We start from the raw sequence: 71359 nt of genomic DNA on the forward strand, positions 1-71359 counted from the left end.
AAGATACGTAATAGCTATAATTATAGGTATTACGTATCTTTTTTATTTACTGAAAATTTCGGTAAAATTGATAGGTACCCGAACTCCTGTGATAAAATATGACAAAATCAAATATAATATTTTTCTTTCTCAGCTATAATTTGGGCACATAAATCTATGATTCAACAACGACCATTTTACATATCTCCATTTTCCGCATGTACGTAAAAGGAACTCCTCTCCACTGAAAATTGCCATATTTCCCTGTAAACCTTAATGTATTCCTTCATTATTATATATATTGTTTCAGTAAAGTGTACACATTGTATTATAAATTTGGCTTAAATTCAACTGTGACAGTCTTTGCTATGACAAAAAATCTTAATAATTAAATAATTTATTTTTTTTTCTTTGTTGCAATAAAATAACCTGATATTAAAGAAATAAATTTCTATGTTCTTTCATTTTTTTGCAATAACTTTAAGATCCTAAATGAAAGGGCACATTCACCCACGATGATCGATCCCCATTCAAAAAAAATTTGCATCAACAAATTTCAGCCCTGCACAAACTGAAATCTAAAAGAAACTTGCAGTTCTGTCACGTGTTCAGTTTAGCGATGTGATTCATGTAAAAACAAAAAAAAATATATTAAAAAAAAAAATGAAAAAATAAGTGAAATTAATTCTTTAAAAAATTGAAATACCTTGCATGGCAATAACTTATTACCCCCCCCCGCCTTTTTTTGAAGCACACAATTAAAAAGCTGTTATGAGGTACTGTAGAAGTACTTTTTTCCGCGTGGTATTAATTTACGCTATGTTCGCGGTTACAAATTCCACGGAAATTTGTCCAAGCGTACTTAATATAAACGTAAGGCATAAAATGACAGTCTATGAAATCCGCGTTATTTTCTACACGTGGATTAAACAGAAAATTGAGATACCGCGGAATTATGACCCCGTGGAAAAAAGTACGTCTACAGTAGTTAGCTTTTGTCATATACAGAATTGCTTTAGTTTAATTCGGTTAACATATATAATTTTTATTGACAGATGGTTTATATTATTTTCATCAACATCTGATTTTAATAAGATTGATAATATGCCTATACTATAAATTATTGATATAATTAGAATAATGCCAATATTTATGCTTTGGGTACTTTTAAGTTATTTTTACATTAAATAGTCATGCCCTATTATTTATAAACTCACACAAAATATGTGCAACTTTCAATGTACGTGGTAAATATTTCATTGGTACTTGTTTAGTGATCTTCTTATTGCCATGTATATGTCATCACAACCTTTATTAATTATTAACCAACCCTTAGCTCTGAAGTCCATTTTACTGACGTTACTTTTGTTTTTAAACACTTTTTTCAATGATACAGCACTTGTTGTCACATAGGCAGGAATTTTCATAGGATGCAATCCATTTTTAAGTTTATCACTTCTATACACAAATATGTATATCTCTCAGACACAGTAAAGTCTGAACAATCATTTGACAGTTTAACTATGGATAATGTTAAATACTTCACAAATTGGATTAAAATCCCTGAAAATATCCAAAACAGACAGTATTTACACCTCAAAGTCGTTTTCTGCTGTGTACTTTCACTTTCATTTTCATAGATTTCAGCAAAAGATTACCGAAAGGGGAAATAACTCTTGACAAAAATGTGTGTAAATTTAGAGATTTTTACAAACTTTACAATCAATTTATTTTCTTAAAGTAAACATTACCTCTCCAGTTTTTTCATATGTTCTTCATAAATGTATAAGATGAAATTCAGAGCATCAGAATATTCCACCAGTGCCTGCGTTTTTTGTGTACATCGTTATGTTCCACCCCCTTTTTTAAAGCAATTTTTATGTTATTTTGCAATTACCGGCAGGTCCAAAAAATATTTTTCAACTTTTTTGTATAGAAAATACAAATAACAAATTATTTCAAAGGAAAGAATAATAATAATCACCATTATTTAATTAAATGTACATTAATGGGAAGAAATATCATTTTAGGTGTTTACCACCTATGTGCAAAAGCAGGTAACCTGGTTGCCATGGAAACAAGACCAATTGATCACTTTTAATAATATTTTTGTAAATAGGGCTTATAATGTAATTATTTCACCAAGTTTCAGCAAAATCCATGTGAATCAATTTCCATGCAGCCCATTTTGATGCTTACAGAGAATGACTCTTAAAGATTTCTACTAGAAGAGCTCATGCGATAGTAATGCGTCCGGCGTCCGTCCGTCTGTCTTTCTGTAAACAATTTTTCAAAATGCTACTCCTCCTACAGTTTTAGTCTGATTTCAATATAACTTGGCACACAAGTAGACTACACTAAGATACATAATTCTGTTTATCGGTTTTTGATTTCCATGAACGATGTTGCCCTGGTTACTAAAAATAGAAAATGTTTTTTGCACGTAAGTTAAAACATGGAGGGAGGAATGAACAATATTTTTGTGGTAAGGCATACTATAATTATAATTTTTCTCTGTATATATATAAATATTTTAGGTAATGATACGTATAATTTTATGAAACCCTATACTTTAAAGAATTAAACAAAATTTGAATGAGCCTTGCAAAAATTATATATATATTTTTTTATTTTTCCGTTTTTGCGGCACAGCTTCTCTTTAAGATGATCTCCTTTAATTCTTCATAAAACCACAAAGTTAATACAGTTAAACTAACCACAAGTGTATATTTCTTGATTAGCGACTGTTTCATCAATGAAATATGTAATGAGGTACGTTTCAAAAATACAATATTTAACTGCTTCACCTTAAGCTATCTTGAAAGAAAATGTTTGCCCTCTCCCGATCGATTGGCTAAAAATGGACTGACTTAAAAAATAATCATTTTTTCTGCATTCCGGAAATAAATTTTGAAATTTCAGCATGATGTTGAAATTTTTTGGGGAAAAACCTCCTTCCGCTACAATTTTTTTTTATCCTGAGTCGTGAGAGGACAAACAACATTATTGTAAAGGTGGTCTTATAGGTACATGTACAAATTTCACAGTAATACGTATTAGTATGGGAATTGTTGTTGCAGTTATTGCAGAAAAAAATAATTTTCTCCAACAGCTGCACATTAATTTTCATACAGCATTTTATTGTCTAAATGGGGAGAAAATCAATTATAAGGTTAAACCTAAAGCGTGTTGTTTTAGTACGTGGATCCCTGGTTACTTCAGAAACAGGATACACAAAGTAAATTTTACAAGCATATCTATATTCATTTAAAAATTGCAAAGAAATACTTTTAAAATATCAATCAATGCATATGTTAAAAGAAGCTAATAAAATCGTACTTGAAGAACATCGATTGATTCACTTTGACATGGAACAACATTCCAATGTTATGTAAGTGTTAATACATGTACATGTATGTTGTAAGGATGCGTACATGTATCATTACCGCTACATACTCAAAATTGTCATTACCACTACATTCTTATTATACCCCAGTTCCGAAAGAGAGAGTGTACTGTTTTACCCTTGTGTGTCTGTCTGCCCTTAACAAATTTTTGTCGCAGTTTTCTCAGCAACTACTCATCGGAGATGCTTGAAATGTAAGCACATTTTTTGCTGAAGCATGCGATATGGTGAGATCAATTTTTGTTCAAAACCGATGTCAACTTCCTGTTTAGCCGTGTGTCCGTCTGTACCATGCATAAAAATTTCTTCGTTTCAGTTTTCTCAGCAACTACTCCTTGCAGATAATTGAAATTTAAGCACAATCTTTGCTGAAGCATGCCATATGGTATGATTCATTTTTGTTCAAATCCGATGTCAACCTTCTGTAACATGAATAACAAAATTTCGAAACAGTTTTCTCAGCAAGGACTCATCGCAGATGCTTGTAATTTTAGCACATTCTTTTATGAGGCATGTCATGTATTCATAAAAATACACTAATTTCAAATTTTTAAATGTTCAAGTTTAGTTGCAGAGAATACACATGAGGTGTATGAAAGCCTTATCAAGAATCATCTGAAAATGCGGCAAACGACAGGTTCATATTAAATATATACTGCAAAGTCTTGTCATATTGAAATGCATTCAGAATATGTAAGCCCTCTGTGGCAACGCACCTTGAAAAATTTTTTTTTTCAAAGTGCGTTAAAATTGGGACAAAATCAACACACTTTGGAAAAAAATTTTCAAAGTGCGTTAAATTTGGGATACACTTAACGCACTTTGAAAAAATTTTTCAAAGTGCGTTAAGAGTGTACATAAATATTTTTATCATAGGGACATATAACGCACTTTGAAAAAAAGATGTATAAAATTAAAAAAAAATCTAGACTTAGATGTTAGTAATTAAAAGATTCAATTTTAATAATTATAGCTTTCGAAAAACTTTTTAATTTACATGTAATTACTTAACCTCACTAAGAACAAGGAGAAGACGACTGACGAGTAGAAGATCTCTCGGCCAACTATCTCTCTCTCTTTTATACATTGTACATAGCCGTAGCAAATTGAAAATGGACCCCCAAGATAAGCCCTAATTTTCAATGCCTTTATTATGTATATCTTCGCAAATCATTTGTGTGCTTAACCCCCCCCCCCAGCTTGCTACCGATGCCTATGCTATACCCAAATATATGTATTTGTTTAACTGGTATGACGCTCAATAAATGTTAGTTGACATAAAACGCATACAAACTGGAAAAAATTAATTACAGTAAAACATTTAAGAGAGAAAGCATAAAAATTTCAAATTATGGAAAAATCAAAATCGCTCACTTTCACATCCTGAAGTGACCTTATCACCGAAAAGTTATTAAAGAGGTTCAATTATTTATTATACGTAAGATATGCATACACATTTTTTCAAAGTGCGTTAATATTGTCGATATTAAAGCACTTTGAAAAGAAATTTTATTTTTTCAAAGTGCGTAATTTTTCAAAGTGCATTGTAACAGCCCTCTCCTTCTTTGTTCGAAAGATTTTTACCGAAATTAAAATGGAAAATTATGTCAGACTGTTTTTAAAAATGTAACTATCATCATAATTTCTTTGTCCCTAATAACGAAAAATATTATTCCAGGGATATCAAGTCAGTTGCTGAAGCTGGACGACATCACAGTTCATAGTCAGGCAGTTACCTGGAACGAAGCCAAAGACTTGTGTAAAATGAAAGGACAGAAAATGCTGACTTTAGACACACCTGAAAAATTCAACGCTATTACAAACCTACTTACTGATTTGTAAGTAAAAATGCTATTTTTATTTTATTATTTGACATTCATTTCTTTGATTTCATTTCAAGCTGTTATTACCATTACATATTAAATATAATTTTTAGCCGGGCTTATTGCTCAAAGAGCTCATGTCATCCTGTTCAAAACAGGAAGTCAACCCCATAGTCGCCATTTTAAAGTTACGTGCAAAAATATAGTTCTTACTCTCAACCGCTTTTGAGATAATACATACGCTAAATAAAGCAACAAAATAAAACGAAGTTTTATCTAAATAAATAAACATTAGTAGTAATGACTCTGAAAACTTCAGTCTTAAGTCAAAGAACGTGATAGTTCATTAGCGTAAGGATTTTTGATAATCAGTGTTATCGTAGCTCCCTACACATACGAGGAAAAGCAGGAGAGGGAACCAGACTGGTCTGTTTGTTTCCATTCAGATGCGGTACCAGATTAATTCTGATTGTGACAAAATCGGACCGTGGTAATAGGATCGAAAACTCACTGTCAGTGTCTTATCATTTATATTGATAGTTTTAAAATAATTTTTTTCATCGGATTTTTTAATCTGATATTCTTGTTATTCATCTCTTAATACAATATAAACGTATGATTTATGTAAGAAATTCATTCTACTCTGAAAATGAGCCCGGCTCTCTGTACTTCTGAGTACTTTAATTTTACTCGCTAAGATTATCTGACAGTAATCTTTTATGTCTTCAGTTCCACAGTCTCATTAAAAGTCAACTTTTGCAAATACTTTTGTCGATACATTGACATTGTCAGCTATTGCAATCATTTAGTTGAATTTTCAGACAAATTTTTGGGCCATTACTTTGAAACCTAAACTGACTTCGGATTTATTTTTGCCTGTTCACTCTTTCATATGAAGGAGAACACTGCAGGTGTGACCGGTCGGCAAGGGATGCTTTACTTTTCCAAAACACCTGATCCCACTTCTGATGTTGTTATAGTTGCCATGATCTTAATTTTCATTTTTTATTGGATTCTAGTGTTTATATTTTATTTATAGAAAATTAAAATCATTTGCAACACATTCATATTTTATCTCTGACAATTAGTTTTTTTAAATGTAGTTTACTTTAAGCAGGTAAAATTTGTCTCCTTAAGTCTTACAGGGGATTACTGGCTCGGATTGCATGATATAAACAGTGGATCCACCACAGAATTTTATTGGGATGATTGTAAGCCGTTGGCTCCGTCGGATTGGACAATCTGGGATTCAGTGGGCAACGAACCGGACAAGCCCTCCACTCAAAGATGTATTAGGATCTTCTTTGGCCATTGGAGAACTGTAGATTGTAACATACCGAGATCGTACATCTGCGAACAACAAAAAGGTATCGAGCACATGACTTTTTGTCAAATCCCTTTCAACTGATTCATTTTGGCACTGATTGATTTTTATAGATCACTCAATCACAAATTAGTATTAAAAATTGTCATTTTCGAATTAAATGGCGTAATATTAGAACAAAACAATCAAAAATCATCTTTAAAAAACAAAATCCGGATATATATTAAAACATATATTATCATATTAGGGTCTAAAACATATCTGCCTTGTAAAAATGCCAATATGAAGTAAGAGTATTACATAGAATATCCAACGTTATGCTCTTGAAAATCAAAGATGGGGGACTCTAGTATGTTTGTTAAAAGAAAAACCCCGAATATTTAAACTGACAAACATGCTTAATACGATGTCCTTTACCAAAGTCATTTGGGAATTAAAGGTAAAAAAAGACTTTGCCATTGGTTTATAACCAATATATCATCAAATGCCAAGTTATACTTGCTATCAAGATCAAAATAACGAACATTAATTTTTTTAACGAGGCTGTAGAAATCCCTATAATATCATCTTCTTAGTAGCATTTCTAAATTTCAGATATCTTCGTACTTGAATCAGAATGATATGCTTCATTAGAACATGCTCTTGGGCATCGATTAATTATAAGTTGGCGCTTGCAGCCCTCAACCGGCAGTTCGTAGTCTCTACATTAATGAAAAACTCGAGAAGAGTACATTGAATAGTACTGTCTGGTGATTGATTATTAGTGTTTCACGCCGAGTCGCAATATTTCAGCCATATTTCGGCGAGCTAACAAAGTATGTATGACCATTTTTGAAGTTTTTGGTTTCTCTGGCAGCCATTGGTGAGCCTAGTATTTTTCGGAATCCAGAGAAACGATCTTTTACGTGCCTGGAAAGGGGTTGTTATCCTTGACACGTCCTAAACAAACAAACCAATTTATGATAATTTAGACCTTAACTCAGTACTTGGGGATTTTTTTTTCCCGTACCAACGCCTTCGTGTTGCGACTGATCTACGATTATACCGTCTTATCCAAAGGACTCCATATGAGTGAAAAATTCTCGAGAGGGACGTTAAACAATATCCAAAGAACCGGTCTCCATGACTCTCGGAGGGAATTTTAAACAGCGACGTAAGGGTTGAACTCCTTTGAAAAGTAAACGATCTAAAGACTGCGTCACGAGGGCGACTATCATCTTTTGTCAGTATAACATCTAAATAAGGAACAGATTAGCAGACTAGGTGATTAATTTGCGTTCATTTCGATAGATAAATAGTGTTTTAGTGACTTCGTTGTCCCCTTGCAGCAAAGTTTAAGGGGATAAAGTTGTGTGGGTTCCTACAAGAGTCATTATTATCAAAATCAGTCAAAATTTTGGTCACCCACCAATAAAAAATAAAGAAAGTAAGAATAATATAAACTTGTGCATTGTTGCTGCATAATATATTAAAAATTGCATTTACAAATGCCTATACAAGCATATTTTTCCATCTCCTACACTTTCGTGCTAAATTCACAAGTGTGTTGTAACCATATTCAGTTCATTTTGTTCTCATTTTTTGTTGTTGTATGCATTAAATCATTCTTAACATATGCCATACAAACACTTAAATAATTTTTAGATATGCCTGTTTTTTAAAAAAATGAAAGCTTAAATGTGTGTTCCATGAGTTTGTCTCTCCTGTTATGCTGTTAGAAAAATAGAAATATTTAGTATGAACCTTTCTTGGTTCCAAACTTACTATCAGCCTCGATTTCATTTACAAGAAGCCAAGTTGTTGTCTCTAGATTTTCAAATTTGGTGGGTTTGAAGAAAATGTCCAAAATGTAAATATGATTTACTCAGTAGAAAAAAAGGTCTTTCCTGTTACACTGAAAATAAACTTCAACATGAACTAAGAAATTGTAACTTTCCCTACAAAATAACATAAAAAATTTGTTTCATAGCTATTTCATTATCAACTTTGTATGGTACCCAATAAGCGAAATAAATATTCATAGAGTAATTGTCTATCCTGTTACTGTTCATCCTGTTACATGTAAAATCGAAACAGTAAAGACCATTTTTGCATCAGGAAAGACTAATATTATAATAAAATGGCGAGTTAAGTCTTATCTTATCATTAATCTGGCAATTAATTTTTCAAATTCTCGAGAGGGATGTTAAACAATATAAAATCAATCAATCATAATTTTTTTTAATAAAGTAGTCTCTGAAATGAATACACTCTCAAAAAGAAGTTGTTGTTTCAAATTTATATTATTAAACATGAAAAAGTGATTTTGTTACAGGAAAGACATCACACTGTAACAGTACAGACAAATTTTCTTAAAAACAGAAAAAAAAATGTGACTTTCATTGAATTTTAAAATTATTTTTCAATTTATAATGTGTGATATTTATTCTATTTTGGTTCTTTTTTTTTTATCTTAAACAGATATTTTTTTTTAATAATGAAAGAAAAAGTGAGCAAGCTCACATACCCCACAGTCCCCGAAAACTCGAAGTGCTGAATTTGCCGGGAAAAATAAAGGAATCCCTATTTTCTGGTAATACGCTAAGTTTGACGAAATTCTGTGCAGCAGTTTATGAGAAGTTGCGCTGACAATCTGTTCATTTTTTTATTCAAGGTATGGCCAAAAATCTCATTAAAGTTGAAAAGTCCCTAAATTCCCAGAAAATAAAGGAATCGGAATTTCCTGGTAATATGCATATATACACACACTGTGTACTAAATATCTTCAAAGTTTGAGCAAATTCTGTGCAGCGGTTTAGGAGGAGTCGGCTGACAATCTGTTCATCTCTATATTCAAGGTATGACCAAAAATCTAAGTTGAAAAGTGCGGAAATTTCCCGGAAGAAATAAAGGAATCCGAGTTTCCTTGTAATATGCAAACCTACACATTGTGTCCTAAATAACTGCAAAGTTTGACGAAATTCTGTGCTGTGTAATGCAATGGATCTTTACCCTGCTGATGTACCAAATACACGTACTCAATATCCTTGCAAAACAATGGCAGATTGAAATTTCTTGCCTCTAGTGGCAGCATATTTGCTTTCGAGGATCCAAAACAGACCATTGAGATAAGAGTGAGAATTCTTCATGAGCTTGTTTTGCACAAGGATATATATCTAGACAATGCCTTTCTCTCAAGTGGTTGTATGCAAGATAGTCAAAAGCAATTGCCAAAAGCATATACACGAAATTCAGACATACATGTTCCAGGGAAGCTTCTTGATGACTGAACAATTGAATTTACGTGAAAATCCGCCTTCATAACAGAAAACTTGCATGGAAATTTTGGTAAAGGCAGAACCCCTGACCCTCAGGCTATCAAATTCAAAATTTTGGAAGAGGCATTCTTGCTTATCACAACTATGTACTTAGAAGAGCTTATGCGATAGTAATGCGTCCGTCGTCCGTCCATCTGTCTGTCTGTAAACATTTTTTTTCAAAATGCTACTTCTCCTACAGTTTTGGTCTGATTTCAATATAACTTGGCATACAAGTAGACTACACTAAGATACATAATTCTGTGTATTGGTTTTAGATTTCCATGATTGGTGTTGCCGTGGTTACTAAAAATAGAAATTTCTGTGGAATATCTTTAAAATGCTATTCCTCATACAGTTTTGGTCTGATTTCAATATAACTTGACACAAAGTAGACTACACTAAGATAGATAATTCTGTGTATCAGTTTTTGATTTCGATGAACGTTGTTGCCGTGGTTACTAAAAATAGAAATGTCGGTGCAATACATTCAAAATGCTACCTCTCCTACAGTTTTGGTCTGATTTCAATATAACTTGGCACACAAGTAGACTACACTAAGATACATTATTCTGTGTATTGGTTTTTAGGTCACCTGAGTAAACTCAGGTGACCTTTTGCTATCCGTTTTCGTCCGTCGTCGTTCTTCGTCCGTCGTTCGTCGTGCGTTAACATTTGAACATTTTCAGCTTCTTCTCTGCAACCACTGAACCAATTTCAACCAAATTTGGCACAAAGCATCTATGGGTGAAGACAAACAAAAATTGTGAATTTCTAATCCCTGCCCCCCTGGGGCCTGAGGGGTGGGGCCAAAACCACTAAAATTAATGCAATCTTTAAAAATCTTCTTCTTTACTCCTGGACATCAAGCAGTCAAACTGTTTGCATGATTGTAATCAGCAATGGGTCCTCTACCAAAATTGTGAAATTCATGGCCCTGGGGTCAGGAGTTCTAGTGCTACGGCGGGGCTAAAAAAGTAGGTAGTGAAAATGCATTATTTCTTTGAAAATCTTCTTCTCTGCTCCTGGGTATTAAATAAACCAACTAAGTACATAGTTATGATGAGCAAGAGTGCCTCTACCAAAATTGTGAATTTTATGGCCCCAGGGTCAGGGGTTCTGGTGTTAGGGCGGGGCTCTATTGATTATATAATGAAAATACATGAATTCTTTGAAAATCTTCTTCTCTGCTCCTGGGTATTAAATAAACTAACTAAGTACATAGTTATGATAAGCAAGAGTGCCTCTACCAAAATTGTGAATTTTATGGCCCCAGGGTCAGGGTTTCTTGTTTTAGGGTGGGGCTCTAATGATTATATAGTGAAATGCATGAATTCTTTGAACATCTTATCCTTTGCTCCTGGTTAATATGCTAATGATCTAATTACATATTTAAGGCCAGGATTTATTTTATTTTCAGTTTTACAAACCCTCCGCTCAAGGTTTTGAATTTTCAGAAAAAAATAAAACAATTTGTTTTCTATCCGATGTCAAATTTGAGTCGGGATCGAGATTTCAAATTTACGAACTCGCACTTCCGGTTTTAAGATGAAACGGCGGGTAAATAAAGCTAGATTTACCCTGAGAAGATAGCTTGGTTTAGTGTAAAATTCATCGATAAGAGTGCAATTCAAAACGTTTCACCCGTTCAAAGGACAAATAAAATGCTGACGACTTTGATGCACAATGACATGCTGGTGAGATAATTATGTATTCGCTTCAAAAGTAAGTGTAAATTATTTTCCACCCCTAGATTTTAAACTGCCCGTGGTAGCTATTGCATATTGCCAGGGACATTGTTTAGGTCTCTGTTATAGCTTACAGTCTAAGCATCATTCTTCAGAAAAGGGTTGCTTATGCATCAGATGTAATGAATAAAACTATGGGAGAAGTGAAGTCCATTTGAGGAAGAAATAAACAATAACCTGAAGAAATAAAAAAAAATTCAACTATTAAAAGGCAAGAATATACAAATATATACAGGCATGTAGTATCATTTGTATCAGCCAGAAAAATTATTTTACACTTAATTGAAAAAATGTTGACCCTACTCACCAATACTCCCTGTATGTTTTATGATAGGAATTATAATTTTAGGCATCAAGTAAATTTTAGAACAATGTCTACTTATTCACCTAACACATATTAAAAAAATGAAGATATATTGAAAGACTTTTAAAGAATTGATTTTTTAAAGTATATTTTGATCAACATCACAAAATTTATACAACTGGCCCAAACTGGCAGATGATGAAATAAGCAATTACATGTTCTACTTTCCTATTTGTAAGCATTATGTGTCCAGTGGTAAGGAGCCTATTAGGATAGCATAAAAAAAGAATGTACAAATGTTAATAATTGATTTATCAAAAAAAAATTGTATTTCCTACTCCTTCGGGACTTTTTTATTCTCATGTTCATAACTAAACCTAAACATAAAAAAAATGCTGGCTTTATAATGAAGAAAGGGGCCTCTTTCAAAATAGATAATTTCAGGGCTGCTGGGTCAGGGGTACCAGGGGGGTACTTTGACTAAAAATAAATTAATGCTTTGAAATCTATCCTTTGATAAGCAATGGTGCCTCTTTCAAAATTTGTGAATTTCATGGCTTTTGGCTTAAAACACATGATACTCAGGTGACCTATAAGGCCCGTGGGCCTCTTGTATATGAACGGTATTGCCATGGTAACTAGCAATTTCTGTGAAATACTTTCAAAATGCTACTCCAAATACAGTTTTGATTATAATATAATTTGGAATGCAAGTAGACTACACTGAGATACATAATTATTAGTTTTGTGTTTTTGAATTTGCTGAACGGTGTTGCTTGGTAAGCAAAATTGAAAATTCTGTAAAAAATTTTTATTAAAAGCTACTCCTACTAGTGTACAGGTGTAGTCTTATTGCAATCTTGCCACAAAAAGAGACTTGATCAAGGATCATTATTCTATTTATTGCTTTTGTAAAGTTTTAAGTCCCAACCTCTACTTTTCTCTTGCTTTATTATACGTACAATCCAATAGAGCTACGGTATCGACAGAGACTTCTGGTTTAATACCCAGGAGCAAAGAAGATTTTCAAAGAATTTATGTATCTTCAATATATAATTAATAGAGCCCCGCCCTAGCACCAGAACCCCTGACCCTTGGGGGTCCAGGAGTAAAGAGGAAGATATTTAAAGATTGAGGTGGTTCTGCCCCAGAAGGACAGGGACTGTGAAATTCACAATTTTTGTTCCCTTTTACCCTTAGATGTTATATGTCAAAATTGGTGGAAATTGGCTCAGCGGATCCAGAGAAGTTGAGAATGTTCAAAAGTTTACGACCGATTGACGACGTACGGCGACGGACGAAAACAGATAGCAATAGGTCACCTGAATGATTCAGGAGACCTTAACATGGGGAAAATGTTGAGACAATGAATGCAGATTGGCTAAAGAGCCTGTGCTAGAACAGAAGAAAGAAGATAATCAAAACGGCTGCACGAAAGGTGAATACGAGTCTGTAATAAAAGATCAAGAAGTAAAGAAGCAAATTAAAAATAGCCAAAAAGCAGATGATCATATAAACATAGACAAGGATGCAAAGATTCTTGAAGAAAAAGAATACAAAAGTGTAGAGTTGAACAGATTAAAAGAAGAAAACATATTGAGAGACAAGAACCAAAGTAAGAAAGATAAGACAGCAAACAAGACAATAGCATATACAGATAATAAAGTGAATCAAGAGAACGACATAGAAATTCATAGACCATCTTTGATACATGTGGAATTGAATGCTATAGTTTCCTTTTTTGTGATGACATTCTAATCCAAAGGAACTTTTACAAAAATAGTCCGGCTTTTAAAGGACACAATAACTGCCAATCAAATTCGAATAGATTTTCGAGTTTAGCTTTTATTAGATCTTTTATAATAAGGAGCTAAATTTTTAATTTTTCGCGAGGAAAGTCTTAACAAGTTTTGATGTTCCCTACTTTTGAAGAAAATAATTGATTTATCTAATTTAAAAAACGTATTTTTATTGAAATCAATATTTAATTTGAAGGATTTTTTAGCACCAAAAGTCTGAAGTTCGTTCTGCAATTAGGCTATTGGTAATTTTTTGATGAGTAAAGATAGGGGCTCAGTATAGCGTTTTATGGAATTGTCGATGCATCTCTGTTTCTTAAAGCTAAGGAATCCTTTTACAAGTGAGGTGGATGAAACTCGCGTAGGAATACTTGAATAGAAGTATTTGATCTCAGGAGTTTCGTAATTAGATAATGACATAGTCTTAGACAAAAGTCATGATAAAAATGAAGTTCTGTTGCCATTTAAAAGTTAGGGACGCCCTGTGTTTAGTGCTTTTTAAACTGATTGCCTTTAGGTCGTCATTTTTAACAAGATAAATATCAACGGTAATGATGGATGTTTTTACCTGGTCTGTAATTGAAGTAAGAAGAACAATAGATACAAGATGATGAATTAATGAAAACATCAAACCGACCGCGAAAGGTTCACAAGATTATCAAAATACCAAGGATCTATATTTCTGAAGGCGCGATGGACACAATAATATGTATGAAGCATCCAATATATATATATATATATATATATATATATATATATATATATATATATATATATATATATATATATATATATATATATATATATATTTGGGCGCCTGTTTCAAATTCAAAACCAAACTCAACATCGGGTTTTCTTTAATTTTACTAGTACACTTGAACTATAATTTTTCGGAATTCTCTAAAACGCAAAACATCATGAAAACATCGAAACCTGTGGCTTACTAAGATATGCATACATGAAATATATATATGTATAACGAACAGAATTCAAGTTCAAAAGGTCATTACACATACAGATTTGGAGCAGAGCACGCCCGCCGTGTGCTCCCCGTCATGATCGGGAAATAATGGAAAACTGCGTCTACAATTCAGTGTGTAAATGACAGCCTTACAATTAGTATAAAAAACGTCAGTCAGCATTTGACTCAATGATAAATGCATTTGCTGACAAGTTTATTGCATTGTGACAGATCAGCAAGGGATGCTCACTCCTCCATGGCACTTGATCCCACCTCTGATGTTTTAGAGGTCCGTGTTTGCTCTTCTCTTATTTTGTATTGTTTTATGGACTTTGATATTGAATATTGTTTGTAATCTCCATATCCTTCGTCGACCAAAGAACTTAAATTTGAGACTTTAAACACGCCTTCGGATATTCTTGTATCAGCAATTTGTCTGTCAATAACTCGCCTCCTTCTAGAAATTGTTCATACGTAGAGCATTCTATTACATATCAAATCAACTGAGAGATATAAACCCCGTTTACAGGTGATAAAGGTATATATTGCTGTTTAAGTAAGGGAAGCTGATTGATTGATAGTATATTGTTGTCCGTCTCTCTCGAGAACTTTTCACTCATACAGAGACGCCACCACTTGCCGATGGAGAGCTGCAAATTTTTTTAAGATCAACTTCTTCGCGATTCTATAGCAGACGCTGTAACCACTGCGCCAAGCGGGCGACGTAAGGGAAGTTGACGACTGAAAACAAAGTCATCACGGTTATCGTAAATCTTGGTTGTTAGATTACCATTAAGATCTCTTTAGCCTTTAGGTCGCTCAGGTGACCTATAATTGCTATCCGTTTTTGTATGCCGTCTTTTATATTTTAAACTTCTCTGAACCCGCTGAACCCGTTTCGATCAATTTTGGCCTATAGCATCTAAGGATGAAGGAAACAAAAATTGAGAATTTTATGGTCCCTGCATGCCCACCTGTTCTTCTTTACTCCTGAACATCAAGCACTCAAGCTGTTGGCATGATTGAAATGGAGCACTGAACCCTTTACCAAAATTTTGAAATTCATGGTCAGGCTATATAGATCATACAGTGAAGTTAGTCATTTCTTTAAAAATCTTCTTATTTGCCCTGGGTATTATTTAATCAAATCAAGTACATTGTTATGATATGCAAAGGAAGCCTCTTCCAAACTTGCGAAATTCATGTCCCCAGTCTCATGGGTTCTACTGAAAAGGCTGGGATTGCTCTATTAATTATATGGTGAAAAACATTTTATTTCTTTGACAGCTTCTGGATAAAACTCAAGGAAGCGAAATGTATTGTTACATGTATAGAACGAGTGCCTCTACCACGGAGGTGAATTTCATTACCCTTAGGTCAGATCTGCTTGGGTAACGGTGGAACTCTTGATAATATAGTGAAAATGCATTAATTCTATTAAATAATTCCGTCTTCTCCTGAAGTGAGATTGTTGGAAGGCGTGGTCTCCAAAGACCACATAGATATTGTCAATCAGAAACTCAAGCATCCTTTTAATATCAATTTCAGAGTATTTGTGTTTACATTCAGAATTTAGGATAATTTTCGTTTGATGACGTAAATGATTAATTAAAGTTTGATGACGTAAATGATTAATTAAAGACAAAGAAAAATTTAGAATAAAAAGCTCGATGAAGAAAATTCTAAAGTCAGTAGGTGCTTGTTGTTGAAATGTCTAACGTGCTAAATTTTATGTCCCACTGTTGTGTACTGTCTGAAAAGGCGTTGGGGGGAAATTGATCGAAAGTGAAATTAATGTATGTACCGCTGTTTCCGAGTTCAATAAAAAACGAAAGGATACCTAGATAATACTAGTGACACTTAATAATACTTGAATGATTTTTTAATCCCTAAACATCAAAGTAAAGGCCTGTATCTGTATTGATCTACTTCTGTGCTTGTATCGAAAATTCGTAAGCTGGCAAAGCAGCTTATATATTCCGTTTACATGCTTCATGTTATACAGAGCATCAAATTATACAATAAAACTGTCAACGAGAAATAGAAAAATGCTTTGATGTTACGCAATACATGTACTCCGATTATGTTATATTGTACAGTCAAAACAAATGTTGATCACCACAGAGCAAATACCTTTAAGCAATTTGATGTTTCATATCAATATTTGAATACTCACTATTTACAGCACATCATTACATACTGAAATGAAAATAAATCTTCCAATCATCAATGATTCGAGAATGTATACTACTTTACAATTATACAGTCTGAAAGCTTTACTAAACCAGAAGTTTCTGTCGAGACCGAAGCTCTACTGGTTTGTACTTATAATTATTAACAAAGGAAGAGAAAAGTAGCAGTTGGGATTTGAAACTTTAAAACAGCAATAAATAGAATAATGATTTTTGATTAAGTCCCCTTTTCTAGCAACACTGCAAGAAGATTACAACTCTAGGATTAACTTTTAATACAATTTTACAGAATTTTCAATTTTAGTTACCATGGCAACATCATTCATCAAAATCAAACAAAAATGACAATAATGTATATCAGTGTAGTCTACATGTATACCACATTATCTTATAATCAGACTAACACTGTATTTGGAGTAGCATTTTTTTAGTATTTTGTGAAGAAAAAAAATCTATTTTTAGAAGCCATGGCAACACCGTTCATCAAATCAATGTACCATAGCAGCGGTAATTTTCTTTTGATCTTAACTGTGGGATCTGTACATAACCATTGATACCCAATAGGCGTGGCAAAACTGCTACAATGAAATCATGACGTAAATCATTTGCATAAATTTCCAACTTTAATAATCATTGAAAAGGTACATTTTCCTGAACATTAATTAACAAAATTCACATACATTTTAGTCCGCTTTAAGAAATAAAATGAAAAAATAATACGTCGTCTCAACTTTTAAAACAACATGCTTTTCAACAATTTAAAAATACTTGACAGTTGTTAAATGTGTTTCTACACTCGCAATCTCCATCCTTTGGATTTTCAATTTCGTCCAAGGATTTTGCCTTTTTGCTGATCGGTTCATCTGGTTCCAACGCGTTGGAAATATCGCGTAGCATCTCCTAACTCGGACGCTTGTATTTGCGGACACTCTCAATAGATCTGTGGCCTGTACGTTCCATGATTTCCTGTTCTGGTACCCCGGCTTGATAGAGAGCGGTTGCGCAAGTGCGCTTACCCGAATGATTAGAAAAGAATCCGGGAATTCCGGTTTGTCACACATATTTTTCATAATTGTAGATAATTTGTTGATTCCAATGGGTTGTACACTGAAACGGACTTCGTTGTTTTCTCCATTTGCCAATGGTCGCCGGTAAAATCAGAATATCCGGAATCTGGTCGCCTGTTGTCAACATCCGAGCGGAACGCCAGTCGTTAAACGTAGTTACAGACCAATTTGTGTTCTTGCGGGTGCTCTTGCTTTCTGTCGAATTATGCAACTCTTTTAAATCACTGTCATTTACAAAATGTTCATAATGACCAACGACATCTTAGATCCTCCCTCCTTTTTTGTGAGCACATCAAAATCAACCGTGTAGTCCAATTCCATGTCATCGGGGCTGGGGTTGTACAAGTTGATCGCCTGAGATAAGGTGATGTTCTCTAGCAAATTTTTGCACTCAATCTCCTTTTCTATCTGCTCTGTTGCTTGCAAGAGAATAATGTCAATGGTAGTGTCTCACAGCTGCTCAGTTGCTTCCGAAAGAGTAATGTCGTCAATTTTCGTGTCCCAAAGGCTCCTCAAATCAAATAAACCCTCGCACGTATCGTTCATTTCCATTTCGCTGCTTTATCGCCGTCCGCATCAAATGACTTGTATGCGGGAAATGAAGCGCCGAAATTTTTTTTTGCACGTGCAAGTACCTCGCATGGCTCTGATACATGTGACTTAAACAATAGGTTTGAATTGGTTATGTAACCAACTAAAACCTATTGTATAACTACTACATAACCGATATAAAGGATTGTGTATCTTAGTGTTATCTACTTGCGTGCCAAGTTATATTGAAATCGGACCAAAACTGTAGGCGAAGTAGCATTTTGAAAAGATTTCACAGAAATTTCAATTTTTAGTAACCACGACAGCACCGTGACGACAGAACTATTCATCGAAATCAAAAATCAATAAACAGAATTATGTATCATAGTTAAGTCTACTTGTGAATCAGATTTTGATTTCGATAAACGATGTTGCCGTGGTTGTTAAAAATAGAAATTTCTTTGAAATCCTTTAAAAAATGCTACTACTCATACAGTTTTGGTCTGATTTCAATATAACTTGGCACACAAGTAGACTACACTAAGATACATAATTCTGTGCATGGGTTTTTGATTTTGATGAACGGTGTTGCCATGGTTACTAAAAATAGAAATTTCTATGAAATTCTTTCAAAATGCTACTCCTCCTACAGATTTGGTCCGATTTTAATATAACTTGGCACACATGTAGACTACACTAAAATACATAATTCTCTGCATCGGTCTTTGCTTTCGATGAATGGTGTTGCCATGGTTACTAAAAATAGAAATTTCTGTGAAATTCTTTCAAAATGCTCCTCCTCCTACAGTTTTGGTCCGATTTCAATATAACTTGGCACACAAGTAGACTATACTAAGATGCATAATTTTGTGCATCGGTTTTTATTTTGATGAGTAGCAAGAATCATTTTTCTCTTTATTGCTGTTTTAAAGTTTCAAGCCCCAACTGCTACTTTTCTCTTCCTTTGTTTGAAGTATAAACCAGTAGAGCTACAGTCTCGACAGAGACTTCTGGTTTTTCAAGTTTTCATTCATTTCTTCGAGATCTGGGATGAGGAGACAGACTCTACACTCGTCAAATCTAAATGATCCATAATTTCTATCTCAAACAGTTGAAATAGCTCTTAAACTACCTCTGGGCCACACATATCAAATTCTCCAAACTCAGCCATAATTTACATGTATAGGTCAAAGCAGACAAGTAGTTTGAACGTTAGGAATAATGTAAACTTTTTTTGTTAATATGTCAGTAAACATAAGTCTACATATGATAGATAGTCCTATTGCATGTAGATACATGTATCATATTGTACCATGTGATTTGGTCACAACATGACCTTGACTCTCCCCCCCCCCCCAAGTTTATACAGAATTGAACATGTCAGCTTTTATTATGTTCATATAAAAGAAAAATATCACAAATGTAATGTTATTTGCAGCACCTTGTCCCTATCGCAGTCTTCTCAACATGGATGTGACAAAAAATTCATCGATCTCTTTCCTTGAAATAGCGGCAGATATCGAATCTTGTAAAGCAGTCTGTGACAACATATTTACATCTGATAAAAGTTGCTGGGGCATACTGATTTCAAACAACAACACCTTATCATGCAATCTCATAATTTCAAAAGAAGCACCGAAAAGAAGGCCAGCAAATGGTTTCAATTTATACGTGAAGGACTGCATGAAAGGTAAACAAACGGTATGGGGGTATATTTTTATGTCTTGACTGCCCCTCTCAAAAAATCAGATATGAGAGTTTGGAATTTGCAGTCCCGTATTTACAATGCTAGAATTGTCTAGAATAAAGTTTGCGATTCAGTTTTTTAGGTAACTCAGGTGACCTATTGTTATCTGTTTTCGTCCGTCGTCGGTGCATTAACATTTGAACATTTTCAGCTTCTCTGCAACCGCTCAAATAAATTTAACCAATTTTTGCATTTAGCATGTATGAGTGAAGGGGAAAAATTTGTCAATTTTATGGTGTATACCCCCCTGGGGTGTGAGGGGTGGAGCCAAAACAACTGAATTTAATGCTGTCTTTAAAAATCTTCTTTTTTTCTGGACCTCGAGCAGTCAAATTGTTGGCATGATTGTAATCAAAATTGAGTCCTCTACTAAAATTGTGAAATTCATGGCCCCAGGGCCAGGGGTTTTAGTGCTAGGGCGGGACTAAATAGATTATATAGAAAAAATGCATTATTCCTTTGAAAATCTTTTTCTTTGCTCCTGGGCATTAAATAAACTAACCAAGTACATAGTTATGTTGATTAAGGCTGCCTCTACAAAAATTGTGAATTTCATGGCCCCAGGGTCTGGGGTTCTAATGCTAGGTCGTGGCTCTATTGATTTTATAGTGAAAATGCATTAATTCTTCTCTGTTCGAGGGTATTAAACAAACTATAGTTACAATGAGCAAGATTGTCTCTTTCCAAATTGTGAATTATATGGCCCCAGGTTCAGGGGTTCTGGTGTTAGGCGGGGGGCACTATTGATTATATACCGGTAGTGAAAATACAAGAAATCTTAGAAAATGTTCTTCTTTGCTCATGGGTATTAAGCAGATGAACTACCTGTGTATGTATTCCTCCAGAATTGTGAATTTCAAGAGCCCTGGGTCATGGGTACCATAGAGGGGGGGGGCTCTACTTGTATACTAAAAATGAATTAATCGTTTTAAACCTTCTCCTTGGTTATTAATCAAACATTTTTGATAAGCAAGGATGCCGTTTCAAAAATTGTGCAATGTATGGACCTAGGATCAGGGGTTCATGTGTGGTAGGGGCGCTAATGATTATTGCTGAATATTACTGATTAGTTGAAATACATTTTTGTTCCCATACCCTGTCTATGGGTATTAAGTAAGCAAACTAAGCAATTGCTAAGTGTATGGTTATGATGAGCAATTGTGCCTCTTTCAAATTGAAAAAATAACTTCGTCCTGACGTTTCAGACCGAAGTCGGATGATTGATTAACTTTGTTTTGTATTGAATACAATTTTTGACTATCACAAAAATCCCAAAATATTTGCCAAAGAGAATTTACATAAATATTCACAAGGTACTTAAGGTCTGTGTAAGGAATTTTAAAAGGTACATATTCATATTGAAGAGCAGATTTTGCAGCAATGTCAGCCTTGTTATTACCGGGAATACCAATATGACTTGGAATCCAAAAAAATTCGACATTTTTACCTTGTTTAGCAAGATGATGGAACTTATTTAATATATCCAAAATGTACGGATGATCAGTGTTCATATTGTGTATGGACTGTCAACATGAAAGCGAATCTGAAAATATTGTAAAAGAGTTTTTATCCGAAGTTTTAATATATTCAAAAGCAAGTTGTATAGCTTTAGCTTCAGTCGTAAAAATTGTTGCTTCGTTTGGAAGTCTTACAGAAAAAACATTTTTATTGACAATCCGACTTCGGTCTGAAACGTCAGGACGAAGTTATTTTTTCAAGATTAAGAATTGGACATTCAAGGTTTACCCCTTCCTATTTACTGAGCGGGGAACATCAACCTGAATGCATATCTTGTGACTGTGCCATAACTTTAAATCATATACTTTTAGAATGTTCTGATTTTACACCTGTTCGAAATAAATTTTTCAATGGTGTTAAAACAATGCATGATCTTTTTTTCAAATGTGACTCCAAGTGCAATTTTACAATACTTGCAAGAAACAGATTTTTACAATAAGATTTAAATGTTAATATTTTTATAAGCATGATTATCTTTGTATATTTGAATTTAACTGTTTTTTAATTTTTAAATTCAAAGTCCGTCGGATGGGACGTTAAATGGTGCCCCGTGTCAAGGATAACAACCCCCGTGGCACGTAAAAGATCGTTTCTCTGGAGTTCGAAAAAGAGTAGGCTCATTGGGGGCCGCCAGAGAAACCAAAAACTTTCAAAACCGTTCATACAATATTTAAATTACTCCGCCGAAATATGGCTGAAATATTGCCGACTCGGCGTTAAAAAACAATAATCAATCTTTCAAATTGGGAATGTTATGGCATCTAGCTTAAAACATGAACCAAATTCAATCATTGAAAAGTTGTGGCATGATGCTCAGGTGACCTATAAGACCCATGGACCTCTTGTTTCTTTCAAAACTGAAAAAAACTTCAGGGTTAGGTGCAAAAAAATAGGGTAAGTTGGGTATCCGGAAACAAGACTATTATATTTTTTGGCACAATGGAACTTATTCAAAACCCCATCCCTGGTAGTTGTCTGATTATTCGTTAATATAGAAAAATGTTAATGAGTAGGATCTAGGAAATAATTAAGTATCTTTAGCTCAGAAGTCCATTGGAACAACACAAATCGCTAGCAGAGCACGTAAATAAATGAGTAACTAAACGTTTTTCTTTCATTTCTTATCCGGCATTTTGAAAAAAGCCTACCGAGTAGCACTTAACATTGACTGACAATTATTCTCTTTGCAGTAAGTGTCGATAACACTACAGTCGCTGTACAAAGCAGAACAGAGGCATATCCTGTTTCTACCTGTCCTGTGATTGATAATGTCGAGGGTAGGTAACATTACATACAAGAGAATAACGTTATGTTTGGATAAAGAATGAGTTAGGATACGGTTATTTTATCTGAAAGAACAGAAAAACATGCAAAATAGGGAGGAAAAAACATTGTAGAAAATTAGCATTTCGTTGTGATTTATATACATGTAGATAAGAAATATGTTACATGTCTTCAATAGTCTGATTATTTTAATAAAGAACGATATAATTGATATTAACTGTGATTTTCTTCTTAAAGTGAATGTACTATCTTAACTACATTTCACGTGTATACTTTATTATTTTAATTTTTTTTTGGGGGGGGGGGTTACCACATTGGGCCAGGATAAACTGAATCTAGAAACAACTGAACTTACAAACTTTTTTCTCCTAGTGATTCTAGTTTTCCTTATATGAACAGAATTTCAATTTATTCAATTGAAGGGCTTTGGCTATTGGCGTTTTCCGAAGGGAGATAATCATGAATGAGAGAAAAGCCCCTCTCGATACTTTTTTTTTATCTTTGGAGACGCCACTGCTTGCCGATGGAGAGCTGCAAATTTAAATCTATACTCATCACGGTCATTAACGATGAGGAATATTTCTCGTGCAAACTTTACTGCGACATGGGACCTCGCTTTATACGAGCGCCTGCTTTTAAGACCGCGGATAAAGGAACTGAACCGTAATTAAGTCCAGCTTCGAATCTACTGCGGGACGTGCAGACCAGTCCTTCGGATTAGACCGTATTGACCGAGGTTCCGTATCACAGAAGTTCCTGGCACGAAAGAGTCCATCGCTGCTTATTGTGCCGAGTATAGGTCAAAATATGCAGCTCTCCAGCGGCAAATGGTGGCGTCTCCATATGAGTGAAAAATTCTCACGTAGGACGTTAAACAATCAAACAAAATTAGTCGGCGGCGCAGTGAATTGATAGAGCTCCTCCGGAGTCGCGGAGTAAGACGTCGATCCTTACGTCTCGGATTGGAATCCCAATGTGGGACGTGAAGACCAATTCTTAGGTGTTATGGTATTAACCGAGGTCCCGCGTCGCAGTAGATGCTGGTACAAACAGATCCCTGACTGCTCAATGGGGCCAAAATAAAAAATACCTTTGTTTCCCCTAACGCGACCGACCCAATTAAATTGTGCCAATTGAAAAGATTTTTTAAATAAGATGATTCAAATATTTTTTTTATTGTTAACTAAGTTTTATAAAATACAATTTCATAAAATCAGTTTTTATCAGAACGGCCGACATTTTTCAACTGAGATTTTCAAGCATTTGTTGGAAACAAAATGGCGCCCAGATGTGATTACAGAGAATTAGTTCTTCATTAAACAACGGCGACGTCTCAATCTTATGCCTTTAGCAAATCAGAATTCTTCACTCTTGAAACAATTCGATAATAAAATTTACCATGACTAATTAAGAGTGTTTCGGACGTGTCTTGGCGTCTCCATGCGAGTGATTAAATTTTCGAAAAGGACGTTAAACAACAAACAAACAAACCTGTCTATTGAATTTAAGGGGGGACCTATGTCCGAAAAGTCTTTGTGTGAAATTTTCAAGACTTTAACATTTCTTTCCTGACCACTTGCTCTTAATTTTTAAGTATTAAAACCAATACCTTTATATGCTTATTTTTACGGAAGAGCACGTGCAAAAACAGTGTGAAATGCTAAAAATAGACTATTTTCAGACATTATTGTTCTACTCCAAATATGCGCTAAAAAGTACCAAAAATGTCAATCACATTCCAAATCAACAGGTATTTATTTCATATGACTTCTATCTTTAAAATGAAAGCAAATTCACTGTAATTCATCTCGCATGAAAAATTATCAAGGAGCACAATGCAAGTATCACCCCGTTTTTCTTGTCGTATTTTTTACAATTCCGACATGCACTACAGGTAATATCTTAAAAAGTCTTTGTGTGAAAATGTTGTAATTCATATTTTTTGAAAGAAATGACCCCTCTCTTTATTTTAACAAGGAAAAAAGTATACCTTTATGATAAAAGAAACGAGAAATATGACGTTTTCATTTATTTTTGTACTCTTCTGTCATAAATATTGACCTATCTGCACTTAAAAAGGGTAAGTAAGCACTGACAAACATCTGAATATAACACTATTTGGCAAAAATCGAGTATTTTGTTTTGATTAGAAATAATCTAAACAGATTAACTCTTTTCTTCTTCATTCTAATCATTCTGTGCCCCCCCCTTCCCCATTTCCCCGCAACAACCAACACCTAATAGAACCCAGGAATGACTTTATACACAAAATATCTACATATACTACAAATCAATAAGTAAATATACGTACAAGTACATTTCGTAATTATTTTTTAGTTTTATCCTGAAAATATTGTTAGTGTTAATAAACATAAAATTTAAACATATTTCTCTGATTTCAGCCGCTTTCTTTAGTTGTTGAATTTTATTTTATATTTTTCGCACTTTTATATCAGTATATCATGGAGGTATTTCTTTACAACTGAAATTGCTATGAATCATCCACCAAAGGAAGAGAATTTAAATATTAACAAACTTCATAAATCAAATAAAATGTTATAAATGATAATTTTTTTTGTAAACTGTTACTGTACGTGATTGATTTATAACAATGTTATGCCTATAATCACAGTTGCAAAAGTCAGCGGGAAAAAAACAAACGTCGCTATTGTGACGTCACATAATGCTGCTTTGACGTAGAACGACATAGATCGCCCCTTAAGGTACGCAATACATGGTGAGGCCCACCTTATGAGCAGGTGAGGGGCATAGGCTACCTAGTAATCACATCATTCAATTTCAGTGCATTTTATTTACTTTGAATTTTAATAACCGCCATTATGGAACCATAGGATTTGTTGTAAATATGTCTGCATATTCATCCTGATAAATCTAATTCAGATGTGCTTTCTTCATACCTTTATTTATGGGTTAAACTTCGTGGCTATGACACTGTATATAGCATTTTTATCATTTGTAGATTCGGTTCGGCTCAATTAAATATTGTTTACATACTTTTCCAAATAGTTTTGAAATTAAGATTCAGCTACCTGAAACATCAAGTGTATTTTTCTTTAATTAGGCCCTTGAAGATTGGTTGCTTTTTTTGCTTTTAATCCCTTCGAGATTTGTTGGAACGACATTTGAACATTTCCCCATTGCTCCAAATTTAGACGTACTCAGCTTTTTTTGCCATAAAGCAGTGGGGGATCATTTTTGAGCTAGCATATTCAGACCGTTTTCAACGTTCCTCATTAGGGTTTGTACCTGCGTCTTAAAATTAGCCACTTCTGAACTCCAAAGCAAAATGCTCTAGAACCACTGCAAATCTCATGGCCCTCAAAAAAGTACATTGATTGTCTATAAGCACTGGAGACATATACTCGGATGTCGGTCTTTGCGTATTTGGGGATCTTGTCTTTTTTTATTCGATTTATATAAATGTACTCTGGCGTGAGATATTTCACAAGTTCAACTGAATAACAGTCGTGAATTAATAAATCTTGAATTTGGGTTTTATAAGGCATATGTATAATACCTAGTATTTTGTTCACAAATCGCTTTCTTTTGTACTTTTCTCGTTTATAAAGGTAATTTTCCATTAAATTTTAGAATGTATTTTCAAAGCTGCTGTCAGAAAAAAAATTGTTTACCTACCTACCGACCCAACTTGAGAATTTAGGGTCGGGTTAGGGGAAACAAAGATTTTTTTAATTCCGGCCTGTCCCATAGTGTCGAGTATATGTCAGAAAGCAGACCTCCACCGGCAAGTGGTGGCGTCTCCATTTTAGTGATTTTTTTTAAAGCGGTGTTAAACACAAACAAACATTAAAACTCAGTGCTCTAATGGTTTCGTTTCATTTCTTTTTGTAGAAAACACCACGGTCATTTCATGTCAAAATCTCTTAAAAAGTACCTTACCATCAACTCCGACGAGCTCAGATGTGAATTTGGATAATGATCACATCACCACAGCTTTTAATTTGGATACTCAGCAAGAACTAATATTAAGCATTCGCAATATAAAGAACAGCCTGACGGTAAACAAGTCGGAAACCAGTACGGAGATTCGTAAGAAGATTAGTGTGTACGAGAGTAGAACTAGCGCCGTGTCTATGGGTCTCATTGGGACGATTGTCATTGTCTCAGTGATACTGTTTCCGATCGTATCAGACCTTGCATCCTTCATTCAAAGACGTAACAAAATAACAATTTAAAAAATAGTATTTCAATGCGAGAGAATACTTATTCTGGCAGAATGTTTATGCAACAAACACCATTCGTAGGCCATACGAAAATGGCTAGTTGGCTGTCAACTTGTCATGAACTGAAACAGTTAACAACTAGAAGTTGAATGCTTTTGTGAAAAGCTTTCAACTATTTTGCATAAAATGGTCAGTTGACTATTCATCGAGTTGACCATTAAAGTTGAGGGCTAATGCTTTAATAAGAATTCCTGCTGGAAAAAAAATTATACTGATGAACACTGCCTCTACCATAGTCCGAAATATCTGACGTTTTCCAGGCTTTTTCACGATTTTGATTTTTCCTGGCACATAAAATATAGAAATCGTTCAATGGCATTGAAAAAGTCCGATATTTTGGACTACCTCCACCAGTGTTAGGTTAACTAGGAATTAGAAATTTTTGTGTATTTTTAGAAAGTTTGGAAAACTGAATTGAAACTTTTATTTTTGATGATAATTTAAAGATTTGCCTTTCTTTATATTTTTCTGAAAAAATATTGGAAAGACATAATACTATAGCTGGTATAGACCCTTTCAAGGTTATTAGCCGCCATCTTGGATTGGGGGCATCACGCGACATCGTAGCTAACGTAAACAATGGCAGCTGATGCAGAAGCATCGCATCAATGTTCGTCTAGCGATCGCTTCACAGTCATTGTCATTTGAAACTGAATGTATACGTATTGTAAGCAACATATTTTATTCTAAAAAAGAACATTTTCTTTAATAATAAGTGTTTATTTACCTTAAATGAACTGCAATATTACAACATGCATCATGTAAAACGTGCGGAGATAGAGTGTTTATGTTACGCTACTATCTATCATCTCGTACAATTTAAGCATAAAATATTTGTGAAAATCAAAACAAAAGAAGGTTTAAGCATAAAAACACTCATTTACATTTTAGTTTTTACTTTGATGATTTTTTAAAAATTAATTTCTTTTATATCGATACCACTAACGCGGGCGGATCCAACTGAGAATATTGAGAAGTATTGAATGAATAAAAGCTCATAAAACATCTGTAGATAGACCAATATACTTAAAAAATATTTATTTTAATATAATGTTTTAGATATTTTGTTGAGACAACTTTAAATATATGTTTTAATTAATTAAATATTAACTATGTGTAATATTATAGAATGATTTAAAAATATGTTGCATACATGTGTATATCAATATCAAAATTGCAACTTCAAAGTAAATAATTATACAAATTTATTTAAACAGTAATTTTTAAAAAATAATTTTAATCATACAAAAAAAAAATTGTCTGTGTCATGTGCACTGTGTGTGTAAAATTCTGCTTAACTTTTAAAATTATTAAAATAAGGTGAACCATGCTATTTACAATTTTGGGGACATTTAAAGCTATACAAGATTTAGACTGTGTATTGACATTGAAAGTACTTCAACAGTTATAGCTTCTGATAAGTGATGCAAAGTCTCTGATTCGATACCTGGTTATCTAATAATAAATTTCATCATTAACATTTATTAAAACATAAAAAAAAAATTTAGTTTACCAGATATGATACAAGAATCCAAATACCTGTACACATGTTCATGTACTGAAGACCTTTCCTTTGTTTAGCACTTCATTTTGTTGATATGATATTTCATCCATCACTTGTGTATATTTTTGTAACAATACAATCCGACTTCCCTGTTTCTATTTCATGCACATCTAACAAGAAGTCTGTGAGTCAATGCTCACCAATCAAACCCCTGCTCTGATGTGAATATACAATACATGTATTATATTATCAATAAACTGAAGTTACAGTTACAGGCAGATGCACAGACCAATAGGAAGTTGACATCCGATTCATAGAAAAATGAAATCCCACCAAAAGGCATGCCTCAGCAAAGAATGTGCTAAACTTTGAAGCATCTGTGATGAGTAGTTGCTGAGAAAACTGCAACCAAAAATTTGTTTTGGACAGACAGACGGACTGGCACACACGAGTAAAACTGTATTCCCTCTCTCCTTTGGATGGGGTATAAAAATAGAATTTATACATCCTATGTTTATTTTCATTACTTATACATACACTGTATATGAAATCTCAGTGATTGTATAGCTGCGGAAATATATAATTCAATTGAGAGAAAGGTCTCAGAAGTACTGTAGACAAAATATCTGGCTTATATTCCTCATGAAAAAATTTAAGCAGGTATCCTACTCTTTCTTAAGCATATTCATTTTGAATATAGTCAAACTATTTTTATGATTGAAGAAAAAAAAAACAAGGAAAAATAACATAGTATCTTTATCAATCAGTCCGACAATAAGTGAAAAATTTGCATTCAGCAGAAAACAAGGAATTCCTCAATATTCTTTTTGTATGATCATTGTACAACAATCCCCTACTCTCCCCCTCCCCTAAAAAACTGTGTGTATGAAAAAAATTACAAATTTAGTGAAATTAGATTCTTTGATTCACTCATCAATGGATCACTGTATAATGTTTAGCAATTTATGAAGCAGACATGAATGAAACTATATGTGGATTGTGGTGTTACCATGTACCCCTCAATAATTAAATCCAATGGATACAATATGTACACATCACACAATACAATAAGCTTATCTATACAGTTGTCGTGTCCCCCCACTAATTAATATGAACATTGTTTTTGTTTGTCAAAACATTAGTTTTCAGTTGATCCCGGCCCTCTTCCTTCATCACCCTGAAATTTCTTCAACAGACCTGGCAGCCAGATCTAGGGCTCAATTTTAAAATGTGGGTAAATCACATTCATATTTAAAGCACATGACATTCCAAGGATCACGTGCTAAAGAGAGTCAAGTATTCTCAATTGAAAACAATTTTACATAATGTACAAATTTATTATTTATTACGATTATTACATGAATTTTTACAAGCTGAAATAAAAATACAAGTTTTAATATCATGTCATTTTTTTTTCTTTCCCTTTAAATAGCTCTTATTGTAACAACTTTGAAAAAAAAACATTCATTTGATTCTTCTGAGTATACATGTAAATATATGCAAAGACATTGCATATAATAAAGTAAGTACGATAGGTATTTACATTGTATTTCAAATAGTTGTAATATAACATGTATAACGTGTTCAAGAAATATGTCAGTCTACAAACATCTTGGTCAAATTGGTAAAATTAAAATATCCATGGCAAATTTAAACTTTAATATTTAGTTGAAGCTAAGGCCATTCCAACTTTTTTCTCTGTTTAGTGTCCACCCATATTTCAAAAACCTAGCTACCTATTCGCTAAAAACACACAGGTACAAAAAAAATAATAAAACACATATTTTATAGTAATATAAATGACATAATTCAAAAGATATGATTTCATTTCTCTAATTTTCATAAAGAAAGTTATTTTCTTTAGCAAAATCAAGGCATTAAATACTAAAACTATTCCAATAATGAAAAACATGTATTATACAAATATTCAGAGATATTGCTGGAAATCAAAAAAAATTTTTTCTGACATGGAGTGTCAAAAACCAAGGCACACGCAGACACTAAACATAAAAAAAAAATTGGAATGGCCTAATCAGTATTAATAAGTGTACTTTATCTTTCAACAAAAATATATGTACATGAGCGTTATTCTAAAGTTCATAAAAAATTGTCCTAGCAAATTCAAAAGGACAATGTAAAGCCCTCTCTCTTTCAGTTTCTATCACAAAATAGACTGTATATGATTTCTCTACATTTAATCAAGATGAGATAAAATCCATGCATGGATATCGTGACTTTTGATTATTGTTATCCCATACGAGTCCAACAGCTACATGGTAGGGCTGCCGCAGTCTGGATTTGAATTGAGGATTCTTCAAAATCTGTAATGAGGAGATTATACATTTTAAAGGAGTAGGACCAATATTCTTCAGAGTTTAATATCTATGATTTTATCAGATAGAAATCTGTTTTAACAGAAATAGCACAGAGACTATCATTTATGATAATTAAGTATAATTTTATAAAATGATTATAATAATGAATATAAAGGCATTTTGAATCTACAAGTGGTTTCAAATCATTAGAAATAGCCTTGATTTATTAAACAGTTTCAAAAACCTGCAGCACATTTCACACATTTCTCGACATCTTTCTCAAGATGAGTCATTCAATTATTCAACATAACTGCATTTCAAAGCAAAAATTGCAATAAAGCTAAACAACTTGATCTCCTTTAAATTTGAAATATGTAGAGTTAAAACTTACTTGAGGCATATACTGTTTATATTGCCATGCAGTGTTGAAAGAGCACTCTTCTGAAAAAATAGATAGGTACATGTAAGCATGTATAATTAAAAAAATTTGATAATTTCCTAACGAAATATCTTTGATAATTTTTAAAATCATTGCTGTTAAGTAAGATTCATATATTGTAAATATTCATTTCTTAAAACTAAATATTTACAAAATAAAGATTTGCTTTGCAAATTTGAGGAAGAACTTAGCATATTACGAATTAATTATGTTTGTAATTTGGTGGTATTATGTCACAATGTTACTATATTTATCTACTTTTTGATCCAATTTTATGGGCTTTTTATAAGTTTACAGATGGAACAAAAAATGCATCATTTTTATTTTCAAACCTTTAAAATCCTTTTTTTAATTTGAATACATGTATTTACACAAGGATTCACTTTAATTTCAAATAACATGGTTTGAAAGCACAATGACATGTACGTCCTGCTACTTACTTCATGTACTTACTTCGGCCTGTCGTTCTATGAGGAACATAGGCCATTGACGACAGTCCTCCAACGAACTCAATTTGGAGCTGCTTTAGCTGCATCCTGCCTTGTCAAATCCTGCGTTTTTAACTCTGACTCCGAGTCAAGCCTTCAGGTGTTTCTAGGACATCCTCTCTTCTACAATAATATTAAATTGTGTAAAATTGCACAATTTTGCTTCATATGCATGCACCATGGATATTTTTTCTGGAATAACTATACATGAATCAATATTAAAATCCTTTTGGTTTCCTTTTATTTCTTTTTTTTATTTATTTTATCATGTTTATTTCTCCTTGTTTAATTGACTGAACATGAATTTGAGGATAGTCATACCTTATTTTATGCATGTAAAATATTTGCTAAATTTATGTACAGTGTATTTTAAAATATATCTAAATTTCACTCAATTTTAAATTTTTCTGCAAATAGCTATAGCAATATTCTTAATTACAATAAAAGTATTCAAAATTGCAGTGATGAAAAAAAAATATTTTCATGGGGAAAAATACTTTTTTCAAGGTGTCTTTATATCTTTCATATTTCTTGACACCCTTGTACATGCAAGAGTTTCTGTATAAACAATGTCAATACTAAACCATGAATGACTAGTAATATAGTAAAGTACAGTGAATGTGTAATGAATCAATGACACTTAATTTATATGTATAACATACAGAATATAATTTATTTTATATTATATTAATTATATTAATTAAAAATAATGTTCAACCTTGGATATTGTTCATTAGAACTCATCTTATACCGATGTATTATATTTTTTCGATATCTCACCCCCCTTTGGCCGATTTCAAAGCTCTATAAAAATTGAATTTTTGTCTCAGGCCTTCGGAAAAAAATTGCCTAGCATCCAAATCATCTCCACCTAAGACCACAAAAATTACAGTACTGAAATATGCCGCATATAGCCAGGGCAATGCAAAACATGACCGACCTCCTAAGTACAGGAAGCGTTTTCTTCGGCCACGTGGTTTTGACAACCTTGAGTAAATATGCAACTTACGTCATTAAAGTGGAAATCAAAGATAAAATACTTGTTTATCGTCAAAAAACATTACCTTGGGGTCTCTTCTGCATACCTAGGAACACTTGTTACGACGCAGGTAAATTATACGCGGCGATTATATTCGATGCATCGTCAGCTGCGGAGCTCGATTCGGCCATTGTTTTTGTGACGTCAGCCCCCAACGTTTGCCCCCTGTCCAAGATGGCGGCTAATAACCTTGATAGGGTCTATTGGTTCCTACAATTGTCAACTTATTAAAAGAATAACGATAATTTGTCGTGCATCAAGTGATTTGTTGTGTTGCTGGTAAAATTATGCACTTTCGACTAAATCAACTATTCTGCACAGAGAATTAAAAAAGAAGCCTCTTATGGCACGTTTACTAATCACAAAGCCTGCCTTAGGTTATTAGGTCAACGTCACATAGTCACTCACTATTGCTATGAAAACATATGGAGATAACGAACTTAATTCAAGATCAAAAGTCCCTTTAGGGACTTTACAAATTAATACAAGCAATACAAAATAGGAGCAGAGCAAACAGGGACCTCCAAAACATCAGAGGTGGGATCAGGTGTCATGTAGGAGTGAGCATCCCCTGTCGACCAGTCACAACCGCCTTTGCTCTTGTCATGATAGGGAAAAAACAGAAAAATCCGTCGTCCATTCAGTGTTTAAATAATGGACTAACAATTAGTATGAAAAACGTCAGTCAGCATTCGACTAAAAGATAAACTGTATTTGCTGACAAGGTCATTGTCCCGACCATAGAACTTACGAAATGATGACTTTAAACGAGCCTGCTGATATTGTTTCATCAATGTGTTTGTCAATAGTTTACCTCGTTTTAGAAATTGTTCATACGAGCATGCTCTTGCATATCGAATCAACTGAGATATAAACTGCTGTTTATAAACTGAGATATAAACTCCGTATGTAGGTGAAGAAGGAATACTGCTGCATAAGTAAGGGAAGTTGACGATTGTAAAGTTAAAGTCTTAATGTATATCATAGAGCTTGGTCTTTTTCAAGTAAAATATGTCTAAATATGAAACAGATGTGTTAGACACTGTGGTTTTATCTCAAGCTCACCGGAATATTTCGTATGGACAAAAGAATGGAAACTACCATAATGATTGTTAATTGACAATACGTCGTCGATATTTCTAAAAGTCGAGTTGAAGGCCACACCAAGTGTTTCCTTCTTTTCACGTACAAGATTTTGGACAAATTTGCTTCATATGAATACAAAAATAGGTCTGTTAATATTGAGGCGCAATTGGTACCCATGGGAATTCCAGTAGATTGTTGATAGACTTGATCTCCAAAAACCACATAGATTTTGTCAATCAGAAACTCGAGCATCTTTTTGATATCAACTTCAGGGTACTTGTGTGTACAATCAGAATGTTTTTAACAATATTATCCGGGGGGGGGCAAAATTCACTAGAATTAATGCAATCTTTAAAAATCTTCTCCTGGACATAAAGCAGTCAAACTGTTGGCATGATAGTAATAAGCATCGAGTCCTACCAAAATTGTGAAATTTAGGGATTCTAGTGCTATGGCGGGGCTATATAGATGGTATAGTAAAAATGCATTATTTAATTAATTTATTTATTTTTTTGAAAATCGTATTCTCTGTTCATAAGTGTAAGATAAATTAACCAGGTACATAGTTATGTTGAACAAGGCTGCCTCTTTCGAATTGTGAATTTCATGGCCCTTTGGTCAGGGGGTTCTTGTGCCATGGCGGGGCTCCATTGATTATACAGTGAAAATGCATAAATTCTTTAAAAATCTTCTCTGCCCCTGGTTATTAAACGGGTACCTGTAAAGTGCGAAACGAAATAGAAACGAAACGAAACGAAATCTGCCGAAACGAAACGAAATCTACCGAAACGAAACGAAACCAAGACGAAACGAAACGAAATCAAACGAAACCTGCTGAAACTAAGCGAAACAAAACTATCAAATTTTTTCTTCTTCTTCAAATCAAGGTGCATGTATATAATTATATATGTGTAACTGCATGTGGACTTTTCTTTTTACTTCAAATAAAATTCATATAGTTCATGTACTTGTTTATATAAAAATTAATAACCGATAAATTATGCTTCCTTCTCAGTCTAATGATGTATTTACATGTTTGCCAGCTGCTATGCATGTATAATTATTTCAATATGTGCAGTATTTTCTAATTTTTATATCTTACTCTTATTTTTAGTCCTTATTTATCTAGATACAACATATCTATCAAAATTTATGTGTTACATGTAAAGGCACGTTTATATATACGGGTCAAAACTAGAGGTACTATGAGCAATGACTCACTAAATGATACCCCCCGCCTCCCATAATATCCGTGTATTGCTATATTTTGTTTTACGGTAATGTGTAAAGAGGAAAGCTTCTATGTGAAGTCATAGGTAAACATATAATGGCAATGTACATGTTTTGCCATGGGAAACTTAAAATACGACTTGAATTAAAAAGTAAAATAGGAGGTGAACAATGGCCATACGTAATAAAGATTCTGTGAAAGTTTTATTAGATTTCACTCGGTGGTATAAGAGGAGTTCCGTATAGGAGATGGGTACCACAAAGCTTAACAGACAGACGGACGGACGTACAGGTATAGACGGACGGACATACCGTTTACAGTTTACCCTCCCATTTTTCAAGCGGGGGGTATAATAAAGTCACTGCACTGTTGTATTGTGAAGGTTTTAAAACATAGGATAAACCAGAGATTTCCGAGTATTAAGCATAATTTCACTCCGAGTTGTCTGGTTTTACATTGTATACTGTAAACCATTTTTTATTCGCGAGAACTTTATTTTCGCGTAATTACGCGAGACGTTATGCTCGCGAAAATTACATTCTCGCGTAATATAGAATTCCTTTAGATTATATAGACATGACCACAATTCGTGAAAATTTTGTCTCGCTATTAAAAAGTCAATGACTATCTCGCGAAAATAAGCTGTCGCGAAAATTAAACGATCTACAGTAGTTCAATTATACATGTAACTTCAACCCGAATCTTATGTATCCTTTCTACATACATACGGTCATATTTTTATCGATGTAATTTTCGAGGTAGAAATGAATGGTTTACAATAATGAAGCTCGACCAGAGACGTCTAAAACGATTAAAGTCTCTCGAAGCGAACGATGTCATTTTTAGTAGGTAAATTAGTCAGTAAGATATTAACAAAATATGGCAAAGGCGTCGGAAGCGGGTGTGGGGGTGGGGGGTTACCCCCCCTTTTTTTTTGCAAAGATATTTATTATATAGGCATTGAAAATTGAAGTTGACCTTTTTTGTTGATAAAGCCCCACCTTAAAGCGAAACAATTGCCTGCGGTGATCGAACTATATAAATTTCATATGAAGTCAAAATAGACCATATGCAGTTACACATTATATAAAACTACATGTATATAGCTTGATTTAAAAAAAAATTGTTTCGTTTCGTTTCGGAAGGTTTCGTCTTGATCTCGTTTCGTTTCGTCTTGATTTCGTTTCGTTTCGGGGGAGGTTTCGTTTCGTTTCGGTAGATTTCGTTTCGTTTCGGCAGATTTCGTTTCGTTTCGTTTCTATTTCGTTTCGCACTTTACAGGTACCCGTTATTAAACCAATGATTGATTGATTGTATTTTGCTTAACGTCCCTCTCGAGAATTTTTCACTCATATGGAGACGCCGTACATTGTTATGATGAGCAAGAGTGCCTATTACAGAATTAAAAATTTTATAGTCCCAGGGTCAGGGGTTCTGGTGTTAGGGGAATATATTCTTCTCTGCTCCTGGATATTAAATAAACTGAGAACGAGTACAATGTTACGATGAATTAAGAATGTTTTTTCCAAAATTGAGAATTATATGGTCCCGGGGTCGGGGGTTAGGGTGGGGCTCTATTGATCATATACTGAAAATGCATATATTTTTGAAAATCTTCCTTCCTCCTTGATATTAAATAAAATATCTAATTACAGAGTATTGATAAGGATGGATGCGTCTATCAAAATTGTGGATTTAATGGTCCCTGGGTCAGGAGTTCTGGTATTAGGGTAGGGCTCTATTGATTATATAGTGAAAATGCTTTTTTTTAAACCTCTGCTTAATTAAAGGGAATGAATGTTCATGATAAGTAAGAATGCTTTTTTTCCAAAATTTGGAAATTCATGTCCCCGGGGTCAGTGTTTGTGATGATGGGGGGGGGGGGGGGGGTGCTCTATTGGTTATGTAGTGAAAATGTACAATACCTTTAATTTTTTTCTACTGCCGGTTGTTAAGTAAAGAAAAAAGTTTATAGTTTTGATGATCGGGGGATGGGGGGACTCCATCATTGATAATAAAGTAAAAAGTGTGAATACTTTAAAAATCATAACTAATTGCAAAGTTATGATGATGAGGGTACCTCTTCCAATTTTGTTAATTTCAAGACCCTAGGTCACTGGTTCTAGTGTTAGAGCATGGCTGTGTTAAATCGACTGACTGTAGTGAAAATACATTATTTCATTGAAATTCTTCTCTGCTCCTGGGTATATTCTATAGGCAAATAAAGGTTTTATAAGCAAGGGTATTTTAGCCAGAGTTTTGAATAGGGCTGGGCAATAATATCGATATTTCAATATATTGCAATACAATGACGAAAAATATCGTATCGCAATACGATTTTGAAATATCGATATATTGGCAATATGCTTAGATTAAGGAATTTTGTCATTAAATATAGAAACGAATGTATGAAAATTTGTTATTAAGCCAAACAGTAAGACAGAAGTTGTTTTGTGGGAACATTTCAGAGCATAACTTAAATGAAATCAACAAGATTTTTTTTCGCGCGTTGGTAATTTATCATAGTTATGTACATTCTGCATGTAAATTAGATTAAATGTAGTAAGAAAATGCCATTTAAATAACATTGAAAATATTGCAATACATATCACAATACAGTTTAAAATATCGCAATATATCGCAATACGAAATCTCGGGCCAATACCCAGCCCTAGTTTTGAACATCTGGACCATTAAGTCAAGTGTTCTGGTCCTGACCAGGGCCCTACTTATTTGTATTCTACTGAGCGAAGTTATTCCCCTTTGCCATTCACCTTTGATAGTTGATCACTGTAAATAATGTAATTGAAAGGTTAATAGAAGAAACGTATGCAAAAACACTAATTCTGTAACACAAAATGTACTTTAATAGTTTTAAAGATAGGTAGACAGACAAAAATTACTCATTTTTAAAAGTACTTCTAAGGCCAAGATATGCTAATGTGAGAGGTAATAATAAGGGGTAAAGTAAAAGATATTTAATTTGTTAATAGTTATGCCCCGCCATGAATATGGCCGCGGCATATAGTGTTTGTCATGTCCGTCTTCCGTCCTTCCGTCACACTTTGCTTTAGCTCTGTTCAAAGCTAAGTTTCAAAGAAACTATCCAAGATATTTTTATCAAACTTCATATGCTGATAGATATTGATGAGGGCTATGCAACTGCATCAACATTTCTTGACCTTGACATTTCCTTTGACCTTGACCTCACTTTTCTTAAATTAGTGTTTAGCTCAGTTTTAAACATACCATTCAAGAAGGTGTTATCAAAGTTCACATGTTGATACAAACTTGCACGGATGATGCATCCAGGGATGAACACTACCAGACTTGCTTCGAATGCTGGATCTGACCTACATTTTCCAGATGAGTGACAAGGTTAAAGTTTTTGGAGCAGGTCCATTCCTAAGGAGCTATAAGCCCTACCCAAAACAAACTTTCACGGATGATGCATCTAGGGATGAAGACTACCAGACTTGCTTCGGATGCTGGATCTGACCTACATTTTCCAGATGAGTGACCAGGTTAAAGTTTTTGGAGCAGCTCCATTCCTAAGGAACTATAAGCCCTACTTGGACCAAACTTGCATGGATGATGCATCTAGAGATGGACACTACCAGACTTGCTTCGGATGCTGGATCTGACCTATATTGACATTTCCAAGTAACTATAAGCCCTACCTGAACCAAACTTGCATGGATGATGCATCTAGGGATGGACACTACCAGACTTGCTTCGGATGCTGGATCTGACCTATATTTTCATTCCCAAGTAACTATAAGCCCTACCTGTACCAAACTTGCATGGATGATGCATTTAGGGATGGACACTACCAGACTTGCTTCGGATGCTGGATCTGACCTATATTTTCATTCCAGTAACTATAAGCCCTACCTGAACCAAATTGCATGGATGATGCATCTAGGGATGGACACTACTAGACTTGCTTCGGATGCTGGATCTGACCTATATTTTCATTCCCAAGTAACTATAAGCCCTACCTGAACCAAACTTGCATGGATGATGCATCTAGGGATGGACACTACCAGACTTGCTTCGGATGCTGGATATGACCTATATTTTTATTCCCAAGTAACTATAAGCCCTACCTGAACCAAGCTTGAATAGATGATTCATCTAGGGATGGACACTACCAGACTTGCTTCGGATGCTGGATCTGACCTATATTTTCATTCCCAAGTAACTGTAAGCCCTGTCTGAACCAAACTTGCATGGATGATGCATCTAGGGATGGACACTACCAGACTTGCTTCGGATGCTGGATCTGACCTATATTTTTATTCCCAAGTAACTATAAGCCCTACCTGAACCAAACTGGTCAAATTTTACACACAAATTTTCCTGTTGCTTTACTAATATTTCCTCGGCGGGGCATTCATGTCCTATGGACATATTTCTAGTTTCATGTTGATACAGGTACTGATGAGTAGGGGACAGATACTAGATCACTTATCGATTTGTTGATCCAAATCATACTATTTTCTTTTTTATGTACCCTCTAAATTGTTGGACTCAGATGACCATTAAGACCATTGAGCCTCTCGTTAAAACATCCTCTATTTGTGAAATGCCACACATTGGCTCATGGAGTATCCAACGGTCAGTTTCAAAGAAAATATAGGTCCAACTATATAAAATATAGTCCAATTTTAATTAAATAATTGTAATTTCAAAAGGAAGTTATCTTTCTATAAAAAATGAGTGTATACAATCAAGGGGCCCAGCCTAAATCACTTTGCAAATGCGTATTTTCCTTTGCAACAAGCAATATGGCGTAGTTGAAGCGAGGATCGTCACGGAGGTCAGTAAACATTACGATATATTTTATGATTCTGGCATTAGAATCAGCACCAAAACCCAATCTTTCGGTGAAACATTTATTTTTCTATTTAGGTGACACATTCTTATTTAGATGTTCAAATCAAACACAAATTATATTGAAATAAAACCACATGCTTTGCGAACTTGGATTGATACAGATGAGGATATATGGTTTATTTTATTGACGAATAAGTGCCAAATTGCAAATTGGAGAAACTCGTCACATAGACAACAACAAGAATTTTAATTGAAAGATCATTTTTTGTGACAAAAACAACAATAGTTTGTATAATTTTCAAGATTATGTTAGGAAAAAAATTCATATACAAATTGTTTTTCCTGTGCAGAACAGTTTGTTCAAAACAGGCAACGAAGTTAAGGTACATTTAAATTAGACAGAGCATAATTCTTGCTGGAAATGTTTTCTAGAACACCACACCACACAAAAATAACAATTCTTCAAGATATTAGAAAATTAAAAAATGCGGGTTTCAACGTTAACTTTAATAAACTACATGTACATCAATAATTACTCTTGTATGCAGTTTACTCAATTTATGAACAAAGAAATGATCGCGATGAACTTGTTAAATTTGACGTTAGAATGGTAGAATCCATAACATGAGGGGTCCGACGCGGATCCGGGAAAGTTTTCCAAGAGGTGTGGAGGTGGAGGTGTCCATCTCAACTTATTTCATCAACAACTTCATTCCAGTTTCCCTCACTTGTAAAGTACAGTGAAAACTGTCTAATCCGACACCTGAATAATCCGACACACTGTGAATTCTGACGTTAAATTTCTTTACCATTTTAGTATTTTCCTTGTATTTAACACTGTGCAATCCGACACCCTGTCTATTCCGACGTAAAATGTATCTCCCAGTGCATGTCGGATTAGACAGGTTTCACTGTATAAGATGTCTTCAATCACTTCATCTACAACTTGGTCGTTTTTAGTTTCGACATTCTTCTGCTCCTTCCTTTGAAAAATCCAGGAAGGCGTACACAGAGAGGATAAATTCTTCAACTTTCTCGTCACAAGAATCTGTCTCAGGCAAACATTCATTACGCTGCATATTCAAATTCCCCATACATTGAGATTACATTTTCCAGAATGACCTTTTTATTCATTCTGTTTACTTTGTTGCAGAACTCTCTTTGAAGAGCGAAAAGAGTAAGAAATTTACCTCCGTTGTCAACATCTTTCAATTGCGAAAACTATCCATCAAATGGAACATGAGCACCTTCGTCGAAACATGCATTCAAAACTCTGTTTAAAATTAGTCTTGAGGTATTCATTGACAAACTGTACCCTTTAATTAAATAAGCAACTGAAAGTCCATGTCCTATTTATCTATGTCAGCGTGTCAAAATCACTCATTAAATAGACCAACAGTTTCGGTGCAATTGGCTGTTGAAATGCTTTCGAAAAAATTCTTTCAATAGTCAATACGTAACAATGCATCCATCAGGTATTGAACAGTACAACTGCTACTTGATATCTCCAAGTCTTCTAGCTTCCTGGGGTATTTTGTAGGCATTTAAGGGACACCTGAAAAGTAGAGCCCACCAATTAATTTTAGTGCTAAGTCAACTGCTTCGTGCTGTGAGGAAATTTTAAATAAGTACTGTAGTGCTTGATTGACGCCAGCTTATGTAAAAATGCTGTTTAGCTCCTAAACCTCACATTTCTAACAAAGACTGTAATATATGTCTCCATTAAACTTCATAATACACAGGTGCTGCTCCGCAAAATGCTGGTAGAGGACATTTTATCTCTCCTGAAGCATACTCAGCGCCTAGCTGCAATAATGTAGCCTTCTCCGATTATTTTTATCTGATGTTTTCTGGAGAGGGCTACAATTCCATCGCATCTCCGTAATGGTGCAAATTTGACGAGTTTTCTGATTTTTGTTAATTATCATACATTGCATAGTTTATCGGTCTTCTTTATACTTTGCTGGATCCTTCTCTATATTTTCCCATTACCGGTACATATCTAACGTTAACAATATAACATACATTCCTACCCTTCTATATAGAATATCTTAAATTAAAAATACACAAATCTGATATGAGAACATTTATTTAAATGTTGAAGGGGTGATACTTTTCGACCCACATTTGCAAGGCTTGGAGAGCTTCGTTCACATTTCCCGAAGACTCCATTTCTTATGCTTACTGCAACCTGCACACCCCAGATTCTGAAGCACATAGCCAGAGGAATCCATCTACCTGATCTTAAGATGTACACTGCATCTACTGACAGGTAACTTTTCTTATGTGTAATGCAGCAAATGATCAGAACAAAAATTTTATAGCCGTAATATTCTTTTACTTTCAATGTTTTTAAATCTTTTGCTATGATGTTAATGGTTTAATCTTTAAAATCAACATATCTAACATTTACCTTGAGTACAAAAGGTCAAAAGACATTTTGAAGAGCTTGGGTGGCTATTTGATGACATAAAAGAAAATGGTATCAATGCCAGGAAGACTTTAGTATATGTCAGGTAAAATATTAACTAGTGCTAATTGTAACGGGACCGTTACAGATGTTCCCCAAACGCTCCCCAACTACCTTTTGGTGCCATATTCCCTGTAAGCTTCATTAAATAAGACAAACTCTATGCATCTGAGATTTTAACAACATTTACAAAGAAGTGTACAAAAATCATTTAAACTTTAGCATTGCACGCATGCACATGTGAATGCATTTGCGTCATGACCATAGCATCTTGTCTACACAATCTATATTTTTAATACACTGAATAATAAAGTATTTAATCCAAAATTATTTTTAAAATACTCTCATTCAAGTGTATGTTTGATTTTACTAATTTCACGTGCACGCACGTGTATACATGAAAAAGGTGACCATACCTTCGTGTAGAAGTCCATTACATCTATCTATGTTCTAAATTCCAGCCCGTTTGGGTGAAAACTAAGGGAGTTATAGCTGTTCAAAGTTTCAGCCAATCAGATTGCAGGACATGTACACGCATGTGTATGCATGTGCATGGTGACCATACCTACTTGTAGAAGTCCATTATATCTATCTATGTTCCAAATCTCATCCTGTTTGGTTGAAAACCAAGGGAGTTATAGCTGTTTAAAGTTTCAGCCAATCAGATTGCAGGACATGTACACGCATGTGTATGCATGTGCATGGTGACCATACCTACTTGTAGAAGTCCATTATATCTATCTATGTTCCAAATCTCATCCTGTTTGGTTGAAAACCAAGGGAGTTATAGCTGTTTAAAGTTTCAGCCAATCAGATTGCAGCGCACGTGCATGCACGTGTTTTCATGATAATTGCTTTATTTCATGTTGTAGGATATCCTAATGCATGGCTATGTTCAAAATTTCAAAGGATTTAGTCAAAAAACAAAAAAGATATTGAGACTTTAGTTGCAGCCAATCAGAGCGAAGTGCACGTGCATGCGCGTGAGATCTTGCTATTTTCACCATGTCGTCATGTCTATACTACTAATATATCCTCACATGAGTTTCAAAGCATTTCATCTAAAAATAGAACAGTTGTGGCTATATCTATTATATTGGTCATTTCACGTGTTGCACGTGCACGCTCTTGCAAGCACGTGCGTGCAAAATGACCTTGATTCCGCAAATCTACATAACATGTCTACTAACCCTAAAAAGGTTTTACCTACATCGGACGAACAGTTTACGAGATCATTCCCGGACAAAAAAGTTCCAGGAAGAAGAAGAAGAAGAAAAATAATAATAATAAGAAACAGAGTAAAAACAATATGTTCCCCAACTTCGTTTGGGGAACATAATAAGTCCTATAGCAAGATGTATAATCAAAGTCATTTGTAAGATCAAAAAGTTTGGGGTCATTCTTTAATTTATGCTTTTAAGCATTTATACTCTTCAAAGGAGCTTGAGTCATGGTGGCCGCCTTTACCTAGATATATTGGGCCATTTAAAAGAAGGTGCCTATTTTCAACCAAGAAAAGTGCAGCGCAACACCCATATTGCTTTGTATCATGCTGGAATGGCCTGCAAGGATCTTGAGTACATACTGGATGAGATTTCCAAGCCAGGGAGTGTGATACGACTTGCAGTCTGCACCATCGCCTTTGATATTGGGATTAACATCCCTGACATTGACCTTGTCATTCACAGGGGTGCATGTAACTCTGTGATGGACTATTGGCAGGAGGTGGGTAGGGCAGAGCGAGATGGACGCAAGGCAAAGGCCATGTATTTTGTGACCCCTGGATCATTACTTCATGCTTCAGATGAAATGCAGGAGTTATGTGGATCAATAGACAAGTGCAGGACAAAGTGTTTAGGGACTGTATTCTGTCTAATTTCATTGGATACTCTCCTATATCACAATCACTTTGTAAACTGAACTGTACGGAATGTGAGTGTTCCCAGTGTAGTTGTTGGTATCTGTGCCAAGAAGCTTGTCCATGCAGAATGAAGACGGTCAAAAACAAGAATCATTAAGAAAGACAGGTAGACATTTATATTCATTATATTTAATTAATTATATAGGAATTCTTCATTTTCCAATGCTTTAACATATTTGTTTAACCTGGCACTTAATTTTTAGCTCTACTGGTCAGAGACCAGAAGAGCGTATGCGATAGTAATGCGTCCGTCGTCCGTCCGTCTGTCTGTCTGTCCGTCTGTAAACAATTTTTCAAAACGCTACTCCTCCTACAGCTTTGGTTTGATTTCAATGTAACTTGGCACACAAGTAGACTACTTCTAGATACATAATTCTGTGTATCGGTTTTTGATTTCGACGAACGGTGTTGCCGTGATTACTAAAAATAGAAATTTTTGTGAAAATCATTCAAAATGCTACTCCTCCTACAGTTTTGGTCTGATTGCAATATAACTTGGCACACAAGTAGAGTACACTATGATACATAATTCTGTGTATTGGTTTTTGATTTGGATGAACGGTGTTGCCGTGGTTACTAAAAATAGAAATTCTTTGAAAAACATTCAAAATGCTACTTCTCCTACAGTTTAAGTCTGATTTCAGTATAACTTGGCACACAAATAGACTAAGCTAAAATACATAATTCTGTGTATCGGATTTTTATCTCGATGAACAATGTTGCCGTGGTTACTAAAAATAGAAATTCTTTGAAAAACATTCAAAATGCTACTTCTCCTACAGTTTTAGTCTGATTTCAATATAACTTGGCACACAAGTAGACTACACTTAGATACATAATTCTGTGTATCGTTTTTGATTTCGACGAACGATGTTGCTGTGGTTTCTAAAAATAGAATTTTCTGTGAAAATCATTCAAAATGCTACTTCTCTAATATTTTAAGTCTGATTTCAATGTAACTTGGCACACAAGTAGAGTACACTATGATACATAATTCTGTGTATCGGTTTTTAATTTGGATGAACGATGTTGCCGTGGTTACTAAAAATAGAAATTCTTTGAAAAACATTCAAAATGCTACTTCTCCTACAGTTTTAGTCTGATTTCAATATAACTTGGCACACAAGCAGACTACACTTAGATACATAATTATCAGTTTTGTGTTTTTGATTTTGATGACTTATGTTGCCATAGTAATTTAAATTGAAAATTCTGTAAAATTTTATTAAAAGCTACTCCTACAGTTGTAGTCTTATGGCAATCTTGCCTCAAAAAGAGACTTAATCAAGGATCATTATTCTATTTATTGCTTTTGTAAAGTTTTAAGTCTTTACTGCTACTTTTCTCTTTCTTTATTATAAGTACAAACCAGTAGAGCTACAGTCTCGACAGAGACTTCTGGTTCTGTTTTTTTTTATACTGATATACCAGTATTATTATAGAAAATGAAGGCAAATTATTACACTCTTTTGCCACTGTCTGTTTTGGGTTGATTACAACATCTGTTGATCAGATTCGTCGCCTGTGGCCACTGTACTTGTTGGAAGTCCAGAGTGTCCTGGTGTAGCTTTATCTTGTTGCTGTGCCGATGTCAGGCTAGTGTCTTACCTCTCAGTAATAATGGACTTGATGGTCTGTCTTAATTCGGGCAGGATTAGCTCCGATACTGATGAGGCTACTTCCTCGATGCTTATTCCCTGTGTTGTAACTGGGGAAACTTTTGGCTTTTTTCCCGGTAAACCAGTATTATGTCTGAAATCTTTAAATCCAGAGTGATGTCTTTCATCTCCTTTGTCAACAAACAACTCTTCCACTCCATACTCTTCAATGAATTTCTTTAACTTTGCTTTTGAAGATCCGTCTGAGGAGGACGAGCGTGGAATGTAGTCTTGGATGACATTAACCTGGAAGATATCCTCAATGGCTTTTCCAACACTCAACAACAATTTTACTACATCTTGAGACCTGTGTTTCTGTGTATTGCCCATGAGAGTTTTTTAGGTTAGCTATAAGTATAAAAATATATACAAGGTGCACTGTAAAATATCTTTACAAGATTTTGAATAAGGATTACTTCTTTTTTACAGGATGCCTACCCTTAAATTCATTATTCAGGAATTCATTAACCAGATCCAAGGCAATATTATGACCTGGTTTTCCCCAATAGATTTGCTGTACTGTTCCACACTACTTCACTCCTAATTCTTGCTGGTACATTCCATTTATACCTGACGGATAATTTACAAGTGTAAAACACAAATTTTAACTTTCTTTCTGTGAAATGTTTATTTTCATGGTAACTTAGACATTTATTATCTTAATTACCTGCTAAGAGTCTGTGGCCCAAATGAGATATTTATTATGGTTGTAGTTCCAGAAAGAAATACGCACGCTAACTCTCGATTCCCGCCTACATTTTGGAACCATTTGATTCAAAATGAATAGCAATTAGGCCATAAAATCTTTGTTTAAGGCAAAAAAAAATTAATTAATTGTTTCTCAGGCCAAAAAATTCAAAATTCAATGCGGCAGGCAGGCTTTTTTCTTTCTTTTTTTTTTTTTTTTTTGAAGCAGGTTTTATACCTTTTTTTGTAAGTCATTTGTGCAGTAAAATGATAATGTCTACTAATTCTTAAGTTTTGTTCCCTGAAATTAGTTTTAATATGTATTCAACATTAAATAATGTTATTCCAAACCTTTATATAAAAGTTAACTGATAAAATACTTTAGATTTAGAAGAAATATATTGTTTTTCTTATAAAAACGTCTTTCATAGCATTTATAAAAAGGGGAATAACTCGATTTTCTTTTTCAACTTGGAAAAACAGAAAATTGAGTTATTTCCCTTTTCAATATGTCAATAAAATTGATCAATGCGGCCGTTTTTGAACTGATGCGGCGGTGCCCGAGAAACTATTGATTAATTTTTTTTTGGCCTAATACAAAGAACAGTTCAATGGTAATTGATAAATTGTCTTGATACCAGCGATAAACAGTAAATTATCCATAATTCCAGCTCTTGAAAAAAAGGGGGGTAGACGATATTTTCCATTGAAATGGGACTTTCAGTTATCACCATATTTTGAAATAATCTTGGATAGGATTAAATGTTCCTTATATCTTTTCTATTGTCTTAGGTAAATAAATAAAACATGAATATATCAATAAAATATAATGTTTCAGTTGTAAATCGCTTTGAAATTAGTGGAAAATAAACATTTTTATCGTTTTTTGTCAATAAACATATGTTCCCCCCCGTGTCACACAAAAAGCTTTGGTATGAATTTGTGAAATAACATTCCATATCACCTGTAAAAAGGAATTTATGTGACACGTGGGGATGTTTTAAAAATATTTTCCGTTGATTTCTATAGTAGGAAACACAAGTTTTACCAAAATTTTAGAGTTATCTCTCTTTGTTTTCCCAAATACGTAATGTTTTATGAAAATCCAATATAATTACCTATAAATAATATTAAAAATTCATCAAATATGTTAACTCTTGAAAATTGACTTGGAGGTAGGCGGGAGAACAATGCTATCGTTCGCAGTTCTTCACCATATCTAGCCTTCAGTCAAATATGAGTTGTTCCCCATTGTTGTGTCGTTCTGCATTTGTCTGTACCATGTACAGGAGACCACGCCACAGCATGCAACAACTATACTGGAACACAGAATCACTCCTGTTTTAGTCTACTACTTCAGGTAAATCTAAAATCAAAAGTAAATCCATTTTAAGATAGAGAAAATATACACACAAATTTTAATTTTTCATGTAAAATGTAAGTAAATAAATGAATAATTTGCATATCATGTTTGAATCATACCAAAATCATCATCAGAATCTTCATCGTAGTAGGGCAAGGTCTCCTCCAACTCATCTTGTGTCTGATTATTCCAGTACAGGATGGTGTCATCAACGTATTTGAGGGTCATCATCAGAGTCTGAATCTTGTACTACATCGCCCTCTGCAGCCTGCTGGATAGACTTTTTATCTATCTGTGGCCAAACGAGTCAGACAACATTTTTACAGATGTCTTTGAACATTTCCCGTCTTTCAGTTTCATCCTCAGGTATAACATCAGTGTTCAAATCAATGTTATCAATGTTCAGAATGTTACATACAATCATGCAAACACTTCCTTCTGTAACAAATTAAAGAAATCCACAACAGAATTAACACAGTCAGAGATTTTTTTTCTTCACTGTACGGAAGCCAAATTTGTTCTTGATATGAAACAGAGAACCCTTATCCCCCACCGTGCTCCTACTAAACAACTTGTTCATTGAATCCTGAAGTACTATGCATCTCTTATGAAATCCTTGTGGTCTTGGGATGAGTCCAGTAAGCTGATCTGCTTCATCGTCACTGAAGGCCATTGACAGCTTTGCCTCTACCATTCTTTCACAATTGTTGGTCTCCATGACAAAGGATTGGATATGGATGTCCATTCTGTCCAATCAATGATATTTGTCGGATTTTCCCCTTTGTTTTAATATGTAGGCGGCGCTTCGAACGTTTAGGTTCAACACTTAGACTTCCGGTATTGAGAAAGCGTTATCATTCCGATTTTCGTATTGCATTTCAATTAAAATGCCGACTTGCTGCTGCATTCCTGGCTGTTCAACCCGTGGTGGTTTGCAGTTCCCAAAGGAGAAGAACCTTAGGAAGCTTTGGGTGTTATCTATAAAAAGAAGTAGTGCCGAATATCGTTATAAACACTGGTGCCCCCAACCGCACAGTGTGGTGTGTCATAAACATTTCCGTGAAGATGACTTCATTCCAGTAGCTTTGCACGGTAAGTTACTTGTTTAGAGTAGTTGGTATTTCAAAACTATTTTTATTGAATTTAATTTTCAATCAGTTACATATTATTATCTGCAAAACCTATTGCAAAACCAACCAAAACCACGAACCTATCTGGGGGGCTTTGTCTTTGTTTTACGTTATAAAAATGTCTATAGGAATAACACATTTTTCACTGGAAATAGAATATATGTACATGTATCTACACGTGTAGTAATGAAAACATGTAGAGTAAAATGCCAAATAAAAATTATTATAAATATTGGAATACGTTCATTCCCATTTTTATTTCTTTTTACTTCAAGCACGAGCACACTATCATATAATCAAGGCCAAAAAAATTAAATACTTGGTTCTCAGGCCAGTTTTGTCAAAAATCAATGAGGGAGGGAGGCTTTTTTTTCTTTTTACCCAATTAAAAAAAGACGAGGGATTTTTTTTTTTTAATTTCAAAACTCGAACTTTTAAACAGCAGTGCTTCAATATGTGCATTGAACATAGAAATTGAAAACATTTACTTCCTACTTTTCTTTTTTTTTCTCTCTAGCATTTTCTACATTTTTTCTCTTGAATGGCAAAATATGGTTTGCTCTACAGCTTTCACAAGTGGGATATGTCCATTCAATTTGCTCAACTGCTTCATCTGAGCAGTAAAAGCAAACTGAAGGGAATATGCCAGCACTAGAATACGGAATTTCAACTGGACTTGTGCAGTGTAGATTAGCTCTGACAAATACACGATCAAGAAGGGCAGATATCTTTGGAGCCCTTTCTCTCTCTTGTGGCATGAGCTCCCATCCACAGGAATATTGATAAAAATCCAAAACACGTTTCAGAATCATGTGATCTTGCATTGTAAGTTTGTGAGTAGAATAAATGACTCTTGGTTTATCACATGCTATACACTTCACAGTTTTGCCAACAGTTCTTCCAGTTTGAGCAGAAGGAGCAAAGGGTATGCCATGACTGTTTGCAGCAAGCCCTGGCACCTTTTGCTGTAGTGAAGGACGATACTCTTCTGTGGTATCTGTACCATAGACTTCTTCAAACTCTTTGTAATGTCCATCCTCTCCTGTGAAATACATGGTAAAATTGACACTTTTTCACATTAAATACTTTCATAAATTAAATCCATAAATCTACTAAATATAGAGATGACTACTTACCTGGAACTGGATCTGGAAATGCATGTAGCTGGGAAAAGACATCAGGAGGCAGGCGAGGTGGAAGGCATATCTGACATTCTGGATTCCCACACTTACGAATAGTAAAGAAATATGACCTGGACACTGTACAGTGGTCCAAAAAATCCTGAAGCTTGGGCCTGTCAAGGAAGAAAATGATTTATTTTTGTTTCAAATAAGATTTTTTATTATAAAGTGTTTTTAAGCTTTGTAAATAAATTCTGTTATTACCAGACTTCTGTCCAAAAGAGGTTTTTTTTTTAAAACAAAACACTTAAATTTGATATGTAGGTATGATGTAGGTTTACAGTATATATGGTACAAAGAATATACAGGATTTAAAATTGAGTTAGAGAGACTAGGAGAGCTAGTTTGGTTTAATAACACATATACATGCACCTGTTTTTAGGACCTTGAAGTTACTATTAGTACATCCATAGCAAAAAGAATTTGATTTAGCCCCAAGTTAATAGGTAAAAAGCTGTGCATATCAATAGTTTCTACCAAGCCATGCAGAAAAAAAACACACTCACCAGCTGCTTTCTGTAGATGTATTGCAATATTTATGTATTACTCTAATCATATAACATTTAAATATATACATGTATTCTGTTTAGAGCCTTTGGTGGAGAACAGCTTCCACTAAATCTAGTACATCTCTAAACATGCTATAAAATGTCATGCATTCAAGTATATGAATGTTTTCATTTAGAAATCCCTAAATCAAAGCCGAGTACTTTTTGCCGAACGTCGTACACTCTAAAATCAAACTTTCAACATCATTTTCTTTTTCAAAACGTTACTATAAATATAAACACATTTTCTATTATTTGTTTGAACATTCATATTTGATTTCATCCAATAGTCTATCAGATCACATCTATCTGGTATGATTTAAATAAAAAGTCATACTGATTGTGTGTAATGATATTAAACTCATTTAATACCTGTCCTTAAGTTCTTTTTTCAGGCTTGGTTGTTTCATATCATGTCCTAAGGGAGGACCAAACTTTTGCAGCTGTTCCCAAAGGGCTTCAATTGCTTCCTCTGTAGCAGCTTGGAAACATTTGAACTTTTTGTCCTTCAAATAAAATCTCCTGAACATCTGAGTAAGAAGGACCTAATAAGGATAGAATTTGATGTAAATGTGATAATCATATATACCTTTCCTGTACATCTAATAATGCAGAAACTGGAATTTCTTTCATTATAAGTGAATGTACATGATCTACATATTTACCTTTACTGGCTCAAGTCAATAGAGTCTTTCATTTCTTGCCGCATTGCCAGATCCTTTGCCACTTCCCTGAGTGTCCTAATCCATTGGCTGAACGTAGCTTTTTTTCACACTCATCTGAAGCCTGTGATCTCATTAAACCCACAACCTGAAGTGCTAGATTCAAGATTGACATAATGCGCTTATGTGGGTTTCTCCATGATCCCATGGGTGGAGTCCTTGCTGCTATCAACATATCAAAGTCTCCGCTCAAAAAAAGACAAACCAGGGATAGCTGTACTGACAAATAGGTAAGTCGATGATCTGGACCACCATCTGTATAAAGACACAATATAGGCTTAGAATGCAATTCCTCATCCAAAAGAATCTGCTCTAGCTCAGCAATGTGCCGCAGTGGTGAAGAAGGCTCAAGGACCAAATCTTTTACACCAACATAAGCCTGTCCCCTGTAGAAGGATCCCTCTTCAAGAGATTCAGGTATATCTACCAACATGGTAACACTTGGTACCACGCTAAATTTTGTGAAGTCGTGGTCAGATACTGCAAATACTTTGTCCTCAGCTACTACTACACGTTTCCCTCTCTCCACAGCAGCCACAGGATTCCCTGGTTCACCAACCTTGCAATGATGTTTATCGTCCATACAAACAAATACGGTAAAGTCACGAAACTTGATACAAAATTCTTTCAGATACCTGAATGTGGCCGATGCATAATGTGTATCTTCATGAGTTTTACGCAACTGTCTACTCTGTACTTGAAATTTCACTTTCAGTTTGCCAGTAAACTGTAAAGAAGCATAAGTTGATGCACATTTGGGTGCAAATTGCAAGTCTAAGCCATTGTTCTGAAGGTATAGCAGTTTCTGATGGACAAGTCTCCTTTGCACAACGCAAGAGGTCTGGAACGGATATTGCTTGTGCAACCAACTATATGCCAGGGAAGCAAAACAGTTGATCCCTTCCGAATTTGGGCCGAAATTAATGCTATTGTATATCAAACATTCACTGACGATTCAGTCAACCTTTTAATCCGACCGCCATTTGCATTGCCATGCTCTGTATTACTCGGAGCTCCTCGGGTCGCACACTTCCTTACCTTACAAATGGAGGTTGAGTCTTGGTGATTCTAAAATGCGGTCGGGGAAATCCGGATTTTTTTTTCAGTCGATCAGCGCACTAGAGAAATTTTTTTTTATTCATTTGAGGATAAAAATGGGTAATGCGCATTGTTAAATGACATGCGGGCGGGCCTGAGAACCAAGTTATTAATTTTTTTTAGGCCCAATGTAAACATTTTTTATATCTCCACGATGGGCGTTAACACTCAATATGCAGATTCAAGAATAGAATACCCTACCAATGATAGACAATTGTGACAGTAAATGATAGTCAACTGTTTAGTACAATTCTCAGTTAACCATGGACTTTCAGGAGGGCGTGACTTTCTCGACACTACGTAATCAGCGTCTCTCAAATAGCGAATAGATTCTCATTGGTTAAGAAATTAATAGCATCGACAACTTTAAAATTGTTGTTAACATTGAGACGACTTATGCCCAACCTCTTTGCCGTACGAAAAACTATCTGGATTATATCTACACTCGTTGACATTCGCCGGAATGTATATTTCAATCGTGAATGTAAGGCTGTTTAAATTTCAGACGTAAATTAGGTAACGTCGAGAAACCCACGCCTTACTGAAAGTCCAGGGTTTAAAGTAGTTTTTTAACATTTTATTTCACAAAAAAATGTTTGCAAAATGATTAATATTCAGAATATCGATGATGCAAAATATTTTATTCATGATAAAGTTAAAAACATTATAATTGTATGAATATATGATAAAGCATTCAACAAATAATACTAGATACTATTAGTTTTACAGTCAGGGACCTAATACGGAGTTCGCCTCAACCAAAACGGATTTATATTTCACACCATTAAAGATTCCATATTAGGTCCCTAACTGACTGTGTAACTAATAATACGGACTATTATATTGTATATTTTTATCCCATGTTTACCCCTATATCCCGTGGATATAGCTCATTTGATATCGTTTTCGTATCCCACAGTTAAGTGCAGTTATGACGTCACAATGGATTTTGCGTTAGCGTGAAGAAGTAAAACAAAGTGAAGTCCTATATTTAAGCAATGAATCATTACTTTTTTAAAGATAAAGTCTCATAACTGCAATGGTGTGTGCAAACAAATTCACTGTGTAGAAACGGACTAGGGTAAAGTGCGTTACCCTAGTCTAAGATGGCGGCTTTTTCAATGTTACATGCTTACTTAAAAAACCTTCTTGAATTACACTTATTGACTAAGAAAACGCATACAGAAATTCTGCTTCAGATTAGGGTCAAGTTTGAGCGCGGTTTATTTACGATTAGGGTAAAGTTTTCTCATGACTAGGGTAAAGTTACTTGTCTAACTTGGAAATCTGAAAAGTTTTAACTTTGTAATTGCTTTAAACTTTATTCATAAAATTGAGAAAGGTTTTTATTTCAATGTACATTACTGGTGTAGTCGATTTGGACGTCAAATTGATTGTACATGTAATTATTTTTTAAGTAACAGTATAAAGTTTGCCAACAAATTTTGATGGATGTAGGCCTGAATGGTGCATTAATTGAAGCTTTCGTGATTTTATTCTACCATATTGTTGCGTATGTTTACCTTTTAGAATCAAAATACGTATTCCAGGAGTTGAAAAATCGCTTGAAGGAGGAAACCACACACAGGTATTTTTTTTCTTTATTTTATTGACATTTGGGGTAACGACTGAGTTAACTCTATAAATGAATTATTCCATTGAGTATTCAAATTTTATTTCCATACAGGGAGAAAATGTTCAGTGTAAGCTATTGTTAAAAATTATTTACTTTGCATGGTTTTATCTTCATTCACATTTCAGCTTTTGTTTTGTAGAATTTTTGTGATTCCTAGTTGTTTTGTTGTTTTTCATTCATTTATTCATCATTGACCATTTACTCTCTAAAGCTCTGTAATTGAGTTAAGTTCGATATTTTTTTTTAAAATTTATGTTAACGTTTTTAATTGGAGAGAAAAAACCCTATACACTTCCCTTAATATAAATAAGGCTAAATAGCATTTAATTCTATTCTTATCTTCACAATCCAATTGTAGTCGAACTGTATTTTTCAATAGAACCCAACTTAATTGTTTCTGGATCTGATGGAAGCATTCTTGTACTGTAGAAGTACTTTATTCCGCGTGATATTAATTTACGCTATGTACGCGGTCACCAATTTTCCGCGGAAATTTGTCCACGCGTACTTATTATAAATGTAAGGCATATAGTGACAGTCTAGGATATCCGCGTAATTTTCTACCCGCGGATTAGACAGAAATTGAGATTCCGCGGAATTATGACCCCGTGGAAAAAAGTACGTCTACAGTATTTGAGCCCGGTGAAGCAAGCACCCCAAAGGGCAAGGCTCTCACTCACTGTAAGTACTACTAGTATATTGTATATGTAAATAGAAAATAATACTAATAGCAGTTAAAATAAGTATTGAAAATCCAAGTTTTTCAAAACATTATCTTAATTTAAGTGTGTTCTGAATGCGGAAAAATGTTTACATCATACACTGGTTTGAGGGAGCATCAGATGAGGGAGCGTGGAGAGTTTCGCCACACTTGCCAAGTTTGTGGTCAGACGTTTATCAGCAAAGCTCGCTACACAAGTCACACGTTGAACCACATTGGGGTAATCAAAATAAGAACATTCTATATAAGAATATTAAAGACTATGGAAGCACAATAGAAAAAAAGGATGATTTTAATTACGAAATTTCTTTTTGAAAAAAAAAACCAAACAACTTACATACAAACAAAGAGGTTTAATTTATTCATTTATAAATGAATATAAGCTGAAAAGAAAGAAGTCCCCATCCTAACCACACACTCTGTTTCAACGCCTATGATAAAAGTACAAACTTTACATCTTTGATAAATAATTAGAATTTGTTTTTAAAATGCGTCTATATTAAGCTTCAAAATTTCTTTAAAATGCGTCTATATTAAGCTTCAAAATTTCATTTTCATGTTGTATAACACGTTTTTTAAAATTGTTACACGGAATAAAACATCAAGCCATAATTTTATTTTTCCAGGAAAAACCAAATAAATGTACCGAGGATGGATGCAGTGCCTCATATGTTCATAAAAAAGATCTGAAGAACCATATTTAAAGTCAGTATAAACAATTACAAAGAAAATGCGAGAAATGTGGAAACGATTTCTTAACAAAACGTGGATTAGTCCAGCACAAATCAGCTTGCGTTGAAGGGCGTCAATATCCCTGTTATATGTGCACATATACTACACCCTACAAGAGTAACTTCAACAGACATATCAAAAAACATCATCATTGAGTATTTCTTTAATTTGTAATCAACAAAGTAAATACTTGTTGGTGAATTATAGATACAATTTCTATGCGTTTCTTTTTAAATCATATCAATGCAATGTAGCTGCAATAATATAGCCCTCTCCGATGCTTTCTGGAGAGGACTACAATTCCACAGCATCTCCGTAATTGAGAAAATATAATTATACCCCCCGCTTGAAAAGCGGGAGGGTATATAGTGATCGGGATTTCCGTCCGTCCGTCCGTCTGTCCGTCCGTCTGTACGTCCGTCCGTCCGTCCGTCCGTCTGTTACGCTTTTTCTCTTATCCGCAACTCCTCTTATACTACTGAGTGAAATTTAATGAAACTTTCACAGAATCTTTATTACATATTGCCATTGTGCACCTCCTATTTTACTTTTTTATTCGACACGTATTTTAGGTTTCCCAGAGCAAAACATGGACATTGCCATTTTTTTTGTTTACCTATGACGTCACATAATAGAAGCTTCTGGATAACATTTCATATGACGAGTTATTCCTCTTTACACATTACCGTAAAACAATATAAAGCAACACATCGACATTATGGGAGGCGGGGGGTATCATTTAGTGAGCTCATTGCTCACAGTACCTCTAGTTTTTAACTAGAGGTAATGTGAGCTATGAGCTCACTAAATGATACCCCCCGCCTCCATATAATTATAATGGCAAAGTCCATGTTTTGCTGTGGCCGGGAAACCCAAAATATGTGTTGGATCAAAAAGTAAAATAGGAGGTGCACAATGGCAATATGTAATAAAGATTCTGTGAAAGTTTCATCAAATTTCATTCAGTGGTATGAGAGGAGTTGCGGATAAGAGATGGGTACCCCAAAGCGTAACAGACGTACAGACGGACGGAATTAACGATTACTATATACCCTCCCGCTTTTCAAGCGGGGGGTATAAATACGGGGGACTGCAGACAAAATAAATTGTTTTTACATTCAAATTACTTCTACATGTTCTACTAAGACGAAATTTTATTCACTATCAACAACATAGCCTATTAAACGCGAAAACCATGTAAAATAAATTTATACTTGTTAACCAATCGCTTTACTCAACAGCCATGACAGTTCACGCGTGATGAACTGAGACTTTCGCTTGAAATTTAGAACAACTAATAAAGCAAATGTCCTTGATTATAAATGATTGCACTGAATGGTATCACAAACATATCTATTAATAAAACCATATCAAGTGTTATTTTTACGCAAACGTATGCTTAAAACTAGAGGTACTGTGAGCATGGGCTCACTAAATTATACCCCCCGCCTCCCATATGTGTATAAATGGCAGTGTCCATGTTTTGCTATGGAAAACCCAAAATATGTGTCGGATCAAAAAGTAAAATAGGAGGTGCACAATGGCAATATGTAATAAAGATTCTGTGAAAGTTTCATCAAATTTCATCCAGTGGTATAAGAGGAGTTGCGGATAAGAGATGTGTACCCCCAAAGCGTAACAGACGGACGGACGGACGGACGTACAGACAGACGGACGGAATTAACGATTACTATATACCCTCCCGCTTTTCAAGCGGGGGGTATCACAGGATGAAAAGCCAGGTTTCCCAAATTTGGAAACCCGATGGAAACATATGGGAATCGTGACATCAGTAGTTTCCATATAGTTTCCATTTTATGGAAACCACATAGTGGTTTCCACATAGATTCCCGACATGGAAACAATCAACCTGTGGTTTCCCGTAAGTTTCCCAAGATAGGAAACCATGGAAACTTGCCCCGGTGGTTTCCATGTAGATTCCCAACATGGAAACAATCAACCTGTGGTTTCCCGTAAGTTTCCCAAGATAGGAAACCATGGAAACATGCCTCAGTGGTTTCCATATAGATTCCCGACATGGAAGCCACCAATGTGTAGTTTCCCCCATGTTTCCCAGGTAGAGAAACTTTGAAAGTATATATCTCAATACTAGCCCACCTACTTTTTATTTTACAAAAAGTTAAATATTTCCTTATGTTACCATATGCTTACCAATTATAGAAATATTTCAAAAGTGTTTACATGCTGTATCAAAATAATTAACTTCCCTTCAAACAGTTAAAATAACTAGATGTGTATTTCTGTGTGATAAATTTTATATTTCAGCACCGTGAACGCAATTCAATTTTAAAGATTTATCACATAAGTTTTGGTAAACTCGTATAGAATGCGTGGAATGGAATAGAGAAAAGTAAGTGCAGTTATGTAGATATCAATCATTTCCGATCCCACTTTCTTGTAAGCTGTCTATGATGAATGTTCCTTTGAAAAAATGCAAGAGCGGAGGAAGGGAACCTTTAATGAAATTATTTACAGAAAAGGTAAAAAAAAAAAGATCGATAAAAAAGTAAATAAAGAAATATGTCAAGTTTCGATTATATAAAATGTAGTAATTAAGGACAGATGAGACGTTCCTAATAATATAATTATAATTTTTTCCAATATTTTGACATTGAAGAATTACTTTTTTAACATTATAACATGTATTCACAAAATATCAAGGTACCTACAAGGCATTTTGTGTGAGATACCAGAGGTTGGTATCTCTTATATACCGGGGTAATCCTTCAGGAAAAAATACTTCAGTTGGTTTGTCACAATTACATTTTTAGTGTTTCAAATTTTTAAAAACCAGTTTAGAAAGTAATAAAGATTTTGTATACAAATTTATTATACATTAATATGAAGATTTACAAAACAGATACTTAATGGGAAACGTATCGTCTGAAAAAAACAAAATATAGAAGAGTAAGTATGGTTACATAGAGATCAATGTAAACTGGTCAGATAAAATCCATCGAATTGGTTGGGGGCTGAGTATTATCATACTAGTATTTTACTTTAGTAAGATTGTTTTTTTTTATTTATTAGATTATTATTATTATTGGGGGTGGGTGGATTGCTTTTCATTTTTTCGTTGAGAAGTACCCCCCCCCCCCCAAAAAAAAATAAAACCACACTTTTGAAAGTCACTATAGTCGGCCTGTGTAATAACTACGGGCACCTGTCCTCACGTGCCATATCAGGTGGAGACACGTGCCGCGAAGACACCTGTCACTGTGTATTTTTTGTATATTCTATGTGAATTGAGACGGTTTTCTACCTAAAAGGAACAATGGGTTGTTGTCCAGCATGTACACACACAGCCTCCGACCGAAAATTCGTTTGAATTAAGTTGACGATTTGTGTTTTTTTTTATCATTTAAAAAATTGTATATTTCATAAATAAAGTTATACAAGAGAACATATTTATAAAATAACATACATTTATTTTAAGATGTTCAATGAAAGAACAAACTATTTAGAATTTTCATTTCAATTTTCATTACTGATTTAAAATAAAACTATCCTCTTTAGAAATTAAATAATTTTCTATAGGTATTGATTAGACCTAAATTCTCGTCGTGTATAATTATATTAAATCAGAATGACTTAATAGATCAATGTGAAATAAACACTGTATTTAATAGTCTTGATGAGTTTTTGTGTGAAATTTGTAATCCAACGTACTATACAAAGACATTTATTAAATAATGTTATAATATTCATTACACAAAACGTTTTTTTTTCCTTTTCTGTTTAAATATGTTCGCAGATCCCCGTGTAGTAAACGTCTGCACAAAAATTACAACGTAGGGTCCTAAATGCACATATGCTCGTATATTTAACAAACTTTAAAAATTTCAGCCATTCTTTTCTCCAGAGACCATTTCTCATCACTTTTGCATCATTTTGTTTTCCTGAAGAACAACGGCTTTTAAAGTAATGAATGCTAAGGCAATCTATTAAAAGAATTAATTGTATAATTGTCACGATTGTATTTTTGTGCAGTTTTTGTTGATTTCATTATATAAAGGTATGAAATTTGTCAATACTTCAACAAACATTTCTTTATCTAAATAAGGGAATTCCTAAAAGATTCGCTTCTTAAGATTATGAATTCTCATTGGCTGTCCTAAAAAATCTATCAAGGTCAATAAATATGGCGGATAAATTCAAGTTGTAATGTTGACATGAAAAATGAGCTATGTATGGATCGTTATGAATATTTTTGGATCGAGTTATGTCTTGCATAACTACATTTTTGGAGTCCAGGTAAGAAATGTTAATAAAATAGCCATTTTCTGATAATTACTAGTATAGCCGAAATCTGTGCGGAAGTGATTCACCATTATGGAGATCCTAAGGAGTTGTAGCCCTCTCCCAAAAAAGGGAGAGGGCTACATTATTGCAGCTAAATGCAATGCATTACAATACATTGTCGATCTCATGATCAGTATAGTCTGATCGGCGATGTGCCAGGATGTTTTCTTCGTTAATTTTATGGTGAGCCCTAACACCTGTTGCACGTCGTGCAACAACACCAGTCTGAGAGATGGTTCCGGATTTCCTCTTTGGATTTTGTTTTTGTCGCTGCTTCTCATCAAAGGGGTGTGCTCTGTTAAATATGTTTCAAGAATTCTTTTAAGATAAAAGCACAAGGATCGTTATTTATTACATTGTAATAGGGTAATTTGAAGTATCAATCATGGTAATATACCTTATTGTGATCGTATCCATTATGGGTGCATGTGCCGCAACATCGTCTTCCTTTGAAACTGGTATAGTAGAGTAAATCTCATGCTTATATTCATATGAACGTGCAGTGGTCATGTGGAAATTCCTATAAAATATAGATTCTATATTTCATCTTCAATATCCATATAAAGAAATACATTTAGCATTATTTTTTTCGTGTTTTGCAATATTCCTGTCATGTTTCAGTCGTTGATCATTGAGAAAGCAAGCCGTAGTCAATGCTGTCTCAATGTCATCAGCTCGTAGAACGCCAGTTCCTTTGGGATCTATATCCTGAAACATAACAATGATTACATAACTTAAGATAAGGCTTTCGAAGATCTCATACGAAACTAGGAATAAATTGAAGTTAGAAAATGAATTTCTACTTGGAAGGAGCTGAAAAAAGTTTCCGAATCAAGGCTACTTAGGCTTCTATGATTGTAGATTCCAGTTTGCACCATTCTGTAAAGCTGCAAGCGGCGATCAACATTTGTTAATAGGCTTTCAAACTGAGCAATGGGCAAACCTGGCTACATAACTGCCAGGTGGTGGAAATACCATCGGATTATACTGTTTTAACAAAAACTTCCCCATGTCCATCAAATACGTTATTCTCTGTTCAGTGTCGATCCCTGCTGTGTCTACGGCTGTATACCAGTTGCGTATCAAACGACACCATTCTGCTTCCTGCAAAAACCCCAATTTCACCATCTCTTTTTCCACTGGCGCAGAAAATGTTGTTTGTGCATATAAGTTTCTTTGTCGATCTCGTAACTCTTTTACCAGTTCCACTGAAAAATTCGTCCTGTTTTTTCGACTGTTTTCGGCCACCTCATGCCAAGCTTTTTTTGATATGTTCATCCCATCCAAACCATGGGCGCACACTCGGGCTCGATTGTTGACAAGAATATGGTGTGGATCAAGTATAACTTGCACTTGTTCCGAGGCAATGGTCGTGGGCTGTGCATACCACTGTTTTAATGGATAGTGACAGTCCCTTCCATTCTTAACCTGAACTGAACTTACTTGTCTAAAGGCTGATTTTTCATTCCATTTGGAAAGTTCGTGTATTAAGACGTTATTGCAATACAAAACTGTGATAGCTTGCATTAGTCAAGACGATAAATGTTTCTGTGTTATGCTTTTCAGTGACATAGGAGATTTATTTGTTGAATCACTGCTTCAGTTCCATCACCGTATCTTTCCGACACAAGTTTGACAAGCGATGCTTTTCGCATTCCAGAGGTTTTTACTTGCATCTTGTTGGCATTTAGAATTGTTATCAGCTCTGGCACAGAAAAGCTCTGAGAAATAGATGTACCGTTTGCCATCATTTGAAGAAGATCGTCTAAAACACAATTGGCATATTTATCTCCAGTCTTGCCTAGCTTTAAAGCATGGAGAACGGATTCAACTGTCGAGAGCAGTTCCTGTTCATTATTTGGAATCATTTCAACGTCATCTATATTGGTGTTCGATTCATCTGATTTTTGGACAATACTTTTGGCAGCTGTTTTTATTAGCGCTAAACTGTCTGTATCCAAAGCGTCAATGAGGTCAGAGGGTAAGTGTTGTAGGATCAAGGAGCTAAAGTCCTCTTCATCATCTGCTGCAGGAATGGCTTTATTCTTCTTACGTCTTGAATTTACCAGTGAACTGATGTTTTTCTGAGTGAAGACTTGTACCCATTCGTCTCTAAATTCTAAAGTTATTGTGTTTTCATTTCTGGTCACAACAAAGTTGGTTTCGAGATCCTTGTATTCGTGATGCATGGTAGATTATTAATGCCAAATAGATAACTAAGGAGTTCTTTCTTACTTTTTTTGCGTGCTGTCTGCCAAATGTCTTCCTGCAAGGCCAAGATAGTAAGAGGATCCCCATTATCGTCTCTTGTGCAAATTTCAAGGAACTGTCCATCGAAAGATACCACCTTAACTTTAAGGCCTTTGTCTAAGCATTCTTTTATAATGCCGGTTAGGATTCCATGGACAACCTTCATTTTCAAACTAAACCCGGACATGTAGTATGCAACAGGAATAGCATGTTTCTCTGTATCTTTGTGACTTCTGTCTAAGTCAGAAATAATGGCGACAATAACTTCTTTTGCCGGTCTCCTCATTATGTTGTATGCCTCGCGATGTTGCTCTTGGAGACGATGGCACGTTTCAGGATGTAATCCAGCGATAAACTGGATTCTGCTTTTTCGGTGGTATGTGTATTGAATGGACTTGTAAAATCAGTAAAGATTTTATCACAACACTTGCAAGCCACACCTCGAAGGGAAGGGAATTCAGCCATAAAAGTAGTTGTGTCAGCAAACGCCTGGAGTTAAGCTTTAAGTTCTTTAGCCTCTGGGTCAACTCTGGTAGGTTTGCCTTTTGGTTCAACGAGCAGTTTTTTGGTAAGATTCATTATGATGTCCCATTGGTTTAATTTCTTGCCAGTTATGAATGTTGTACTTTCGGGGTTGTAACAGATGTTGACACATTCACCACAATTCGCAGTTTCCATCTCAGCCATAACTTGAATTGTATAATATACAGGCAATGTGTAGTATACGTCTGTGGTGTAGACTTGGCCAGGCCTTGGGCATTTAATTTCAAAGGTGAGTCGAAGAGTCCCATCAACCTCAACACCTGTACCATCACCGCTGCTGACAGCATAGCAATCGGTGTCTTTGTCCCCTGTCAGCTTAGACCAGCATTTTTATTTTTAGGTTTACAAACCCGCCGCTCAAGTTTTTGAATTTTCAGAAAAAAAATAAAATTGAGAAAAACAGAATTTTTTCTTTACGATGTCAAATTTGAGTCGGGATCGAGATTTCAAATTTACGAACTCGTACTTCCGGTTTTAAATGAACATGGCGGGTAATGAAGGGAGATTTGTGTCAAGTCCATAGCAGCACTAAAGCTTGGTTTAATGTAAATATTTATCGATAGGAGTGCCATTCAAAACGTTTCACCCGTTCAGAGAACAATAAAATGCTGACGATTTTGTTGCATAGTGACATGTTGGTGAGATAATTATGTATCCGTATTCAAATGTAACTGTCTGTAATTGTAAATTATTTTCCTCCCACAGGTTTAAAACTGCCCATAGTAGCTATTGTCAGAGACATTGTTTAGGTTTCTGTCATAGCTTACAGTCTTAGCATCATTCTTCAGAAAAGGGTCGCTTACGCATCAGATGTAATGAATAAAACTATGGGAGAAGTTAAGTCCATTTGAGGAAGAAATAAACAATAGCCTAAAGAAATAAAATATTTCAACTATTTAAAAACAAGAATATACAAATATATACAGGCATGTAGTATCGTTTATGGCAGCTAGAAAAATTATTTTACACTTAATTGAAAAAAAATTCCACCCTACTCCTCAATACTCCTTGGGAATACTCTCTGTCTGTTTTATGAAAGGAATTATTACTTTTATAGGTCTCGAGTATATTAATATTTTGGAATAATTTCTACCTTACACACGTTAAAAACAAAAATAAAGATATATTAAAAGAGATTTAGAAAATTGATTTTTTTTTTTAAAATCTGTATTTTGTCCAACATCAAAAGATTTATATCACTGCCCCCAACTGGTAGATGATGAAATAAACAATTAAAGGTTGTATTTTCCCCTTTGTCGCCCTTATGTGTCCAGTGGCAAGAAGCCTGTTAGGAGAGCATAAAAAAGAAGCAAAAATTAATGTAGAAAAGTCGATAATGTATCCAAAATATAATTTTATTCTATTTTTTATTTCCTCCTCCTACGGGACTTTTTCATTCTGATGTTCGTAAACCTAAAATTAAAAAAATGCTGGCCTTAATAGTTTTACAACCATCTTCACAAAAAAAAAGATGTGCGGCAGGAAAACCGGAAGATATTTACCAACAAGAGTTGCTAGCCCATTTATTTCATTTTTCGACCCGTATTCAAAGAGATCCCTCTTTTCATCTGATAGGGAAATGTCTTTTCCTTCAAATACTTTCACTAGTGTTGTTTTTGTTCTTTCAACGTGTTCAATCCAAGCGCTGAAAACCATGTGCTTCCTGTCACAACGGCTTTTTCTCTCAGATGATGCCAGTGATTGGAATGTTGCTTAATCAAGTGTGATGATTCCTTAAAATCGAGGTCGTTGTAAATTTCTTCTGAAATTTTTTTCAAACATCGGTTATTTCGTTGATTTGAAAGATCCAGAATGTTGCCAGAACCAAATAGATACATATCAGATGTTCCATTTATATGCGACAATATCAGACCCATTCCATCTACGATTTCAAGCAACGAATGAATACATGATGAACATTGAATAACTTCCGTTTTCAGAAAGCTAATAGAACTGGCAAAATTGCTTGAGATTCCAATCAGAGTCGACTTTTTGTAGCAGCAACTGAAGTGCCCTCTTTTTCTTTATTACCAGCTCTGTTAGATCTCGTACATTTTGACTAGTAACTTGTATCACACGTAGAAGCTTCTCTTCGATGGATGCAACAGTTTTTGGTGGCAGAGTATGTAAATCTGCATCACTATCTGAAAATTCCATTAATTCTTTCTCTACTGCCATTATCAAATCAAGCTCATTTTCGTTCTTCCGCTGGCGCTCAGGAAGGGTAGGTTCTTCTTCGTGTCCACAAAGATTTTCTTTCCAAACCCATAGGCAATTTTCTTACCATCCAGAGAGATCTTGCATTCTACCTCTCCATACGCATTGGCAAATGTTTCAATTGAATGCCGTAAGACACCGGGCTGTTCTGCATTGATCGTAGTTTTTGACATGTGCTTTGACAATGTTTTCTCAGTTGGTACGGCAACGTTGAAATTGCGTATCATCGTTTCTCCATCTAAGATTAAGTGTAAAATTACAAGTAAACAAAATCAACTTTATGTACAATACGCACATGTAAATGACAAAATAATTACCCCCTTGTCATATTTTTTTCTGCCCCTTCTCTATCTCTCCCTCTTTCTCTCTATCTGTATATTTCTATCTATCTATTTACATGTATTATCTATCTAACATCTATATATCTTTTAATCTCGCTGTCTTTATCTTAAGGCTTTTTATCTGTCTATCTTTCTCTCTCTCTATCTATCAAACTATCTTTTTTCTCTCTCTCTCTATCACTTTATCTCTCACTCTATCTGATCTACCTATCACCTCTCTCTCTCTATTTCTCTTTATCTAATCATCTCTCTATTTATTAGCTCTACTGGTCAGAGACCAGAAGAGCTTATGCGATAGTAATGCGTCCGGCGTCCGTCCGTCTGTCTGTCTGTCTGTCCGTCTGTCTGTAAACAATTTTTCAAAACGCTACTTCTCCTACAATTTTAGTCTGATTTCAATATAACTTGGCACACAAGTAGACTACACTAAGATACATAAAATAGTGCATCAGTTTTTGATTTCGATGAACGGTGTTGCCATGGTTACTAAAAATAGAATTTTTTGAGAAATTCCTTTAAAACGCTACTCCATCTACAGTTTTGGTCTGATTTCAGTATAACTTGGCACACAAATAGACTATACTAAGATACATAAAATAGTGCACCTGTTTTTGATTTCGATGAACGGTGATGCCATGGTTACTAAAAATAGATTTTTCTGATAAATTCCTTTAAAACGCTACTCCGTCTACAGTTTTAGTCTCATTTCAGTATCACATGGCACACAAGTAGACTACACTAAGATACATAAAATAGGGCATCGGTTTTTGATTTCGATGAGCGATGTTGCCATGGTTACTAAAAATAGAATTTTCTGAGAAATTCCTTTAAAACGCTACTCCTACAGTTTTAGTCTCATTTCAATATCACTTGGCACACAAGTAGAATACACTAAGATGCATGAAATAGTGCATCGGTTTTTGATTTCGATGAGTGGTGTTGCAATGGTTACTAAAAATAGAATTTTCTGAGAAATTCCTTTAAACGCTACTCCTTCTACTGTTTTAGTCTCATTTCAATATCACTTGTCAGACAAGTAAACTACACTAATTTACATAAAATAGTGCATCGGTTTTTGATTTTGATGAGCGGTGTTGCAATGGTTACTAAAAATAGAATTTTTTGAGAAATTCCTTTAAAACGCTACTCCTTCTACAGTTTTGGTCTGATTTCATTATCACTTGGCACACAAGTAAACTACACTAATTTACATAAAACAGTGCATCGGTTTTTGATTTCGATGAGCGGTGTTGCCATGGTTACTAAAAAATAGAATTTTCTGTGAAATTCCTTTAAAACGCTACTCCTTCTACAGTTTTAGTCTCATTTCAATATCACTTGGCACACAAGTAGACTACACTAAGATACATAAAATAGTGCATCGGTTTTTGATTTCGATGAGCGGTGTTGCAATGGTTACTGAAAATAGAATTTTTTGAGAAATTCCTTTAAGGGTCCTCCACACCATGTGACCTGTGACGTATACAGAGTAAAAATACTTTTACTTCCGGTTTTATTGAGAATATACATGAACGAATTGTCCTACCACCGTTTGTAAACAATGAACGCATGGCATGATCACGGAGTGACCGATGAAAAGGATGTGCGGTATTTTTTTTTTAATAAAAGAACAACAGACGTCTTGGATTTTGTTAATAAAGATAATAATTCCTAGACAACAGGTACCGGTGGGTATGACGAAAAACGTATAGGTTATTTACACTTTCAGGCTAATCAACCGAGTCTGTTTTTGATAGTTGAACATGTTGAAATTTCGGCACGCTAATTTGTACGTTTCAATAATACATTATCTCATTGTGTGTTTATAAATATTGATAAAATAGTGTGCGTTTCTAGTTTTCCTCTTTTATTTTTGTCCAGTTCAGTGGCCAGTATATTACTAAATACAGTATGGTGACGTAAGCGGAGACTTGCCAAAGTTTTTGAGTCTTGAGCAACAGGAAAGATAACTCCAAAAAGGAACTTTGATACCAGAGATTTTGAAAAAGTTTTTTCTACATCAGTGCATTTAATTTTAATTCAATTTTTTGATGTAATCTAATTCGTTAATGTTTCTTCTCTATAAAAGGAGTCCTTGTTGATTTTTCTCGAGATGTATTTCAGAGAAAATGAGTTTTATGTATTTTTTATAAATAAAATAAATTTCTGTAAAAATGTGTTGATCGATAAAATTAAGTTTTTATGGTTATTCTGTGAGCTTAAAAATATACGAAAGAGAAGACAAAATTTTTTGTACTAGGTATGAAAACGCCTTGGGGAAAATTTCTTGAAACTTGTGAAATAATTATTTTAAAAAATCAGTATAAATTACATTTTAATCCCTGGACAGTTTTTAAAGGTTGATATGCTTGTTAAAAGTAATGCTCAATAATATGAGAACATAAGCTGTGGGTGTGTGGAGGACCCTTAAAACGCTACTCCTTCTACAGTTTTGGTCTGATTTCATTATCACTTGTCACACAAGTAAACTACACTAATTTACATAAAATAGTGCATCGGTTTTTGATTTCGATGAGTGGTGTTGCAATGGTTACTAAAAATAGAATTTTTTGAGAAATTCCTTTAAAACGCTACTCCTTCTACAGTTTTGGTCTGATTTCATTATCACTTGGCACACAAGTAAACTACACTAATTTACATAAAATAGTATATCGGTTTTTGATTTCAATGAACGGTGTTGCCATGGTTACTAAAAATAGAATTTTCTGAGAAATTCCTTTAAAACGCTACTCCTTCTACAGTTTTAGTCTCATTTCAATATCACTTGGCACACAAGTAGACTACACTAAGATACATAAAATAGTGCACCGGTTTTTGATTTCGATGAACGGTGTTGCCATGGTTACTAAAAATAGAATTTTCTGTGAAATTCCTTTAAAACGCTACTCCTACAGTTTTGGTCTGCTTTCATTATCACTTGGCACACAAGTAAACTACACTAATTTACATAAAATAGTGCATCGGTTTTTGATTTCGATGAGCGGTGTTGCAATGGTTACTAAAAATAGAATTTTCTGAGAAATTCCTTTAAAACGCTACTCCTTCTACAGTTTTGGTCTGATTTCATTATCACTTGTCACACACGTAAACTACACTAATTTACATAAAACAGTGCATCGGTTTTTGATTTCGATGAGTGGTGTTGCAATGGTTACTAAAAATAGAATTTTTTGAGAAATTCCTTTAAAACGCTACTCCTTCTACAGTTTTGGTCTGCTTTCATTATCACTTGGCACACAAGTAAACTACACTAATTTACATAAAATAGTGCATCGGTTTTTGATTTCAATGAAGGTGTTGCCATGGTTACTAAAAATAGAATTTTCTGTGAAATTCCTTTAAAACGCTACTCCTTCTACAGTTTTAGTCTCATTTCAATATCACTTGGCACACAAATAGACTACACTAAGATTCATAAAATAGTGCATCGGTTTTTGATTTCGATGAGCGGTGTTGCAATGGTTACTAAAAATAGAATTTTTTGAGAAATTCCTTTAAAACGCTACTCCTTCTACAGTTTTGGTCTGATTTCATTATCACTTGTCAGACAAGTAAACTACACTAATTTACATAAAATAGTGCATCGGTTTTTGATTTCAATGAACGGTGTTGCCATGGTTACTTAAAGTAGAATTTTCTGTGGAATTCCTTTAAAATGCTACTCCTTCTACAGTTTTGGTCTGATTTCAGTATAACTTATCACACAAGTAGACTACACTAAGATACACAATTCTGTGTATCGGTTTTTGATCAGTACAAATCAGTAGAGCTACAGTCTCAACAGAGACTTCTGGTCTATCTTTATCTCTCTCTCTCACTCTCTTACATCTTACTTATTTTGTGCACCTGTATTTATATGAAGCACATTGAAGAGGTAAAATTTTGCGTTTGAATGGAAAGATTGGGTGTTTTTGATTGAACGTTAATGTTACATAATGACACGCCTATTTCTTAGGCAAAGAAAGACGAAAAATTGTCTTAGTGGTGTATGACACCCCACACTTTGCAACTAGCAAAATGAGATACACTAAAATTTTGAAAAGTTAGAAGATACTTCCCGCTTCTGCAAAAACACGTATTGCACGAAGATGTATATAATTGTGAATTTATCATGTTAAGTAGAGTGACCATAACACATGCATCTTTCGTAAACTTGACTATTCGGTGTTTATGTAGACTGTTAATTTCATTGGCAGGACCCCCTCCCTGGAGTTTGCAGAGTAATTAAATTTATTGGCATTAATAATCTACCATGCATCACGAATACAAGGGATCTCGAAAAAAGTAACCTTGGACCCCACTCGGAAAACGCAGACACCCCCCCCCCCCTCGTAAAGACGAAAGTAGTATAAACGGCCTAGATAGGGCGGAAGATTCTGATTGGTTGAGAGAAATCATGTGATCAGTTCTGAGGTTGAGGGGATAAATGGGTCAACTGAGTGGAGATCTAACCCTAACCCCCCTAACCCTAACCCCCTAACCCTAACCCTAACCCTAACCCTAACCCTAACTAACCCTATCCCCCTTAGCCCTAACTAACCCTAACCCTAACCTTAACCCTAACCCCCTAACCCTAACTAACCCTAACTATCCCTATCCCCCTTAGCCCTAACTAACCCTAACCCTAACTAACCCTAACCCCCTTAGCCCTAACTAACCCTAGCCCCTAACCCTAACTAACCCTAACCCCCTAACCCTAACCCTAACCTATTCCCCTTAAATACTGGAGTTGTTTACACGGTGTTTTTTACATTGGTACGTAGGTACTACGTTTTGTTTATGGACACAGGTAAATACTTGGCACTGAGCCAAGTTTGTTTAGAGCCGTGTGCAGAAAATATGCTGACTACACAGGTAAATACTTGGCAGCGAGCCAAGTTTGTTTAGAGCCGTGTGCAAAAAATATGCTGACTACACAGGTAAATACTTGGCAGCGAGCCAAGTTTGTTTAGAGCCGTGTGCAAAAAAATATGCTGACTACACAGGTAAATACTTGGCAGCGAGCCAAGTTTGTTTAGAGCCGTGTGCAAAAAAATATGCTGACTACACAGGTAAATACTTGGCAGCGATTCAAGTCAGGGGACCGTGTGCAAAAAAAATATGCTGACTACACAGGTAAATACTTGGCAGCGATTCAAGTCAGGGGACCGTGTGCAAAAAAAAATATGCTGACTACACAGGTAAATACTTGGCACCGATTCAAGTTTGTTTAGGGACGTGTGCAAAAAAAAAAATATGCTTACCTATGCATTGTGACGTCATCCACTGTATATAAATACGGTTTTCTCCGACTTTCGGGTCATTCTTCAGTCACAGCCATCACCTGATAGACATGGATTCTACTAGAGAAAAACAGGTACAGGCTCGACGAATATTGAAACGAAAAAGTACCGAGAGAGAAATAGATTTACCACCTAAACCCATTTCGGAGTATTATCACATGAGACTAGCTGAAAAAAGGACCTCTCCAAAATTTAAAGCGCATGAAAATAGATATGTCGTTCATTTCGATGAATTTCCAGAAGAAGAAGAAAACACAGCTTTCCTTCGACGATTATTCAAAAACATGTTACAGGACTTCAAATCTAAAATGCAGTGTGATCCTAACGATT

General features: G+C 34.6%; 1 protein-coding gene, 1 long non-coding RNA gene and 1 pseudogene across 2 annotated transcripts; all 3 read left to right on the forward strand.

Moving 5' to 3' along the window:
- Nucleotides 1-864: 864 nt before the first annotated feature.
- On the forward strand, nucleotides 865-27737 carry LOC134277991 (uncharacterized). The gene is made up of 6 exons (XM_062760295.1): nucleotides 865-952; nucleotides 5064-5223; nucleotides 6346-6575; nucleotides 19869-20120; nucleotides 22886-22972; nucleotides 26853-27737. The coding sequence occupies exons 1-6, from the start codon at nucleotides 865-867 to the stop codon at nucleotides 27194-27196; spliced, it is 1161 nt and encodes a 386-aa protein (XP_062616279.1). The 3' UTR covers nucleotides 27197-27737.
- A 12146-nt stretch (nucleotides 27738-39883) lies between these two features.
- On the forward strand, nucleotides 39884-44575 carry LOC134277996 (ATP-dependent DNA helicase RecQ-like; annotated as a pseudogene).
- A 10657-nt stretch (nucleotides 44576-55232) lies between these two features.
- LOC134277990 (uncharacterized) lies at nucleotides 55233-56190 on the forward strand. Its single transcript, XR_009994363.1, has 3 exons — nucleotides 55233-55280; nucleotides 55386-55540; nucleotides 55947-56190. It is a non-coding gene; the product is annotated as an uncharacterized LOC134277990 (long non-coding RNA).
- Nucleotides 56191-71359: the final 15169 nt, after the last annotated feature.

The sequence above is a fragment of the Saccostrea cucullata genome, unplaced genomic scaffold (assembly GCF_032062105.1).
Source record: "Saccostrea cucullata isolate Sc308-1 unplaced genomic scaffold, CSIRO_AGI_Scuc_v1 ctg735, whole genome shotgun sequence".
In the NCBI taxonomy this organism is placed as follows: Eukaryota; Metazoa; Mollusca; class Bivalvia; order Ostreida; family Ostreidae; genus Saccostrea; species Saccostrea cuccullata.

What these genes read in the sequence shown, in the direction of transcription:
- LOC134277991 (XM_062760295.1), top strand. Translation starts at nt 865, where the DNA reads ATGACAGTCTATGAAATCCGCGTTATTTTCTACACGTGGATTAAACAG. An exon ending in ACAAACCTACTTACTGATTT is followed by an intron (nt 5,224 to 6,345) that starts GTAAGTAAAAAT and finishes TGTCTCCTTAAG; the next exon opens with TCTTACAGGGGATTACTGGC. An exon ending in CGTGAAGGACTGCATGAAAG is followed by an intron (nt 20,121 to 22,885) that starts GTAAACAAACGG and finishes TTCTCTTTGCAG; the next exon opens with TAAGTGTCGATAACACTACA.